At 50.8% G+C, this 70,876-nt stretch overlaps 3 protein-coding genes across 5 annotated transcripts; 2 read left to right on the top strand and 1 right to left on the bottom strand.

The window, feature by feature from the left end:
• Window positions 1–13,740: 13,740 nt before the first annotated feature.
• On the bottom strand, window positions 13,741–29,101 carry ADCK1 (aarF domain containing kinase 1). 3 transcript variants are annotated; one of them, XM_056553285.1, is made up of 11 exons: window positions 28,966–29,101; window positions 28,695–28,835; window positions 25,048–25,131; window positions 24,773–24,976; window positions 23,980–24,138; window positions 23,639–23,797; window positions 23,220–23,336; window positions 18,653–18,802; window positions 18,376–18,573; window positions 14,431–14,624; window positions 13,741–13,967 (listed from the first exon to the last, which is right to left on the bottom strand). In XM_056553285.1, exons 2-11 carry the CDS (start codon window positions 28,824–28,826, stop codon window positions 13,796–13,798), a joined length of 1,569 nt encoding a protein of 522 aa, XP_056409260.1. In that variant the 5' UTR covers window positions 28,827–28,835; window positions 28,966–29,101; the 3' UTR covers window positions 13,741–13,795. The 3 variants fall into 3 exon arrangements, with proteins under 3 accessions (XP_056409260.1, XP_056409262.1, XP_056409261.1); XM_056553287.1 differs by lacking the exon at window positions 23,220–23,336; XM_056553286.1 differs by lacking the exon at window positions 25,048–25,131.
• Window positions 29,102–29,263: 162 nt separating this feature from the next.
• SNW1 (SNW domain containing 1) lies at window positions 29,264–52,218 on the top strand. Its single transcript, XM_056553284.1, has 14 exons — window positions 29,264–29,401; window positions 40,452–40,605; window positions 40,687–40,848; window positions 49,436–49,531; window positions 49,640–49,746; window positions 49,824–49,928; window positions 50,165–50,234; window positions 50,509–50,574; window positions 50,663–50,779; window positions 50,854–50,995; window positions 51,076–51,172; window positions 51,252–51,369; window positions 51,492–51,652; window positions 51,735–52,218. The coding sequence occupies exons 1-14, from the start codon at window positions 29,388–29,390 to the stop codon at window positions 51,928–51,930; spliced, it is 1,605 nt and encodes a 534-aa protein (XP_056409259.1). The 5' UTR covers window positions 29,264–29,387; the 3' UTR covers window positions 51,931–52,218.
• Window positions 52,219–52,789: 571 nt separating this feature from the next.
• ALKBH1 (alkB homolog 1, histone H2A dioxygenase) lies at window positions 52,790–62,570 on the top strand. Its single transcript, XM_056553288.1, has 6 exons — window positions 52,790–52,971; window positions 56,045–56,153; window positions 56,246–56,402; window positions 56,482–56,572; window positions 58,697–58,890; window positions 61,763–62,570. Exons 1-6 carry the CDS (start codon window positions 52,849–52,851, stop codon window positions 62,187–62,189), a joined length of 1,101 nt encoding a protein of 366 aa, XP_056409263.1. The 5' UTR covers window positions 52,790–52,848; the 3' UTR covers window positions 62,190–62,570.
• Window positions 62,571–70,876: the final 8,306 nt, after the last annotated feature.

The raw sequence follows: 70,876 nt of genomic DNA, 5'->3' as shown, positions 1-70,876 counted from the left end.
TATTGTTAATTGTTGTGAGCCTGGAGGAATCATCTTGTTTCATATAAATATATATATATATATATATATATATATATATATATATATATATATATAGTGCATGTGGTGACTATGGTGTAATTTTTTGCTTTTTTTACTTAAAACCAGCGTGTCTTATTTTTACCTCACCCAGGGCAATAATCGGGCCTTAACCCTATATATTTTTGCACTGTGGAGTTTTGCTTTCCTACACTTATTCTGATTGAAAGCCAGGGTCACTAATTGACATTTTTGGCTTTCTTGTTTTGTTATCACCCATCCTTCAGCAAATTCTATGTAAGAGCTGAGGCGTGCCATGTCTTAATCATCCAAACCATCCAGATGCAGTTCTTGAGATCATAGAGATGGTCTCTCAGAAGAAGACCACTGAGAACCACTCATCCTTCGATGAAGACAATATGAGAACATTTTATTGGAGGAACTGCAGAAGCTGATCAAATCCATACAGTCAATAAACAAGGGCTCTAAGGCCTTCAATGTGGTCCAGTTGCTAAGCAATACGATAATGGCTAAATGGAACCATCAAGAAAAGGGTCCAGTCCTTTCTAAAATATTCAGAACCATGTTTCCTATTTCTGAGAACCAGGCCAAGGAATTGGGATCTCATTACTTCTGTGTCTGCCTTCATAGTTACATAGTTAGTACGGTCGAAAAAAGACATATGTCCATCAAGTTCAACCAGGGAATTAAGGGGTAGGGGTGCGGCGCGATATTGGGGAAGGGATGGGATTTTATATTTCTTCATAAGCATTAATGTTATTTTGTTCCATGAATGAATCTAATCCTGTTTTAAAGCTGTTAATTGTTCCTGCTGTGACCAGTTCCTGAGGTAGACCGTTCCATAAATTCACAGTCCTCACGGTAAAGAAGGCGTGTCGCCCCTTGAGACTAAACTTTTTCTTCTCCAGATGGAGGGAGTGCCCTCTCGTCCTTTGGGGGGGTTTAACCTGGAACAGTTTTTCTCCATATTTTTTGTATGGGCCATTTATATACTTATATACGTTTATCATATCCCCCCTTATACGTCTCTTCTCAAGACTAAACAATTGTAACTCCTTTAATCGCTCCTCATAGCTAAGATGTTCCAGGCCCCATATTAGTTTAGTCGCACCCTTTCCAACTCTGCAGTGTCCCTTTTATGGACAGGTGCCCAAAACTGAACAGCATATTCCAGGTGAGGCCGTACCAATGCTTTATAAAGATGGAGTATTATGTACCTGTCCCTTGAGTCCATGCCTCTTTTTATACATGACAATATCCTGCCGGCTTTGGAAGCAGCAGCCTGACATTGTGCTATTCTGTAGTCTGTGATCTACAAGTCCCCCAGATCCTTCTCTACCAGTGACTCTGCCAGTTTAATTCCCCCTAAGACATACGATGCTGCAGGTTATGCATAGGTAGCCCTATGTCTCAAAAGCTTGTAGGCAAGAGTTTTTTTCTAAAGGCATCTATAAGAGTATGACCTTTAGGTGTCATATCCTATAAAGTCACCTTCTTCCTGGCCTTGACATCATAAAATAGGATTGGTCAACTTAAGACCTCTTTAGCTTATGAGTCAAATGCCATATTTTTGCCTGAAAGTGCTATTGAGATAGCTGCCATGCTTTGAAGATCCATCCTTCAATAACAACATCAAGTCATTTCCCTTCCTGTTTTTATTCACGCCATTAGATTGTGTGAGATCTTGAAGATAGAAACAAAGGCCAAAACCCTCAAAACTCAACTGTAGGGAGATAGATTAAAGAGGCCTTCAATCCGTCTTTCAGGTCTAAAGATTATTAGACCCTCCTTCCCTTGTCAAGGCTCATTCAGCCTGAGCTGTGTCTGTCTCATGGGTGGAGAGATGCCTAATTCTGCTGGACCAGATTTGTGGAGCAATATCTTGCAGCTCCCACCTTTCATTCAAGGCCCTTCAATTATGTAACTTTTTAGTAGATCTCCATTTTTCTTCTGCTAGTAGGATGTAAAGAAAGCATTGATTTCTAGTGATTAACTGTTTTCCTGTAGTTCTAAAGTCTCCATCCCTTTATTTATGTTAATTTGCACGTGTGGGCTGGTGTACTAAGGCCCCTATTACACGGGGGGGATTATTGCCCCAACAGACCAATAATCGCCCTGTGTAATAGGCCAACAAACAAGCAAACACTTGGCTGATCCCAGGGTTATGTATTACAGCCTTAAGATTTTGTAGACTGCAAGACAGTTTGTTCAAATTCTTAAAATAGAATAAAAATTATTAAATGCATATCTATTCCTCCCTATTTATTCACCCCCAATATATGTTCACCCTCCCATATGCATGAACTCCCCATTCTTCCTAAATAAGATCTGGGACAACTTAATTTGTGACATAATTTGAATGTATTCCCCCTGTGTAAAATAAAGGGCACATGACCTATCACACGATGTCAGTATAAATTCACCTCTTCTGGGCCTCTGATTCTGCATTATCACTAAGTAAGAACATGAAGTCCAAGGAGAATCTCCTCTTAGTAGGACAATGACCTTAAACATGGCTAAAACAACACTTTATAAAAACCTGAAGATGTCTTGGAAGGACGTACTGACAGACTTCAAATCTGTGGCCAGACCATAAGACTGGACAATAATGTAACCATCCTCAATGACAGTCCAGCCTCCTATTGTTGCTGTGGGATTAGGACTGAGAAGAGATATGGAGTCATGTGTGACATCACACAGTAGAGATTGTTAGCACAGTGCCTTATATTGTGAAGTATACAGCAGAGCCTCCATTGTGTGGTCTCCTCCCAACACCTCGTGCACGTTCACCAGAGGATGCAGCCAATATAGATAAGCACAGTGGTTGACCCTTCTAATCCTTCCTCGCTTTTCCATGTAAGGATAATGTCTTCTCCCTATTGAATGGATCTCGTCTGCAAGGCTGAATATGATTTTTATACCCCAGAGTCTGCTGCTTGTTTCACTCCATTTATACAGTGCTCTCCCTGGTATCTGCAATCTACAGCAAAGGACATGCTATCCTGTTCTATAAAACAAAGCAGAAGAAAGTGCTCTGGAAGGCAGGGGATGCTAGGAGTTGTAGTTTGTGAACAGGCAAAGAAGGACATTTGCAGCATGAAACATCCTCCTTTCCTTTAATGTTTTTCACTAATTTATTGAAGCAAATGATGGAATAATATACAGAGTGCAGGGCTGACACGCTGCAAGAGGGAAATCTGTCCCTATATCATAGGCGGTCTCCACCTGCACATACTGACAAGTCTCAGTCCATAATCTAGACGCCAGAACGTCGGTCAAAAATGATCTAGATTGTTGGTTGGTCTCTTGGAAAGAACAACCAGAACAATACATAGTCGACAGTCGAATCAGGGAAAATCATCTGTTTAGGCTAATTATTATGTCTCTGGATAAAAATGGTGGAGCACAGCAGAGCATCATCTCTTATCACTACCCAATAAATGCATGTCTGGGGATCAGCTGAGCCTGCAAGGTTCCTGCACTATGGAGAGGCTCCCAGACACCCCTGGTATCAGAGGATCTTTTAAAAGAGTAGCTCCCACCATCTTTTTTTTTCAGTCCCTACCTATTGCTAATCTATCCCTAACCCCCTCCCTGCCTTTAAAAAAAAAAATTTCTACCTTACAAATGGCTCATCTTGTGCTCGTCTGTATACCTTTGCCAGAACCCGACTTCCCCAGTGACGACACTGACTCCTCCTGGGTGCCGACTTCTGCCCTCATGTCCCCTCCTTGATAAAATATGTTTTAAATATTTTAAATATGTATTTTATTTTATAGTATCCAAAAGTAACATAAGACCTCATATCAGACTTACCCCATAAAAGGCATGTACAGTACTAATGGAGGGAGCATCAGCGCGGCACTGATATAGGGTGCGCGCGCTGTCTCCACTCCACTGTACATGCCGAGGACGGGCTGCATGCGAATCCAGGCAGCCAATGCGCGCAGCCCCGGCTTTCACTGCGCTCGCTCCCGCCTGTCTGATTGACAGACAGGGAGCAAGCGCAAGCTGATTGAATTAGGACCGATTGCCCAGCCGGCATCGGTCCTAATTCAGTCGTGACGTCACAGCAGGCTGCAGCTGGCCGCTAGGAGGGAGAACCCTAGTGGCCGGTTTTCACATTTTAAATAAACTATTTTAATGGGAAAAAAAATAATTAATCTATATTAGAGATATGTTGTAGTACATAAGTACTACAACATATGAAAAAATAAAAAAAAGGTTGGTGACAGCGCCCATTTAACCCCTTAAGGACACATGACGTACTGGAACGTCATGTGTCCACTCCCGATCTATAACGCGGGGCCACGGCGTGGCCCCGCGTCATAGCGGGTCGGGCCCGGCCTCTAACAACGGCCGGGACCCGTGGCTAATAGCGCGCGGCATTGATCGCTGTGCCGCGTGCTATTAACCCTTTAGACGCGGCGTTCAAAGTTGAACGCCGCGTCTAAAGTGAAACCGAAAGCATGCCGGCTAGCTCAGTGGGCTGTTCGGGATAGCCGCGGTGAAATCGCGGCATCCCGAACAGCTGACAGGACAGCGGGAGGGCCCCTACCTGCCTCCTCGCTGTCCGATCGCCGAATGACTGCTCAGTGCCTGAGATCCAGGCATGAGCAGTCATGCGGCAGAATCATCGATCACTGGTTTCTTATGAGAAACCAGTGATCAATGTAAAAGATCAGTGTGTGCAGTGTTATAGGTCCCTATGGGACCTATAACACTGCAAAAAAAAAGTGCAAAAAAAAAGTGAATAAACATCATTTAACCCCTTCCCTATTAAAAGTTTGAATCACCCCCCTTTTCCCAGAAAAGAAAAAACTCAGTGTAAATAAAAATAAAAATAAACATAAATGGTATCGCCGCGTGCGGAAATGTCCGAATTATAAAAATATATCGTTAATTAAACCGCACGGTCAATGGCGTGCGCGCAAAAAAATTCCAAAGTCCAAAATAGTGCATTTTTGGTCACTTTTTATATCATGAAAAAATGAATAAAAAGTCCTATCAATGCAAAAATCAATAAGTCCTATCAATGCAAAAATGGTACCGTTAAAAACTTCAGATCACGGCGCAAAAAATGAGCCCTCATACCGCCCCATACACGGAAAAATAAAAAAGTTATAGGGGTCAGAAGATGACAATTTTAAACGTATTAATTTTCCTGCATGTAGTTATGATTTTTTCCAGAAGTCCGACAAAATCAAACCTATATAAGTAGGGTATCATTTTAATCGTATGGACCTACAGAATACATATCAGGTGTCATTTTTACCGAAAAATGTACTACGTAGAAACGGAAGCCCCCAAAAGTTACAAAACAGCGGTTTTTTTTAAATTTTGTCGCACAATGATTTTTTTTCCCGCTTCACCATAGATTTTTGGGCAAAATGACTGACGTCATTACAAAGTAGAATTGGTGGCGCAAAAAATAAGCCATCATATGGATTTTTAGGTGTAAATTTGAAAGAGTTATGATTTTTTAAAGGCAAGGAGCAAAAAACGAAAATGCAAAAACGGAAAAACCTCCGGTCCTTAAGGGGTTAAACATAACCTGTCCAACCTGCACTTCCATGGTGGTCATCTAAGAAGCCTTCAGACACACTGGTCTTCATTTACAATTTTTCTACCTTTTTTTTTCCATCAGAAAACTCTGGTGTTTTTAATTTATTTAACCTTTTTGTTAAAAGTTTAAAAAAAATCACAGTCTGAAATGGCACAAAAAACAGGGTGAAAAATGTAAAAAATCATTCAGATTGGAAAAAAATTTGAAAAACTACACCCACCAGTAGTACATCAGGCCCATTATGTATAAAGCCTGCTGGGCTGTATTTGTGTGAGGGGCGGAAGTAATTATCCCTCCCTGCACTTCCAGGTGGGGCTCATTGGGAACAGGTGGGGGGGGGGGGTGTATATAACTCCCCCCTCTCTGCTGGAATCTCTGCTTCCTGTGTCTGGTGTTTGAATCTCCCGCAAAAATCTTCAGAGCTGCTGCTCACGGTGCGGAGGCCTCGCTGATCATGAGTCTGGGTTGGGGGGGTGCGGCATCCCTGGCAGCTCCGCTGGCTGTCTTATCTGGGGATGTCTCACTCTGATTATAAGGTAATATTGGGCAGGTATGGTTCTGACTGGCTCTGCCCGCATCGGTAGTGGGGGCCAGGAGCGGCAGGCAGGTGAGTTAAATCGGTGCTGGGGGTGGCGCGGCCTCAGCATCTCGCGCAGCCCAGTAGCTGCCTCATGGCGGCATGTGGACCGCCCGCCACCCGCACAGCTACAATTGTCTATGCCCTTGGGACAGGTTGCGGCAGCTGCCCAGTTCTCTGTATGTCCGCTCGTCAGGTGGTCCTGTCAGCTTGTCTGCTATCGTTAATCTAAAGTATAGTGCAATGCTCTGTGGAGGGTTGTTTCAATATAACATTTGCTGTATACAGTGTGGTGCAATGCTCTGCAAAGAATCGTTTCAATATAACTTTTGCTGTGTGCTGCGGTGCTCTGCAGGGTATACGGTGCCCTTGCAGTATACGGTACAGTGTAATGCTCTGCAAAGGGTCTCGTTACAATATAACATGTACTGTATAACAGTATAGTGCAGTGCTCTGCAGATGGTCTCGTTACAATATAGTATACATGATATACAGTTATGGTGCAATGCTCTGCAGATGGTCTCGTTACAATATAGTATACATGATATACAGTTATGGTGCAATGCTCTGCAGATGGTCTCGTTACAATATAGCATACATGATATATAGTTATGGTGCAATGCTCTGCAGAGTGTCTTGTTACAATATAGTATACATATATACAGTCGGTCTTGTTACAATATAGTATACATAATATACATTTATGGTGCAATGCTCTGCAGATGGTCTCGTTACAATATAGTATACATGATATACAGCTATGGTGCAATGCTCTGCACATGGTCTCGTTACAATATAATATATACAGTATAGTGCAATACTCAGCAGATGGGATGGTTTTAATATAACATACTATACAGGGTATAGTGCAATGCTCTGCAGAGGGTCGTTACTGGTAGCATGTGCAGTGTGGTGCAGTGCTCTGCGAAGGGTCTCGTTGCTACACAGGGTGGCATGTACTGTGTTTAGTGTGGTGCAATACTCTGCAGAGGATCTCGTTGCAGGGTAGCATATGCTGTGTGGTGGTGCAATGCTCTGCAGAGTGTCTTCGTAAACAGTAGGGTGCAATGCTCTGAAGAGATGTAACATAGGCTACATCTAATTAAATCCTAGTATACTCAGTGTAATACTCGTTATTTGCACGATCATGGTGTCCATGCGGTTGATACGCTTGGTTTATAATGGGCGTACACGCATTACTGGTACAAGGTGCACACGAGTAGAGCATCTTCACGGTTTAATAAGAGTTTCTTATCGTCCGTACTCTCATGGTTAATTCATACGCTTATGGCCACACTGCTCGTACGCGCATAGTATGTATACAGTTTCATGTGCTAATATCATTATACGGTACATATACTCACTGATTATATATATTCACAGCATTTATACTGTGCAGACCCGTTTATGCTGTTCACCTCATGGTCATTCTCTCACTCGCTGGTGTTTTACACGGTCCACAAACTTGGCATTTATGCTGTTCATATATTCTGGGCATGTTCATGGTCTTGCGTTCTTTCTATACCATGTTACGTTCATGGCAGTCAAACACCTCGTACTTATCACTGGTTCATACACTCAAAGTGTCATTCAGTTCATATGTTAATGGTATTTCATACTGGTTATGGCAATTATACGGTTCTTACACTCATGGCTGTTATATTGGTCACACGCTCACGGTTCTTAAGTTGTTCACATGTTCACCGCATTTAAACACGCAGGTTTCATACTCTCATGGCAGTTATATTGGTCACACGGTCATGGTTGTGTTGTTCACATGTTCACCGCATTTAAACACGCAGGTTTCATACTCTCATGGCAGTTATATTGGTCACACGGTCATGGTTGTGTTGTTCACATGTTCACCGCATTCATACACGCAGGTTTCATACGCTCATGGCAGATATATTGGTCACACGGTCATGGTTGTGTTGTTCACATGTTCACCGCATTCATACACGCAGGTTTCATACAGTTCTCACACATAGTGTCATGCTGTTTCGTGCAGTTGTGGCCACACGCTCATAGCATGTTCACAGCATTATACTGCTCATAGTACTCATACCACATATTAATCCGTAGCACATATGCTCGATGGTATACTGCACATGTACTTGTAGCATTTATACTGCACATACACATGGCCTACATCAGGCACATACGCTCTTAACATTGATACCACAAGTATACTCATAGCAGTATACTGCTCATAGTATCATACCAATATACGCTCATAGCATTATACTGCTCATAGTATCATACCAATATACGCTCATAGCATTATACTGCTCATAGTATCATACCAATATACGCTCATAGCATTATACTGCTCATAGTATCATACCAATATACGCTCATAGCATTATACTGCTCATAGTATCATACCAATATACGCTCATAGCATTTATACCACATATACGCTCGTTGTATTCATACCACAGACATGTCCACGTCATGTATAGTGCACATATAATTGTAGCAACACACTACACGGAGTAATTATTATGCTGACACGTTGTAGTACTTATTCTGCGTACATGTAGCATTCATTCTGTTATGTTCTCTGCACTTACATCCATAGCGTTCACTGTACATGGGTAATGGTATTTATTCTGCATGTTCATCCGTAGCGTCTACACTACACACATGCTCTCGTAGCTTTTACTGTACGTATGTTCATAGCATTCGTTCTGTGTATTCGTGCATAGTCTTTACACAGAAAGTTCACTCAGGTTTGTCAGGATGTTGCCCTATTGCCTGACTCCTCTTCAGGTTAAGGGGTCAATGTCGGTTTCTACTGACTCATTCAGAGCAATCGCATTGTTGTTTCTTGTCATGACCTGACACGTTCTCAGGTCAGATACAACCTCCTCTGTTGTATTTCACGACTACGTTATCAGTTAGTTATAGAACACATATTCAACTATCCAGCACAGGTGCTCGTTCAAAGGGTGGTCATCATTTTAGTGGCACTAATCGGCTGTTCAATAATCGGTCACCTGACTCGTTCCTTCAGGATTAGGGGTTGAATCGCGGTTGTTACTGACTCACATTCAGAGCAACCAATTTCAGGAATACTCAATGTTACCCTGTTGCCTGACTCCTCTTCAGGTTAAGGGGTAATGTCGGTTGCTACTGACTTGTTTTCAAAGCAATTTTGTAGTTTGTGTATTTGCTATGACCTGACACGTTTTCAGGTCCGATACAACCTCGTCTGCTGTATTTCTCGATTACGTTATCATTTCGTTATAGTACACAGATTCAACTATCTGGCATAGTTGCACGTTACGCTCATAGTCTGGTAGTCTGGTTACGTTCATAGCTTTATTTTGTTGTACTGCACATGGGTAATAGCTTTTCTGCATTTCCATCCTTAGAGTCTACACTACACATATGCTCCCGTAGCTTTACTGTACTCATGCTCATAGCTTTCATACTGCATATTTGTGCATAGTGTTTATACGGAAAGCTTATACAGCTTTGTTAGGATGTTGCCCTATTTGCCTGACTCCTTCAGCTTAAGGGGTTAATGTTGGTTGCTACCGACGAAATTTCAGAGCAATTACATTGTGGTTCATTGTCACGACCTGAGACGTTCTCAGGACAGATACAGCCTCCTCCGTGGTATTTCATGACCCCGTTATCAGTTACTTATAGTAGACATATTCAGCTATCATGCATAGTTGCACATTGTCTTTTATCTTTTTAGATATTTGCTGTTTACACTTTATTTTCTAGGCATGTATGCTGTACTCATAATGATGTTAGAGCATAAATTCATAATGTTCCTTACATTTTCACAGTACTTACGCTCCCAGCTTGTGTATGATACATGCACCAGTACACAGCATTTGTTGCATACTACCATAGTTGTATGCGGGTAGGTTATTATGTGCATTCGTTCCTAGTGTTGAATAGCAGTTGCACCTCTGGCTGTACATATATTTACAATAGACGATTACAGTATACATATGGTGCTTACATTCATAGCAGATATATCGAGCACATATTCTTAAACCTCCCACGTTTGCAGGGGGGATGCACCGCATAGGTTATTGTTACAGACATGTCTCAGAGCAATAACATATTGAGTAGCGACTTGTAGTTGGGTATACGGTTAGCAGGTTATGCTGTACATACGGTTAACATGTTTCATGTAGTGCATACAGTGGATGTAGGTCATTTGGTTAGAGTATGGGACACAATTGATCATTTTTTGTTACTGACACGCCTTCAGAACAACACGCCAGCTTCATACAGGTTTCTTGTCAGGAATACCCATGATGTTACCCTGTTGCCTGACTCCTCTTCAGGTTAAAGGGGTAATGCTAGTTGCTACTGACTCGTTTTCAGAGCAATTTTGTTGTTTGTTATATTTGTTTATGAACTGACACATTTCAGGTCTGATACAACCTCGTCTGTTGTATTTCTCCATGACGTTATCATTTCGTTATAGTTCACAGATTCAACTATCCGGCATAGTTGCACGTTCTCTTTTAAGGAGGGCCGGCATTTAGTTGCAGATATATTGTGCATTTAATAAGTTACATGACTCATTTCTTTAGGATCGGGGATTGAATCGTGGTTACTGCTGTCTCATTTCAGAGCGATTGATTTTGACATGGTTGTGTTGGTAATCTGACACGTTTCAGATCGCATACAATCTCACTATGGCATTTCACACTTACGTATTTGGAAAAAAAAAAGTGGTTTACAAAGACCTGTTACGTTTACAGGCACAATGATTTCACAAAGACCTGTCATGTCTACAGGATTGAAGGTTCACCTAAACACTGGTCACGCCTACAGGTACGTTGCTCACACAGGGAGCTGTAATCTGCCACGGGTCCTCACTTCCAAGTCCAGTTGGATCAGTACATTGGCTAGGTAGGTATGTCTGTTGTTACAGTCTCAATCAGGTAAGGTGCCTTCATGAACCTTGTCAGGCGACATGACCCACACGGTCTATCAGGTAGATAGGTATTTCTTGTCATTTACCTGTCAGTTTAGTTTTTGCCTCTTAAATAGCAGGAGATTGGTGCTTGTCAGACCTGCCATGAAGTTAGCCTTTCCATGTCCATTTGAAGTAATGTCACAAGTAGGGATGGTAATAGGTATAGTTCAGTTAGTATATTTGGCAGGGAATGTTATTCTCAGGTTGATTCTTTACAGATGGACGTTACTACCACGGTTTCCAAGGTATGGTTACCACCTCTAGTAGTCACTAGTTGGTCGGGGCTACTCTTTCAGCACACTAGGTATAGTCACTTTGGGTATGTGAAGATTGATGCTGGGTGTAGGATGTGTTATTTCAGGAATTGTATTTATCCTAGCATGGTTGCTTTTTGCCCTCTATAGGCCCTCATTGCGCGGTTATGGCACAACTCAGACCGCTATGCTAGGGTAAGATCTTGTATAGGTATGTAGGCAATCTTTCCTGTCACTAGTACACGTATGGAGCCTGAGCACAAATCATGTATCTGGTAAATGTTGCCAGCTCATTGGCTGACCGAATGGGGCACCTTTCATCTACAGTGCTGTTGGCTGTCACTGCAGAAGGTGAGTCTTGCATATACAGCGAATACCAATACTGTCATGGACGCACTCAGACTATCTACAGACCATGATCCTGCTGGACCACTATCCAATCCAGCATGTTGTCTGATTTTCTATAATCTGACCAGACTAAGAGCTTTTCAAGTCAATTCTGTGAGACGTGGGTTGTACCCAAGGTGACGGTCACTGCAGGAGGCAGTAATACAGGACAGATCCTGACACCACAAGGACACCACGGCTGAGAAGAATTCTCTTCTGCCCCAGGTTGGGATGAATATGCTGAGTGCAGAGATTTTGCTTGTGTTCCTTTAGTAACAATAATGTTTGGCTTGTCGAGAGCCCTGGGAAATCCTCCATTGTGGTGGCTAACAGCACATTCAGCAGCTTCAGCCTCCTTCATGCCCCGGGCCCCTTGGCTGCAGATCTCAGGAGTTGTCAGGCTGCGGGGGAGACCTGCTCGGTGACCCTCAGATTTAGGTCAGGAGCACATGCTGAGAGCTCTGCTGCACAGAGATGAGAACCCCGCATTCAGGGCACCATCATGAGAACACTCACTGCACAGTTTACAGAGCCCACCTATATAACATTGTGTCATAGCTGACATTTGTACATAATGGGAAACAATGGTTGACAGTGTTATTGTGTCTGAGACAATTTCATGAAATACTTAATATCAGACACTCAGTCCTCACAAACTAGTCATGTATGAAGATCTAAGTCTCAGAACCACATAAAACAAGGATACAGTATCCTGCAATGGTTGTGGTGACAATACTCTGAGGAAGTATATAGAATACGCTTCTTGTCCTAAGAGCTAGCACTCAGTGACATCACAATGCTTCATAAGTTACAGATGGTTTTACCTTTGGTAGCTCAATGTCACTGAATAGATGGCTATGAGCACAACATGGCATGTCAGGGGTCACCACCAGCTCTGTGTACATGAATAAGAATTAGAGGTGAGAACACAAGAACTAGAAGGAGTTATAATAACACTAAGATCAGATGAAAGATGAGAAACCAAATATATGTGACCCAATAAAACAAAGGATGCGGCTCCCCACCATCTCCTGCTACTGTTCTACGCATCTGTCAGCTGACCAGGGGGTTTAGACCTCAAGCGCCATCGTGTAGTGGCAATAAGTAACTACTACTGATCAGAACACAATTTACTGTGACGTCACCCTCAGATAATGTGCAGCACAACACAGCTCTTCTCTAATACATTACATGCACTGACTGGCCCCTGTATAAAACCCCCCTCCTCTCTTACAATTATTGCTTCCTTGTATGGAGATTAAACCCGTGACCCCGGAGCACATGTAGTCTGCCCAATAATCTGAATCCTATAAATAGTCCCTGGCCCTATCTCATATATACATATGAAGGATAGCCTTATGCCTATCCCATGCATGCATAAGCTCCTTCACTGTATTTGCAGCTACCACTTCTCCAGGAAGGCTATTCCATGCATCCACTACTCTCTCAGTAAAGTAATACTTCCTGATATTACTGCAGAAACCTTTTGCCCCTCTAATATAATCCAGTCATCAGTTTTTGTGTGAATCCACATTAGATGGAAAATTCAGGGATTGAGGTGAGGCTTTCAGATCTTATCTAAGCATTGAGCCTGACAAAGTTCATGCCTTCGCTTCACCTTTGGCAGAAGGAGACCCTCAGCAGGACAATGCACCATACAAAAAGGTTGTATAGTCATGGATCAGCTACAGGAACAAGACATCGCTGAGTTGAGGTAGAACAGTCTTTCAGAGTATGTCGGGACCTCCATCTAATGTTTTGACTGGGAGACATGATCCTGTCTGCATGGGCCAATAGTCCTGCAGAAAAATGTCACCACCTGGTGGGATTTTTGACATGATGAATTGCTGCAATTCTGAAGATCAAACCGGGGACATTCAGTGTATAAGGGTCAGGACTGTTCCCATTATAAGGTGACAGGAAATTCCCAAATCTTTCTAAGGGTAAAGAGAAATCTTAGTGGTCCCTAGGAGGGGGTATTTACTGCAGGTTGTGGTCACTTAGCGCCAAAAGAAGAGTCAATATAGAGAGTGTGATATCCAGTCCAGTAGTCCAGTCAGCCAACGGCCCAACGAGGAGGACTGTGCCCAAAGGAAAAGCTCATAGAGCTGCAGCTGTCCCAGCCGCAGCGACTCTGAGATGGAGATGTGAGCGTAGGACCACAAGGAGGAGGCTGTCTTCCTGCGATGTCTGCAGAGAAGAAGTAAGAAATAACAATCATGTGTTAAAGGGAACCTGTTGCCAAACGTATAAAATCACATTTTATTTTTTTCTGCCAAGTGTCAAGGAGGCGAAGCCGAGATGCTCAGGTGCCACAGCCTGTCACACCTCTTGACTCACATCTCTCATCTCCTTGTTGACTGATGTACAGGACTCCGCTTACAATGAACAGCTAGTGAGACTAACCAAATGGTGGCCATGGAGGTAAGCTCCTCTAAAGAGCTGCCTATCATGTACCTGTAATAAGTGACAGATTACAGACTGCACAGAGGAGAAAGTGCAGGTTTTACCTTGGCTCCTAAAAAAAAAAAAAAAAACACACACACAGCACACACTCTGGTGCTACTCTATAGTGTATACTTGTCATAGGGTTCAGGTACAGTGAACTCAGCTGTGACCACAAGGCAATTCTCAACAGACGATGAGGTCTCACCTGGCAACTGCCCGGACACAGCAGCGAGACATGCTGAGGAATGAGCTAGCACTCGCACTGGTGTGAAGAGCGGTCCCTATCCCATGCAGGAGGTCGTTGGTTTTCAGCAGCAAAAGCATCTGACGCGGGACACTGGCGAGGAGCTGGCTGATCTGAGGAAGGTACGCAGCGGCATTACTGCGTATCTCCTGCGCCTAGAGAGAGATAAATGGATCAAAAGACAGGTCATAGTATGAAAGACAGGCAGAGGAGACAGGCCATAACGTGAGTAAAGAATGGGACTAAGAACTATATGAATGAACAGGTAAGGAGTATAACAAGACGGGACAGGTAAGGCATATAACATGACGGGACAGGTAAGGTATGTAACTGTGATGACCCATAGGGTTAATGATTTCTAGCCCTGTTGTTTGTTTTGGTTGCTGGGATGAGCCTCTGTGCTCCTGGGTGTGGTTAAGCTTGCAGAGCCAATTAGAGTCCTTCTGGTTGCAGCTCAGGCATATATAAGGAGGCCCTTTTCAGTCATTCTATGCTCGTGATAGTTCTTGGTAACTTATCTAGCTATCTCTGTGCTCATTCTGGTTTTGTGACTTTTGACTTCCCTTTGATACTCTGTTACTGTACTTCGTGCTCTCCAAGTTTAGACTCGGCCCTCTGACTATGTATTTTTGTGTGTGCGTGTTTTGGTTTGTTTTCTGTTAGTCGTGTACCTCCAGTTTATTTTTTAACTGTCCCTTATTTACGAAGGGACTGTCACCGTGGTTACGGACCTGTCGTCTAGGGCAGGTACGTAAGTACACAGGGGAGTGGGCGAGAATAGCGTACACTCCTTCCCTGCCCAGATGTGACAATAACATGACGGGACAGGTAAGGAATATAAGATTGGACAGGTAAATGGTACAATAATAAGGGACAGGTTAGGAGTATAATAAGACAGAACAGGTAAGAAGTATCAAGGTTGGACAGGTAAGGGGTGTAATAAGACTAGACAGATAATGAGTAAATTAAGACTTGACAGGTAAGGAGTATAACAAGACTGGACGGGTAAGGAGTATAATATGACAGGACGGATAAGACGTATATTAAGACTAGAGAGGTAAAGCCTATAATAAGACAAGACAGATAAGGCATATAAGACGGAACAGGTGAGGAGTATATGATTTGACTGGTAAGGTATGTAATAAGATAGGTAGTTAAGTAGTATATGATGGGAAAGGTAAGGTGTATAATAAGAAGAGGTAAGTAAGGTGTATATAGCAGGACAGGTGAGGCGTCTAATTAGTTGGAACTAGTAAGGAGTATATGACGAGTAATGACAAGTGGGTGACATAGATCGGTGCTGACACAGTAAATATTGTATCTGTAAATATTTTCCTCACAGCCCTGACTTCAGTCTCTAGGATTCCTGACCATGAAGGGTTACAACTCCGCGTATTCTGGTTAAACACGCGTGTCCCACACAGAACAAGCGCTAATTACAGACACAACTAATTACACGTTATCGGCAGCGGAGCGCTCTGAGCAGCTGCAGACAGCCATGTATGCGACAGCGAGATCACGGAAGATGACAACCTGTGTGCACGCCAGATACGCCTCCCCTGTGTGCACCAGCAGAGGGCTGTATACCTGAATCTGACCTACAGGAGGCACATCTCTCTCTATCACTGTATTTACAGGGGCTGTATACCTGAGTCTGACCAGCAGGGGGCACATATCTCTCTATCACTGTATTTACAGGGGCTGTATACCAAAGTCTGACCTACAGGGGGCACATATTTCTCTATTACTTTATTAACGAGCTGTATACCTGAGTCTGACTTACAGGGGGCACATATCTCTCTATCACTGTATTTTTCCGGGGCTATATACCTGAGTCTGACCAGCAGGGGGCCCATATCTCTCTATCACTGTATCTACTTGGGCTGTATACAGTGGGGCAAAAAAATATTTAGTCAGCCACCAATTGTGCAGGTTCTCCCCCTTAAAAAGATGAAAGTCCTGTAATTTCCATCATAGGTTATAACCTCAACTATGAGAGACATAATGAGAAAAAAAAAATTCATAAAATCACATTGTCTGATTTTTTAAGAATTTATTTGCAAATTAAGGTGGAAAATAAGTATTTGGTCAATAACAAAAGTTATTCTCAATACTTTGTTATATCCCCTTTGTGGGCAATGACAGAGGTCACATGATTTCTGTCTTCACAAGGTTCTCACTGTTGCTGGTATTTTGGCCCATTCCTCCATGCAGATCTCCTCTAGAGCAGTGATGTTTTGGGGCTGTCGCTGGGCAACACAAACTTTCAACTACCTCCAAAGGTTTTCTATGGCGTGGAGATCTGGAGACTGGCTAGGCCACTCCAGGACCTTAAAATGCTTCTTACGAAGCCACTCCTTCATTGCCCGGGCGGTGTGTTTGGGATCATTGTCATGCTGAAAGACCCAGCCAGGTTGCATCTTCAATGCTCTTGCTGATGGAAGGAGGTTTTCACTTTGCTGAAAAACAGCCCCAAAGCATGATGTTTCCACCCCCATGCTTCACAGTAGGTATGGTGTTCTTTGGATGCAACTCAGCATTCTTACTCCTCCAGACACGACGAGTAGAGTTTTTACCAAAAAGTTCTATTTGGGTTTCATCTGACATTCTCCCAATCCTCTTCTGGATCATCCAAATTCTCTCAATCAAACTTCAGACGTACTGGCTTAAGCAAGAGGACACGTCTGGCATGATGTGAGTTCCTGGTGGCGTAGTGTGTTACTGATAGTAGCCTTTGTTACTTTGGTCCCAGCTCTCTGCAGGTCATTCACTAGGACCCCGTGTTTGGTTCTAGGATTTTTTCTCACCGTTCTTGTGATCATTTTGACACCATGGGGTAAGATCTTGCATAGAGCCCCAGATGGAGGGAGATTATCAGTGGTCTTGTATGTCTTCCATTTTCTAATAATTGCTCCCACAGTTGATTTCTTCACACCAAGCTGCTTGCCTATTGCAGATTCAGTCTTCCCAGCCTGGTGCAGGTCTACAATTTTGTTTCTGGTGTCCTTCGACAGCTCTTTGGTCTTGGCCATAGTGGAGTTTGGAGTGTGACTGAGGTTGTGGACAGGTGTCTTTTATACTGATAACAAGTTCATACAGGAGCCATTAATACAGGTAACGAGTGGAGGACAGAGGAGACTCTTATAGAAGAAGTTACAGGTCTGTGAGAGGCAGAAATCTTACTTGTTTGTAGGTGACCAAATACTTATTTTACCGAGGAATTTACCAATTAATTCATTAGAAATCCTACAATGTGATTTCCTGTATTCTTTCCCCCATGCTGTCTCTTATAGTTGAAGTTATAACCTATGAAGAAAATTACAGGCCTCTCTCAACTTGGTGGCTGACTAAACACTTTTTTGCCCCACTGTAACTGAGTCTGATCTACAGAGGGTTCATATTGTTGTGTTACCATAGTAACATAGTTCATAAGGTTGAAAATAGACCAGAGTCCATCAAGTTCAACCTATAACCCCAATGAGTCCCTACTGAGTTGATCCAGAGGAGGCAAAAAACCCTTATACTAGAGGTAAAAAAAAAAAAAAAACAAAAAAAAAAAAACAAAAAAAAAAAAAAAAACTAATTCTAGAGGTAAAAAACCCTCATACTAGAGATCAAAATTCCTTCCCGACTCCAGGGGCTGTATACCAGAGTCTGTCCAACAGGGGGCACACATCTCTCCATCACTGTATTTATAGGTGCTGTATACCCAAGTCTGACCTACAGGGGGGCCATATCTCTCCATCATTGTATTTACAGGGGCTGTATACCTGAGTCTGACCAGCAGGGGGCCCATATCTCTCTATCACTGTATTTACAGGGGCTGTATACCTGAGTCTGACCAGCAGTGGTTACACATCCCACCATCACTGCCTGTTGTGCCCCAGAGTGTACCCCCCCCCTCACCTCCTTTGCACTGACAGGACCTCGAGTGATGCCGCGGTTTACGGAATTCCAGGAGCGTGCGGTCAGCATACAGGCAAACAGGGGGTATAGATCTCCTACCCCCAACCGCTGGCTGTATCTGCGCACCCCGTCCATGTCAGCAGCGATGAGCGCCTCCCACAGGTGACAGTAGTTCAGACGAAAGTTGTCAGTCAGTTCCTACATAGAAATGATGGTAGTCATGTATGAGGAGAACATGGAGGAGGACAAAGTATAGCATCCCCCTTCCCCACTGCACCTGGTACAGTCCATGATCCAGCAGAATGATTTCTGGGCCTCTGCTGCCTTCTATCTGTCGGACCAGAACATTTCCAGGATGGGGGTCACAATGTACAAATCCATGGACAAAAATCATTTCACTGTACAGCATCCCCAGAGCCCGGGAAACCTGAAAGTAAGAAAGAACAACCAGCCTGTAAATAATGTCTGATGGAATGTCACAGCCCCGCCCCCTGTATGACATCACTGATAGATCAGTAATATAATGACATGTGATAACAGCCCCCCCCCGTATGACATCACTGATATAATAGTAATATAATGACATGTGATAACAGCCCCGCCCCCTGTATGACATCACTGATATAATAGTAATATAATGACATGTGATCACAGCCCCGCCTCCTGTATGACATCACTGATATAATAGTAATATAATGACATGTGATAACAGCCCCGCCCCCTGTATGACATCACTGATATAATATAATAGTAATATAATGACATGTGATCACAGCCCCGCCCCCTGTATGACATCACTGATATAATATAATAATAATATAATGACATGTGATCACAGCCCCGCCCCCTGTATGACATCACTGATATAATATAATAGTAATATAATGACATGTGATCACAGCCCCGCCCCCTGTATGACATCACTGATATAATATAATAGTAATATAATGATGTGATCACAGCCCCCCGTATGACATCACTGATATAATATAATAGTAATATAATGACATGTGATCACAGCCCCGCCCCCTGTATGACATCACTGATATAATATAATAGTAATATAATGACATGTGATCACAGACCCGCCCCCTGTATGACATCACTGATATAATAAAATAGTAATATAATGACATGTGATCACAGCCCCGCCTCCTGTATGACATCACTGATATAATAAAATAGTAATATAATGACATGTGATCACAGACCCGCCCCCTGTATGACATCACTGATATAATAGTAATATAATGACATGTGATCACAGCCCCCCGTATGACATCACTGATATAATATAATAGTAATATAATGACATGTGATCACAGCCCCGCCCCCTGTATGACATCACTAATATAATAGTAATATAATGACATGTGATCACAGCCCCGCCCCCTGTATGACATCACTGATATAATAGTAATATAATGACATGTGATCACAGCCCCGCCCCCTGTATGACATCACTGATATAATATAATAGTAATATAATGACATGTGATATGTTAAGGTCTTTGGGTTTGGAAATTTTAGTTGTAACTGGATTGAACACTGGCTTATGGATCGTACCCAGAGAGTGGGGGTCAATGATTCGTACTCTGATTGGTCCCCGGTAATTAGTGGTGACCCCCAAGGTTCTGTACTGGGCCCACTGCTGTTTAATTTATGATATAGAGGATGGTAATAACAGCTCTGTTTCTATCTTTGCAGATGACACCAAGCTTTGTAGCACGGTACAGTCTATAGAGGATGTGCATAAGTTACAAGATGACTTGGATAGACTAAGTGTCTGGGCCTCCACTTGGCAAATGAGGTTCAATGTGGATAAATGTAAAGTTATGTATCTGGGTACTAATAACCTGCAGCGTCGTATGTCTTAAGGGGGCTGTGTATATAGAGGGGGGGGGGGGCTGTGTATATAGAGGGGGGGCTGTGTATACTAATAACCTGCAGCATCGTATGTCTTAGGGGGGATTAAACTGGCAGAGTCACTGGTAGAGAAGGATCTGGGGGACTTGTAGATCACAGACTACAGAATAGCACAATGTCAGGCTGCTGCTTCCAAAGCCGGCAGGATATTGTCATGTATAAAAAGAGGCCTGGACTCAAGGGACAGGGACATAATACTCCCCCTTTATAAAGCATTGGTACGGCCTCACCTGGAATATGCTGCTCAGTTTTGGTCGCCTGTCCATAAAAGGGACACTGCGGAGTTGGAAAGGGTGCAGAGACGCGCGACTAAACTAATATGGGGCCTGGAACATCTTAGCTATGAGGAGCGATTAAAGGAGTTACAATTGTTTAGTCTTGAGAAGAGACGTTTAAGGGGGGATATGATAAACGTATATAAGTATATAAATGGCCCATACAAAAAATATGGAGAAAAACTGTTCCAGGTTAAACCCCCCCAAAGGACGAGGGGGCACTCCCTCCGTCTGGAGAAGAAAAGGTTTAGTCTAAAGGGGCGACACGCCTTCTTTACCGTGAGGACTGTGAATTTATGGAACGGTCTACCTCAGGAACTGGTCACAGCAGGAAAAAATAACAGCTTTAAAACAGGATTAGATACATTCCTGGAACAAAATAACATTAATGCTTATGAAGAAATATAAAACTACATCCCTTCCCAATATCGCGCCGCACCCCTACCCCTTAATTCCCTGGTTGAACTTGAAGGACATATGTCTTTTTTCGACTGTACTAACTATGTAACTATGTGATCACAGCCCCCCGGTATGACATCACTGATATAATAGTAATATAATGACATGTGATCACAGCCCCGTCCCCGTATGACATCATTGATATAATAGTAATATAATGACATGTGATCACAGCCCCACCCTCTGTATGACATCACTGATATAATAATATTATAACATGTGATAACAGCCCCCCTGTATGACATCACTGATATAATAGTAATATAATGACATGTGATCACAGCCCCGCCCCCTGTATGACATCACTGATAGATCAGTAATATAATGACATGTGATAACATCCCCGCCGTATGACATCACTGATATAATATAATGACATGTGATAACAGCCCCCCCCCCCGTATGACATCACTGATATAATAGTAATATAATGACGTGATAACAGCCCCGCCCCCTGTATGGCATCACTGATATAATAGTAATATAATGACATGTGATAACAGCCCCCCCGTATGACATCACTGATATAATAGTAATATAATGACATGTGATAACAGCCCCCCCCGTATGACATCACTGATATAATATAATGACATGTGATAACAGCCCCCCCGTATGACATCACTGATATAATAGTAATATAATGACATGTGATAACAGCCCCCCCCCCCCCCCGTATGACATCACTGATTTAATAGTAATATAATGACATGTGATCACAGCCCCACCCTCTGTATGACATCACTAATATAGTAATATAATGACATGTGATAACAGCCCCGCCCCCTGTATGACATCACTGATATAATATAATTGTAATATAATGACATGTGATCACAGCCCCGCCCCCTGTATGACATCACTGATATAATATAATAGTAATATAATGACATGAGACCACAGCCCTGCCCCCTGTATGACATCACTGATATAATAGTATGACATGTGATCACAGCCCCCCGTATGACATCACTGATATAATAGTAATAAAATGACATGTGATCACAGCCCCACCCCTGTATGACATCACTGATATAATATGATGACATGTGATCACAGCTCCGCCCCCTGTATGACATCACTGATATATAATAGTAATATAATGACATGTGATCACAGCTCCGCCCCCTGTATGACATCACTGATATAATATAATTGTAATATAATGACATGTGATCACAGCCCTGCCCCCTGTATGACATCACTGATATAATATAATAGTAATATAATGACATGAGACCACAGCCCTGCCCCCTGTATGACATCACTGATATAATAGTATGACATGTGATCACAGCCCCCCGTATGACATCACTGATATAATAGTAATAAAATGACATGTGATCACAGCCCCACCCCTGTATGACATCACTGATATAATATGATGACATGTGATCACAGCTCCGCCCCCTGTATGACATCACTGATATAATATAATAGTAATATAATGACATGTGATCACAGCCCCGCCCCCTGTATGACATCACTGATATAATATAATAGTAATATAATGACATGTGATCACAGCCCCGCCCCCTGTATGACATCGCTGATATAATATAATAGTAATATAATGACATGTGATCACAGCCCCGCCCCCTGTATGACATCACTGATATAATATAATAGTAATATAATGACATGTGATCACAGCCCCGCCCCCTGTATGACATCGCTGATATAATATAATAGTAATATAATGACATGTGATCACAGCCCCGCCCCCTGTATGACATCGCTGATATAATATAATAGTAATATAATGACATGTGATCACAGCCCCGCCTCCTGTATGACATCACTGATATAATAGTAATATAATGACATGTGATTACAGCCCCGCCTCCTGCATGACATCATAATAGTAATAAAATGACATGTGATCACAGTTTTGCAGCAGCTGGAATCACTGGACTATATTGTACCCCACACTGTAGAGCTGAGGTTTTGGTGCAGTGGATGTGATTAGTTTGCTCCTGTGTATAGATGTGTGAACAATGTGGCAGACTCCCTCTGGGGTGGGGGGGGGGCGGGGTTGCACTCGTAGATCTGTTGTAACCTTACATTAGGGCCATCACATTGTAATTATAGCCTTGCAGACGCGGCAGGGGGGTCCTGGTGACACGGAGACTCCCCCTAGCTGTCACTGACTGCACACTCTCATTAACCCTTGATGGGGCGCACCTGATTCACATCTATGTTGTTTCTCTTCATGTAGTTGCGGTCATTGACCTGTCCACCCTCCACGTACTCCATCACCAGCACCCGTTCTGTGCTCACGTCCCAGTGGATTTTAGGAATCTGGAACACAGTAACAGACCCAAGTGATGTGCAAAGAAGCCGGGACAACAGATCCCACCATAGACGTCCCACCCACTCCAAACATCGGCACCCACAATGTCTACACCTACTGAGCAATGCAGGACAGGGCGTATACGCAAGGAATTAGTCACTGACTACCTCTTAACACCCCACAATATTGCCACCTGCTGGACATGGATTAAATTACAGCATCACAGCTGCACCTAGTCCTGAACATTTCTCAGTCTTCACATGAAAGCAGAACATTAGCACCGTGCTGAACAGGAATTGGCGCAACTTACCTTCAGGAAGGGGAACTTGCGGACCATATCTGCCATCTTCTCAGCATTGCGGCCCTCGTTCAAGAAGTCCAGCTCCCGGGGAAGGTTCTTCTTGGCCTCTTCCACCAGCCACATGAACTCAAACTGTGGGAAGACTTTCTTCACCACCTGGAGAAGAAGCTGGAGAGTGGTGACACAGAGATGAGAAGGGGACAGAGAAAGTGACCCCTGTGTGCACCAGTCAGCTGCTTCCTTAGGGGCCAATGCCACACACCTAAGCAGAGAACAGGATGAAGCAGAGGCGACCATGCAACACCATTGTGAACATGTCCCAGTGTACGGAGTAGTCAACCCTCACCTACCTCCATGATCATCATGTCCCGGGAGCTCTGATTTCTCACTTTGGGGTGCTGGACCTTCACAGCCACCATCCGACCATCTCGGAGAACCGCTCGATGGACTTGCGCCAATGAAGCTGCACCCAGGGGAGTCTCATCAAACTGCACAAACAGCTCCGAGGTCTGAGGAGAGAAGATACAGCGGCAGGTCAGAAACTACCCCCGGTACAGGAAACGGCCCCCAATACAGGAAACTGAGCCCTTTAGAGGAAACCGCCTCTCCTACTAGAAACTACCCCCGCTACAGGTAGTTGCTCCCGCTACAGAAAACTGACCCCGATGCAGGAAACTGCCCCCCCCCCCGTACAGGTAGCTACCCACAATACAGGTAACTGCCCCAAGTGTTCACAGCACCAGTAACTACCCCTACCACATCCCCTCTCTCATCACATTGTCAGTCACTATGGGCGTTTATCCGCAGTTTGTGCGGTTGTTGTGTCGCCGCGCTCATCACTCCCCTCCAGACAACAATAACTGAAGCAATAAATCTTCTGATATCGCTTTATTACAGGGGGGGTTATTAATTCCCTGTGACCCTGTCCTGATGCCCCTTTCAGATCTGTGGGAAGTTGATTAATTACAACTCATAATACGCGGACGCCCATACAAACTGATCAGCGGCCCTGCCCCCAGATTGGCTCAGATAGAGGAATAGAAGACACTTAACTCTTGGACAGCCGGGGCAGATCCTTATTAAAGGGGTGGAAGATGATGGTGGGCAGATGATTATAAACAGGGGCAGACAATGGGGCCTCACCTCCTTCCCTAGCTCCTCCTGGATGACGCTCAGCACCTCCGGCAGTGGTGTGGAGGGGGCGCGGCTGTGCAGGACGCTCAGGGTGCGGGTGAATTCGGGGGGCAGAAGGTACTCCAGAGCTCCCAGGTGTTGCCCTACCTTAATGTATGTGCCCCGATTGGCACAGCACAGGTCCAGCAGGCGGCGGGCGGAGCGGGCATGCACCTAGAAGGAGAACATGCAGTGAATGATGCCATAAGCTCGGGGGTCTCCACATACAGTGGGCAGGGCCATACCTGAGACTTTATGGCATCATATTCCGGAGTAGCCGGTGGCACATTGCGCAGCGTCACCAGGTAATCACAGGTCACGGCTGCTGTCTGCAACATAGTGTAAGAAGTCAAGAGGAGGAGTGTCCACATGAGAGTCCACACGAGGGAGAGTCCACATGAGAGACCACACGAGGGAGAGTCCACATGACAGACCACACGAGGGAGAGTCCACATGACAGACCACACGAGGGAGCGTCCACATGACAGACCACACGAGGGAGCGTCCACATGACAGTCCACACGAGGGAACGTCCACATGACAGACCACACGAGGGGGCGTCCACATGACAGACCACACGAGGGAGCGTCCACATGACAGACCACACGAGGGAGCGTCCACATGACAGACCACACGAGGGAGCGTCCACATGACAGACCACACGAGGGAGCGTCCACATGACAGCCTACACGAGGGAGCATCCATATGACAGTACACACGAGGAAGTGCATACATGACAGTACACACGAGGAAGTGCATACATGACAGTACACACGAGGGAGCGTCCACATGACAGACCACACGAGGGAGCGTCCACATGACAGACCACACGAGGGAGAGTCCACATGACAGACCACACGAGGGAGCGTCCACATGACAGCCTACACGAGGGAGCATCCATATGACAGCCCACACAAGGGAAGTGCATACATGACAGCCCACACACGAGGAGGTGTCCACATGACAGACCACACGAGGGAGCGTCCACATGACAGACCACACGAGGGAGCGTCCACATGACAGACCACACGAGGGAGCGTCCACATGACAGACCACACGAGGGAGCGTCCACCTGACAGACCACACGAGGGGGCGTCCACCTGACAGACCACACGAGGGGGCGTCCACCTGACAGACCACACGAGGGGGCGTCCACCTGACAGACCACACGAGGGGGCGTCCACCTGACAGACCACACGAGGGGGCGTCCACCTGACAGACCACACGAGGGGGCGTCCACCTGACAGACCACACGAGGGGGCGTCCACCTGACAGACCACACGAGGGGGCGTCCACCTGACAGACCACACGAGGGGGCGTCCACCTGACAGACCACACGAGGGGGCGTCCACCTGACAGACCACACGAGGGGGCGTCCACCTGACAGACCACACGAGGGGGCGTCCACATGACAGACCACACGAGGGGGCGTCCACATGACAGACCACACGAGGGGGCGTCCACATGACAGACCACACGAGGGGGAGTCCACATGACAGACCACACGAGGGGGCGTCCACATGACAGACCACACGAGGGGGCGTCCACATGACAGACCACACGAGGGGGCGTCCACATGACAGACCACACGAGGGGGCGTCCACATGACAGACCACACGAGGGGGCGTCCACATGACAGACCACACGAGGGGGCGTCCACATGACAGACCACACGAGGGGGCGTCCACATGACAGACCACACGAGGGGGCGTCCACATGACAGACCACACGAGGGGGCGTCCACATGACAGACCACACGAGGGGGCGTCCACATGACAGACCACACGAGGGGGCGTCCACATGACAGACCACACGAGGGGGCTTCAACATGACAGACCACACGAGGGAGCGTCCACATGACAGTCCACACGAGGGAGCGTCCACATGACAGACCACACGAGGGAGCGTCCACATGACAGTCCACACGAGGGAGCGTCCACATGACAGACCACACGAGGGGGCGTCCACATGACAGACCACACGAGGGGGCGTCCACATGACAGACCACACGAGGGGGCGTCCACATGACAGACCACACGAGGGGGCGTCCACATGACAGACCACACGAGGGGGCGTCCACATGACAGACCACACGAGGGGGCGTCCACATGACAGACCACACGAGGGGGCGTCCACATGACAGACCACACGAGGGGGCGTCCACATGACAGACCACACGAGGGGGCGTCCACATGACAGACCACACGAGGGGGCGTCCACATGACAGACCACACGAGGGGGCGTCCACATGACAGACCACACGAGGGGGCGTCCACATGACAGACCACACGAGGGGGCGTCCACATGACAGACCACACGAGGGGGCGTCCACATGACAGACCACACGAGGGGGCGTCCACATGACAGACCACACGAGGGGGCGTCCACATGACAGACCACACGAGGGGGCGTCCACATGACAGACCACACGAGGGGGCGTCCACATGACAGACCACACGAGGGGGCGTCCACATGACAGACCACACGAGGGGGCGTCCACATGACAGACCACACGAGGGGGCGTCCACATGACAGACCACACGAGGGGGCGTCCACATGACAGACCACACGAGGGGGCGTCCACATGACAGACCACACGAGGGGGCGTCCACATGACAGACCACACGAGGGGGCGTCCACATGACAGACCACACGAGGGGGCGTCCACATGACAGACCACACGAGGGAGCGTCCACATGACAGACCACACGAGGGAGCGTCCACATGACAGACCACACGAGGGGGCGTCCACATGACAGACCACACGAGGGGGCGTCCACATGACAGACCACACGAGGGAGCGTCCACATGACAGACCACACGAGGGAGCGTCCACCTGACAGACCACACGAGGGAGCGTCCACCTGACAGACCACACGAGGGAGCGTCCACCTGACAGACCACACGAGGGAGCGTCCACATGACAGACCACACGAGGGGGCGTCCACATGACAGACCACACGAGGGAGCGTCCACATGACAGACCACACGAGGGAGAGTCCACCTGACAGACCACACGAGGGGGCGTCCACCTGACAGACCACACGAGGGGGCGTCCACCTGACAGACCACACGAGGGGGCGTCCACATGACAGACCACACGAGGGGGCGTCCACATGACAGACCACACGAGGGGGCGTCCACATGACAGACCACACGAGGGGGCGTCCACATGACAGACCACACGAGGGGGCGTCCACATGACAGACCACACGAGGGGGCGTCCACATGACAGACCACACGAGGGAGCGTCCACATGACAGACCACACGAGGGAGCGTCCACATGACAGACCACACGAGGGAGCGTCCACATGACAGACCACACGAGGGGGCGTCCACATGACAGACCACACGAGGGGGCGTCCACATGACAGACCACACGAGGGGGCGTCCACATGACAGACCACACGAGGGGGCGTCCACATGACAGACCACACGAGGGGGCGTCCACATGACAGACCACACGAGGGGGCGTCCACATGACAGACCACACGAGGGGGCGTCCACATGACAGACCACACGAGGGAGCGTCCACATGACAGACCACACGAGGGGGCGTCCACATGACAGACCACACGAGGGGGCGTCCACATGACAGACCACACGAGGGGGCGTCCACATGACAGACCACACGAGGGAGCGTCCACATGACAGACCACACGAGGGGGCGTCCACATGACAGACCACACGAGGGGGCGTCCACATGACAGACCACACGAGGGAGCGTCCACATGACAGACCACACGAGGGAGCGTCCACATGACAGACCACACGAGGGAGCGTCCACATGACAGACCACACGAGGGAGCGTCCACATGACTCCACACGAGGGAGCGTCCACATCACAGTCCAAGAAGTTGATGTCTAATGAAATGATGGTGGGGTTCTTACCGTCACCACAGCTCGTCCAATCCGCACAACCCCAAAGTCACTGGGGTCCCAGGGGCTCACCCCATAGATGAGGCACCCAGAGGCTGTTAGACCAGCAGCTACCGGCACAAGCCTCAGAGCAGCGCTCCCCATCCCGACCACCTGCAGGGACAAGAAACCAGAGAGGCTTATGCTATTACAGCTCAGGGCTCGCACTATATATTGTACAGTAACCCTTTCGTCTCGAGGATACTGATACAGGTGCAGAAATCAAAGGACACGTGGTTCCCACCTTTGACAGTTCACGTGACCAGGAGACCCCGGACCTCCCTGTGACCTGGGGTGGGTAGGAGGGAGGCAGCAAAGTCCTTCAAATCGGCTCCGGTCTTGTGCGCTCCGCAGGAGAATTCCCCTACATTGTCCTTAGCACAGTCCACTTGGCGCTGTGCACGTCGGGAGATGTAGTCCACGTCACGCCCCTTGTGATAGAATTTAGACTTGCGGCATTCAGGAGGCGGAGCTGGGAGAAACCATCAGTCCAAACACGTAGGGGAGGAGCCGACAGTTACATAAGCCCGGCGGCCCTCTGGGTGACAGAAAGGTGGAGCGCGGGCGACACTTCTGGTTAATGCGGATTTTACGTCTTGGTCACGTGACAGTACGCACCTTCCGCTCTGACTGTACGATTTCCGGTTTAGAAAACAGGACACAGAGATGGCGCTTGCGAGGTGAGCGACGAGAGACGGACCCCTAAGGGCCAATACCGGGTCTATAGAGCGAAGCCAGAAGGGGTGTGAGCTGCCTAGGGCCCAATGGTGTGTGTGTGTTGGGGGTCCGGTAGAGGATAGATGTGGCCGGTGTGTGTGTGTGTGTGTGTTGGGGGTCCGGTAGAGGATAGATGTGGCCGGTGTGTGTGTGTGTGTGTGTTGGGGGTCCGGTAGAGGATAGATGTGGCCGGTGTGTGTGTGTTGGGGGTCCGGTAGAGGATAGATGTGGCCGGTGTGTGTGTGTGTGTTGGGGGTCCGGTAGAGGATAGATGTGGCCGGTGTGTGTGTGTGTTGGGGGTCCGGTAGAGGATAGATGTGGCCGGTGTGTGTGTGTGTTGGGGGTCCGGTAGAGGATAGATGTGGCCGGTGTGTGTGTGTGTTGGGGGTCCGGTAGAGGATAGATGTGGCCGGTGTGTGTGTGTGTTGGGGGTCCGGTAGAGGATAGATGTGGCCGGTGTGTGTGTGTGTTGGGGGTCCGGTAGAGGATAGATGTGGCCGGTGTGTGTGTGTTGGGGGTCCGGTAGAGGATAGATGTGACCGGTGTGTGTGTGTTTTGGGGGTCCGGTAGAGGATAGATGTGGCCGGTGTGTGTGTGTGTTGGGGGTCCGGTAGAGGATAGATGTGGCCGGTGTGTGTGTGTGTTGGGGGTCCGGTAGAGGATAGATGTGGCCGGTGTGTGTGTGTGTTGGGGGTCCGGTAGAGGATAGATGTGGCCGGTGTGTGTGTGTGTTGGGGGTCCGGTAGAGGATAGATGTGGCCGGTGTGTGTGTGTGTTGGGGGTCCGGTAGAGGATAGATGTGACCGGTGTGTGTGTGTTGGGGGTCCGGTAGAGGATAGATGTGGCCGGTGTGTGTGTGTGTTGGGGGTCCGGTAGAGGATAGATGTGGCCGGTGTGTGTGTGTGCTGGGGGTCCGGTAGAGGATAGATGTGGCCGGTGTGTGTGTGTGTTGGGGGTCCGGTAGAGGATAGATGTGGCCGGTGTGTGTGTGTTGGGGGTCCGGTAGAGGATAGATGTGGCCGGTGTGTGTGTGTGTTGGGGGTCCGGTAGAGGATAGATGTGGCCGGTGTGTGTGTGTGTGTTGGGGGTCCGGTAGAGGATAGATGTGGCCGGTGTGTGTGTGTGTTAAGGGTCCGGTAGAGGATAGATGTGGCCGGTGTGTGTGTGTGTGTGTGTGTGTTGGGGGTCCGGTAGAGGATAGATGTGGCCGGTGTGTGTGTGTGTGTGTGTGTGTTGGGGGTCCGGTAGAGGATAGATGTGGCCGGTGTGTGTGTGTGTGTTGGGGGTCCGGTAGAGGATAGATGTGGCCGGTGTGTGTGTGTGTGTGTTGGGGGTCCGGTAGAGGATAGATGTGGCCGGTGTGTGTGTGTGTGTGTTGGGGGTCCGGTAGAGGATAGATGTGGCCGGTGTGTGTGTGTGTGTGTTGGGGGTCCGGTAGAGGATAGATGTGGCCGGTGTGTGTGTGTTGGGGGTCCGGTAGAGGATAGATGTGGCCGGTGTGTGTGTGTTGGGGGGGTCCGGTAGAGGATAGATGTGGCCGGTGTGTGTGTGTGTGTGTGTGTGTTGGGGGTCCGGTAGAGGATAGATGTGGCCGGTGTGTGTGTGTGTGTGTTGGGGGTCCGGTAGAGGATAGATGTGGCCGGTGTGTGTGTGTGTGTTGGGGGTCCGGTAGAGGATAGATGTGGCCGGTGTGTGTGTGTGTTGGGGGTCCGGTAGAGGATAGATGTGGCCGGTGTGTGTGTGTGTTGGGGGTCCGGTAGAGGATAGATGTGGCCGGTGTGTGTGTGTGTGTGTGTTGGGGGTCCGGTAGAGGATAGATGTGGCCGGTGTGTGTGTGTTGGGGGTCCGGTAGAGGATAGATGTGGCCGGTGTGTGTGTGTGTTGGGGGTCCGGTAGAGGATAGATGTGGCCGGTGTGTGTGTGTGTTGGGGGTCCGGTAGAGGATAGATGTGGCCGGTGTGTGTGTGTTGGGGGTCCGGTAGAGGATAGATGTGGCCGGTGTGTGTGTGTTGGGGGTCCGGTAGAGGATAGATGTGGCCGGTGTGTGTGTGTTGGGGGTCCGGTAGAGGATAGATGTGGCCGGTGTGTGTGTGTGTTGGGGGTCCGGTAGAGGATAGATGTGGCCGGTGTGTGTGTGTTGGGGGGGTCCGGTAGAGGATAGATGTGGCCGGTGTGTGTGTGTGTGTGTGTGTGTGTTGGGGGTCCGGTAGAGGATAGATGTGGCCGGTGTGTGTGTGTGTGTGTGTTGGGGGTCCGGTAGAGGATAGATGTGGCCGGTGTGTGTGTGTGTGTTGGGGGTCCGGTAGAGGATAGATGTGGCCGGTGTGTGTGTGTGTGTTGGGGGTCCGGTAGAGGATAGATGTGGCCGGTGTGTGTGTGTGTGTTGGGGGTCCGGTAGAGGATAGATGTGGCCGGTGTGTGTGTGTGTTGGGGGTCCGGTAGAGGATAGATGTGGCCGGTGTGTGTGTGTTGGGGGTCCGGTAGAGGATAGATGTGGCCGGTGTGTGTGTGTGTTGGGGGTCCGGTAGAGGATAGATGTGGCCGGTGTGTGTGTGTGTTGGGGGTCCGGTAGAGGATAGATGTGGCCGGTGTGTGTGTGTGTTGGGGGTCCGGTAGAGGATAGATGTGGCCGGTGTGTGTGTGGGGGTCCGGTAGAGGATAGATGTGGCCGGTGTGTGTTGGGGGTCCGGTAGAGGATAGATGTGGCCGGTGTGTGTTGGGGGTCCGGTAGAGGATAGATGTGGCCGGTGTGTGTGTGTGTTGGGGGTCCGGTAGAGGATAGATGTGGCCGGTGTGTGTGTGTGTTGGGGGTCCGGTAGAGGATAGATGTGGCCGGTGTGTGTGTGTGTGTGTTGGGGGTCCGGTAGAGGATAGATGTGGCCGGTGTGTGTGTGTGTGTTGGGGGTCCGGTAGAGGATAGATGTGGCCGGTGTGTGTGTGTGTTGGGGGTCCGGTAGAGGATAGATGTGGCCGGTGTGTGTGTGTTGGGGGTCCGGTAGAGGATAGATGTGGCCGGTGTGTGTGTGTTGGGGGTCCGGTAGAGGATAGATGTGGCCGGTGTGTGTGTGTTGGGGGTCCGGTAGAGGATAGATGTGGCCGGTGTGTGTGTGTTGGGGGTCCGGTAGAGGATAGATGTGGCCGGTGTGTGTGTGTTGGGGGTCCGGTAGAGGATAGATGTGGCCGGTGTGTGTGTGTTGGGGGTCCGGTAGAGGATAGATGTGGGCTGTTGGGGGTCCGGTAGAGGATAGATGTGGCCGGTGTGTGTGTGTTGGGGGTCCGGTAGAGGATAGATGTGGCCGGTGTGTGTGTTGGGTGGCCGGTGTGTGTGTGTGTTGGGGGTCCGGTAGAGGATAGATGTGGCCGGTGTGTGTGTGTGTGTGTGTGTGTTGGGGGTCCGGTAGAGGATAGATGTGGCCGGTGTGTGTGTGTTGGGGGTCCGGTAGAGGATAGATGTGGCCGGTGTGTGTGTTGGGGGTCCGGTAGAGGATAGATGTGGCCGGTGTGTGTGTGTGTTGGGGGTCCGGTAGAGGATAGATGTGGCCGGTGTGTGTTGGGGGTCCGGTAGAGGATAGATGTGGCTGGTGTGTGTGTGTGTTGGGGGTCCGGTAGAGGATAGATGTGGCCGGTGTGTGTGTGTGTTGGGGGTCCGGTAGAGGATAGATGTGGCCGGTGTGTGTGTGTGTTGGGGGTCCGGTAGAGGATAGATGTGGCCGGTGTGTGTGTGTGTTGGGGGTCCGGTAGAGGATAGATGTGGCCGGTGTGTGTGTGTGTGTTGGGGGTCCGGTAGAGGATAGATTTGGCCGGTGTGTGTGTGTTGGGGGTCCGGTAGAGGATAGATGTGGCCGGTGTGTGTGTGTGTTGGGGGTCCGGTAGAGGATAGATGTGGCCGGTGTGTGTGTGTGTTGGGGGTCCGGTAGAGGATAGATGTGGCCGGTGTGTGTGTGTGTTGGGGGTCCGGTAGAGGATAGATGTGGCCGGTGTGTGTGTGTTGGGGGTCCGGTAGAGGATAGATGTGGCCGGTGTGTGTGTGTTGGGGGTCCGGTAGAGGATAGATGTGGCCGGTGTGTGTGTGTTGGGGGTCCGGTAGAGGATAGACGTGGCCGGTGTGTGTGTGTTGGGGGTCCGGTAGAGGATAGATGTGGCCGGTGTGTGTGTGTTGGGGGTCCGGTAGAGGATAGATGTGGCCGGTGTGTGTGTGTTGGGGGTCCGGTAGAGGATAGATGTGGCCGGTGTGTGTGTGTTGGGGGTCCGGTAGAGGATAGATGTGGCCGGTGTGTGTGTGTTGGGGGTCCGGTAGAGGATAGATGTGGCCGGTGTGTGTGTGTTGGGGGTCCGGTAGAGGATAGATGTGGCCGGTGTGTGTGTGTTGGGGGTCCGGTAGAGGATAGATGTGGCCGGTGTGTGTGTGTTGGGGGTCCGGTAGAGGATAGATGTGGCCGGTGTGTGTGTGTGTGTTGGGGGTCCGGTAGAGGATAGATGTGGCCGGTGTGTGTGTGTGTGTTGGGGGTCCGGTAGAGGATAGATGTGGCCGGTGTGTGTGTGTGTGTTGGGGGTCCGGTAGAGGATAGATGTGGCCGGTGTGTGTGTGTGTGTTGGGGGTCCGGTAGAGGATAGATGTGGCCGGTGTGTGTGTGTGTGTTGGGGGTCCGGTAGAGGATAGATGTGGCCGGTGTGTGTGTGTGTCGGGGGTCCGGTAGAGGATAGATGTGGCCGGTGTGTGTGTGTGTCGGGGGTCCGGTAGAGGATAGATGTGGCCGGTGTGTGTGTGTGTCGGGGGTCCGGTAGAGGATAGATGTGGCCGGTGTGTGTGTGTTGGGGGGCCGGTAGAGGATAGATGTGGCCGGTGTGTGTGTGTGTTGGGGGTCCGGTAGAGGATAGATGTGACCGGTGTGTGTGTGTTGGGGGTCCGGTAGAGGATAGATGTGGCCGGTGTGTGTGTGTGTTGGGGGTCCGGTAGAGGATAGATGTGGCCGGTGTGTGTGTGTGTTGGGGGTCCGGTAGAGGATAGATGTGGCCGGTGTGTGTGTGTGTTGGGGGTCCGGTAGAGGATAGATGTGGCCGGTGTGTGTGTGTGGGGGTCCGGTAGAGGATAGATGTGGCCGGTGTGTGTGTGTGTGTTGGGGGTCCGGTAGAGGATAGATGTGGCCGGTGTGTGTTGGGGGTCCGGTAGAGGATAGATGTGGCCGGTGTGTGTTGGGGGTCCGGTAGAGGATAGATGTGGCCGGTGTGTGTGTGTGTGTTGGGGGTCCGGTAGAGGATAGATGTGGCCGGTGTGTGTGTGTGTGTGTTGGGGGTCCGGTAGAGGATAGATGTGGCCGGTGTGTGTGTGTGTGTGTGTGTGTGTTGGGGGTCCGGTAGAGGATAGATGTGGCCGGTGTGTGTGTTGGGGGTCCGGTAGAGGATAGATGTGGCCGGTGTGTGTGTTGGGGGTCCGGTAGAGGATAGATGTGGCCGGTGTGTGTGTTGGGGGTCCGGTAGAGGATAGATGTGGCCGGTGTGTGTGTTGGGGGTCCGGTAGAGGATAGATGTGGCCGGTGTGTGTGTGTGTCGGGGGTCCGGTAGAGGATAGATGTGGCCGGTGTGTGTGTGTGTCGGGGGTCCGGTAGAGGATAGATGTGGCCGGTGTGTGTGTGTGTTGGGGGTCCGGTAGAGGATAGATGTGGCCGGTGTGTGTGTGTTGGGGGGCCGGTAGAGGATAGATGTGGCCGGTGTGTGTGTGTGTTGGGGGTCCGGTAGAGGATAGATGTGACCGGTGTGTGTGTGTTGGGGGTCCGGTAGAGGATAGATGTGGCCGGTGTGTGTGTGTGTTGGGGGTCCGGTAGAGGATAGATGTGGCCGGTGTGTGTGTGTGTTGGGGGTCCGGTAGAGGATAGATGTGGCCGGTGTGTGTGTTGGGGGTCCGGTAGAGGATAGATGTGGCCGGTGTGTGTGTGTGTGTTGGGGGTCCGGTAGAGGATAGATGTGGCCGGTGTGTGTTGGGGGTCCGGTAGAGGATAGATGTGGCCGGTGTGTGTTGGGGGTCCGGTAGAGGATAGATGTGGCCGGTGTGTGTGTGTGTGTTGGGGGTCCGGTAGAGGATAGATGTGGCCGGTGTGTGTGTGTGTGTGTTGGGGGTCCGGTAGAGGATAGATGTGGCCGGTGTGTGTGTGTGTGTGTGTGTGTGTTGGGGGTCCGGTAGAGGATAGATGTGGCCGGTGTGTGTGTTGGGGGTCCGGTAGAGGATAGATGTGGCCGGTGTGTGTGTTGGGGGTCCGGTAGAGGATAGATGTGGCCGGTGTGTGTGTTGGGGGTCCGGTAGAGGATAGATGTGGCCGGTGTGTGTGTTGGGGGTCCGGTAGAGGATAGATGTGGCCGGTGTGTGTGTTGGGGGTCCGGTAGAGGATAGATGTGGCCGGTGTGTGTGTGTGTGTGTGTGTTGGGGGTCCGGTAGAGGATAGATGTGGCCGGTGTGTGTGTTGGGGGTCCGGTAGAGGATAGATGTGGCCGGTGTGTGTGTTGGGGGTCCGGTAGAGGATAGATGTGGCCGGTGTGTGTGTTGGGGGTCCGGTAGAGGATAGATGTGGCCGGTGTGTGTGTTGGGGGTCCGGTAGAGGATAGATGTGGCCGGTGTGTGTGTTGGGGGTCCGGTAGAGGATAGATGTGGCCGGTGTGTGTGTGTGTGTGTGTGTTGGGGGTCCGGTAGAGGATAGATGTGGCCGGTGTGTGTGTGCGTTGGGGGTCCGGTAGAGGATAGATGTGGCCGGTGTGTGTGTGCGTTGGGGGTCCGGTAGAGGATAGATGTGGCCGGTGTGTGTGTGTTGGGGGTCCGGTAGAGGATAGATGTGGCCGGTGTGTGTGTGTTGGGGGTCCGGTAGAGGATAGATGTGGCCGGTGTGTGTGTGTTGGGGGTCCGGTAGAGGATAGATGTGGCCGGTGTGTGTGTGTTGGGGGTCCGGTAGAGGATAGATGTGGCCGGTGTGTGTGTTGGGGGTCCGGTAGAGGATAGATGTGGCCGGTGTGTGTGTGTTGGGGGTCCGGTAGAGGATAGATGTGGCTGTTGGGGGTCCGGTAGAGGATAGATGTGGCCGGTGTGTGTGTGTTGGGGGTCCGGTAGAGGATAGATGTGGCCGGTGTGTGTTGGGGGTCCGGTAGAGGATAGATGTGGCCGGTGTGTGTGTGTGTGTGTGTGTGTGTGTGTGTGTTGGGTGGCCGGTGTGTGTGTGTGTTGGGGGTCCGGTAGAGGATAGATGTGGCCGGTGTGTGTGTGTGTGTGTTGGGGGTCCGGTAGAGGATAGATGTGGCCGGTGTGTGTGTGTGTTGGGGGTCCGGTAGAGGATAGATGTGGCCGGTGTGTGTGTGTGTTGGGGGTCCGGTAGAGGATAGATGTGGCCGGTGTGTTGGGGGTCCGGTAGAGGATAGATGTGGCTGGTGTGTGTGTGTGTTGGGGGTCCGGTAGAGGATAGATGTGGCCGGTGTGTGTGTGTGTTGGGGGTCCGGTAGAGGATAGATGTGGCCGGTGTGTGTGTGTGTTGGGGGTCCGGTAGAGGATAGATGTGGCCGGTGTGTGTGTGTGTTGGGGGTCCGGTAGAGGATAGATGTGGCCGGTGTGTGTGTGTGTGTGTGTGTGTTGGGGGTCCGGTAGAGGATAGATTTGGCCGGTGTGTGTGTGTTGGGGGTCCGGTAGAGGATAGATGTGGCCGGTGTGTGTGTGTTAGGGGTCCGGTAGAGGATAGATGTGGCCGGTGTGTGTGTGTTGGGGGTCCGGTAGAGGATAGATGTGGCCGGTGTGTGTGTGTTGGGGGTCCGGTAGAGGATAGATGTGGCCGGTGTGTGTGTGTGTTGGGGGTCCGGTAGAGGATAGATGTGGCCGGTGTGTGTGTGTGTTGGGGGTCCGGTAGAGGATAGATGTGGCCGGTGTGTGTGTGTGTTGGGGGTCCGGTAGAGGATAGATGTGGCCGGTGTGTGTGTGTTGGGGGTCCGGTAGAGGATAGATGTGGCCGGTGTGTGTGTGTTGGGGGTCCGGTAGAGGATAGATGTGGCCGGTGTGTGTGTGTTGGGGGTCCGGTAGAGGATAGATGTGGCCGGTGTGTGTGTGTTGGGGGTCCGGTAGAGGATAGATGTGGCCGGTGTGTGTGTGTTGGGGGTCCGGTAGAGGATAGATGTGGCCGGTGTGTGTGTGTTGGGGGTCCGGTAGAGGATAGATGTGGCCGGTGTGTGTGTGTTGGGGGTCCGGTAGAGGATAGATGTGGCCGGTGTGTGTGTGTGTTGGGGGTCCGGTAGAGGATAGATGTGGCCGGTGTGTGTGTGTGTTGGGGGTCCGGTAGAGGATAGATGTGGCCGGTGTGTGTGTGTGTGTTGGGGGTCCGGTAGAGGATAGATGTGGCCGGTGTGTGTGTGTGTGTTGGGGGTCCGGTAGAGGATAGATGTGGCCGGTGTGTGTGTGTGTGTTGGGGGTCCGGTAGAGGATAGATGTGGCCGGTGTGTGTGTGTGTGTTGGGGGTCCGGTAGAGGATAGATGTGGCCGGTGTGTGTGTGTGTGTTGGGGGTCCGGTAGAGGATAGATGTGGCCGGTGTGTGTGTGTGTTGGGGGTCCGGTAGAGGATAGATGTGGCCGGTGTGTGTGTGTGTTGGGGGTCCGGTAGAGGATAGATGTGGCCGGTGTGTGTGTGTGTTGGGGGTCCGGTAGAGGATAGATGTGGCCGGTGTGTGTGTGTGTGTTGGGGGTCCGGTAGAGGATAGATGTGGCCGGTGTGTGTTGGGGGTCCGGTAGAGGATAGATGTGGCCGGTGTGTGTGTGTGTTGGGGGTCCGGTAGAGGATAGATGTGGCCGGTGTGTGTGTGTGTTGGGGGTCCGGTAGAGGATAGATGTGGCCGGTGTGTGTGTTGGGGGTCCGGTAGAGGATAGATGTGGCCGGTGTGTGTGTTGGGGGTCCGGTAGAGGATAGATGTGGCCGGTGTGTGTGTTGGGGGTCCGGTAGAGGATAGATGTGGCCGGTGTGTGTGTTGGGGGTCCGGTAGAGGATAGATGTGGCCGGTGTGTGTGTTGGGGGTCCGGTAGAGGATAGATGTGGCCGGTGTGTGTGTTGGGGGTCCGGTAGAGGATAGATGTGGCCGGTGTGTGTGTGTGTTGGGGGTCCGGTAGAGGATAGATGTGGCCGGTGTGTGTGTGTTGGGGGTCCGGTAGAGGATAGATGTGGCCGGTGTGTGTGTGTTGGGGGTCCGGTAGAGGATAGATGTGGCCGGTGTGTGTGTGTGTTGGGGGTCCGGTAGAGGATAGATGTGGCCGGTGTGTGTGTGTGTTGGGGGTCCGGTAGAGGATAGATGTGGCCGGTGTGTGTGTGTTGGGGGTCCGGTAGAGGATAGATGTGGCCGGTGTGTGTGTGTTGGGGGTCCGGTAGAGGATAGATGTGGCCGGTGTGTGTGTGTGTGTGTTGGGGGAGTTCGGTAGAGGATAGATGTGGCCGGTGTGTGTGTTGGGGGTCCGGTAGAGGATAGATGTGGCCTGTGTGTGTGTGTGTGTGGGGGTCCGGTAGAGGATAGATGTGGCCGGTGTGTGTGTGTGTGTTGGGGGTCCGGTAGAGGATAGATGTGGCCGGTGTGTGTGTTGGGGGTCCGGTAGAGGATAGATGTGGCCGGTGTGTGTGTGTTGGGGGAGTTCGGTAGAGGATAGATGTGGCCGGTGTGTGTGTGTGTTGGGGGAGTTCGGTAGAGGATAGATGTGGCCGGTGTGTGTGTTGGGGGTCCGGTAGAGGATAGATGTGGCCGGTGTGTGTGTGTTGGGGGTCCGGTAGAGGATAGATGTGGCGGTGTGTGTGTTGGGGGTCCGGTAGAGGATAGATGTGGCGGTGTGTGTGTTTGGGGTCCGGTAGAGGATAGATGTGGCCGGTGTGTGGGTGTGTGTTGGGGGTCCGGTAGAGGATAGATGTGGCGGTGTGTGTGTTGGGGGTCCGGTAGAGGATAGATGTGGCGGTGTGTGTGTTTGGGGTCCGGTAGAGGATAGATGTGGCGGTGTGTGTGTTGGGGGTCCGGTAGAGGATAGATGTGGCGGTGTGTGTGTTGGGGGTCCGGTAGAGGATAGATGTGGCCTGTGTGTGTGTGTTGGGGGTCCGGTAGAGGATAGATGTGGCCGGTGTGTGTGTGTGTGTTGGGGGTCCGGTAGAGGATAGATGTGGCCGGTGTGTGTGTGTTGGGGGTCCGGTAGAGGATAGATGTGGCCGGTGTGTGTGTGTTGGGGGTCCGGTAGAGGATAGATGTGGCCGGTGTGTGTGTTGGGGGTCCGGTAGAGATTAGATGTGGCCTGTGTGTGTGTGTGTTGGGGGTCCGGTAGAGGATAGATGTGGCCGGTGTGTGTGTGTGTGTGTTGGGGGTCCGGTAGAGGATAGATGTGGCGGTGTGTGTGTTGGGGGTCCGGTAGAGGATAGATGTGGCGGTGTGTGTGTTGGGGGTCCGGTAGAGGATAGATGTGGCCGGTGTGTGTGTTGGGGGTCTGGTAGAGGATAGATGTGGCCGGTGTGTGTGTTGGGGGTCCGGTAGAGGATAGATGTGGCCGGTGTGTGTGTGTTGGGGGTCCGGTAGAGGATAGATGTGGCCGGTGTGTGTGTGTGTTGGGGGTCCGGTAGAGGATAGATGTGGCCGGTGTGTGTGTGTGTGTGTTGGGGGTCCGGTAGAGGATAGATGTGGCCGGTGTGTGTGTTGGGGGTCCGGTAGAGGATAGATGTGGCCGGTGTGTGTGTGTGTGTGTTGGGGGTCCGGTAGAGGATAGATGTGGCCGGTGTGTGTGTGTTGGGGGTCCGGTAGAGGATAGATGTGGCCGGTGTGTGTGTGTGTGTGTTGGGGGTCCGGTAGAGGATAGATGTGGCCGGTGTGTGTTGGGGTCCGGGGACCCTTATGTGGTGTTTCGCTATATGACAGTCTTGTCCAGTGAAGTTGATATCATGCTTGTCCGGGACCCCTTACACCATTATTATTGGAGACATTAGGGGCCCCCTGTGCTGCTGATGTGTCAGTAATTCTTCGTCTTCCTCTTCCTTGCAGTTTTTTACCGGCCCCCACCCAGCTTTCCCAGGATCAGCTGGAGGCAGAGGAGAAGCTACATGCTCATAAATCTCGCCAGACTGCGCTGGTGGCATCACGGCGGGAGCCTCCTCCCTATGGGCACCGGAAGGGCTGGGTGCCCCGGACTCTGGAGGTGAGCGGGGGCAGGTGGGCTCCTTGTGGTGTCTGTTCAGTCGCTAGCCTCGGTTTTCTCACTGTCATGTGATCTGTGCAGGATTTCGGTGATGGCGGAGCCTTTCCAGAGATCCATGTGGCTCAGTACCCCCTGGAGATGGGGAGGAAGAAACGAATGTCCAACGCCCTGGCCGTACAGGTGGATGCCGAGGGCAAGATCAAGTATGATGCCATCGCTCGCCAGGGCCAGTCCAAGGATAAGGTGAGAAGCCCCACCCCCTGCGCCCAATCCACCTGCCATCTCATCAGGCGAATATCCAGCTACACAGGAGAGACAGAGGGGAGCGACACAATGTATGACCCCAGGAGCTCACAATCTAATCTCCTATCACATACAATGTATCACTCCCATCATCCCTGACCCCAGGAGCTCACAATCTAATCTCCTATCATACAATGTATCACTCCCATCATCCCTGACCCCAGGAGCTCACAATCTAATCTCCTATCACATACAATGTATCACTCCCATCATCCCTGACCCCAGGAGATCACAATCTAATCTCCTATCATACAATGTATCACTCCCATCATCCCTGACCCCAGGAGCTCACAATCTAATCTCCTATCACATACAATGTATCACTCCCATCATCCCTGACCCCAGGAGCTCACAATCTAATCTCCTATCACATACAATGTATCATCACTCCCATCATCCCTGACCCCAGGAGATCACAATCTAATCTCCTATCATACAATGTATCACTTCCATCATCCCTGACCCCAGGAGATCACAATCTAATCTCCTATCACATACAATGTATCATCACTCCCATCATCCCTGACCCCAGGAGATCACAATCTAATCTCCTATCATACAATGTATCACTTCCATCATCCCTGACCCCAGGAGATCACAATCTAATCTCCTATCGTACAATGTATCATCACTCCCATCATCCCTGACCCCAGGAGCTCACAATCTAATCTCCTATCACATACAATGTATCACTCCCATCATCCCTGACCCCAGGAGCTCACAATCTAATCTCCTATCATACAATGTATCACTCCCATCATCCCTGACCCCAGGAGCTCACAATCTAATCTCCTATCACATACAATGTATCACTCCCATCATCCCTGACCCCAGGAGCTCACAATCTAATCTCCTATCATACAATGTATCACTCCCATCATCCCTGACCCCAGGAGATCACAATCTAATCTCCTATCATACAATGTATCACTCCCATCATCCCTGACCCCAGGAGATCACAATCTAATCTCCTATCATACAATGTATCACTCCCATCATCCCTGACCCCAGGAGATCACAATCTAATCTCCTATCACATACAATGTATCACTCCCATCATCCATGACCCCAGGAGATCACAATCACAACATGATGATCCACTTGTCCTGGTAGATAAAATAAATTCAACCTAAATAGTATGAAATTAGGGTCTTTATTAGTTTCTGCACTTTAGTTTTTCCTCCTCGTCCTATAACAGACTCTTATTTTTCCATCTACAGACCCATATGAGGCTGGTTATTTGCAGGGCCAAGGATACTTTGTAAGTAGAGATGAGCGAACTTACAGTAAACTCGATTCGTCATGAACTTCTCGGCTCAGCAGTTGATGACTTATCCTGCATAAATTAGTTCAGCTTTCAGGTGCTCCGGTGGGCTGGAAAAGGTGGATACATTCCTGTAAGTTCGCTCATCTCTATTTGTAAGGACACCCTTCATTTTTCCATAACTTATGCTCTGAAACAAAAAAATATATATATTTGTGAGGTGAAATTGAAAAAAATGCTAATTTTGGTTTCTTTTTTTTTTTTTGCCATTCACCTTGCATATTATTTTGATACTTTAGGTCGCCTGATTACATGAATACCAAATTTGTTTAGTTTGTCATGTTTTAACCCCTTAAGGACAATGGACGTACTCCTACGCCCCCGTTTCCGAGTCCTTAAGGACCGAGGACGTAGGAGTACGTCCTGTCCATTCCCGGCCCCCCGCCGCTAGCCGGAGGGGAGCCGATGCCTGCTGAAATCGTTCAGCAGGCATCGCGGCATATCGCCCAGGGGGGTCATTATGCCCCCCCATGTCGGCGATGGCTGCAGATCGCTGGACAATTCAGTCCAGCGATCTGCGGCGATTCCGGGTCAATCGGGTCAAGCCAGAGCCTGCAGTGGTGAGGTGGCACCTCACGATCGCCCTGATTCGTCGGCCGGATTCCCGGCCGACCAATCAGGGCGCCTGCTGCGGGTGTCACTCCCGCACCCGCTCCGCCCCTCTTCTGGAGGACGTGAGCGGGTGCGGGACGTGCACCCCTGGTGCTGGGGACCCCGATCCCCGGCGTTTCTGTTGGGATCGGGGCCCCAGGAGCGGCGGCGGGACTGACCTGTGCGGCGATCAAGCAGCAGCAGGAGGTGAGTGACAGCCTCCTGCTGTTGCTTAGCAACAGCTCCCAGCATGCAAAAAGGGCATGCTGGGAGCTGTAGTTATGCAACAGGAGGAGGCAGACCACCACAACTCCCAGCATGCACTTATGGGCATGCTGGGACTTATGGTTTTGCAACAGCTGGAGGCACATTCTTTCTATGGAAAAGTGTACCTTCAGCTGTTGTGTAACTACAACTCCCAGCTTGCACAAACAGCTAAAGTGCATGCTGGGAGTTGTAGTGGTGCATCTGCTGGTTGCATAACTACAACTCCCAGCATGCCTGTTGGCTGTCGGTGACTGCTGAGAGTTGTAGTTTTGCAACAGCTGAAGGCACACTGAGTTAAGTAGCAAACCAGTGTGTCTCCAGCTGTTGCATAACTACAATCCCCAGCCAAAGTAGTATGCCTCCCGCTGTTACATAACTACAACACCCAGCATGTGCTTCCGCTGTCCGTACATGCTGGGGGTTGTAGCTTTTGCAACAGCTGAAGGCACACTGGTTGCAAAACACTGAGTTTGTTGCCAAACTCGGTGTTTCACAACCAGTGTGCCTCCAGCTGTTGCAAAACTACAACTCCCAGCATGCACTGATAGACCGTACATGCTGGGAGTTGTAGTTTTGCAACAGCTGGATGTTTCCCCCCCCCAATGTGAACGTACAGGGTACACTCACATGGGCGGAGGATTACAGTAAGTATCCGGCTGCAAGTTTGAGCTGCAGCAAATTTTCTGTCGCAGCTCAAACTGCCAGCGAGAAAGTATTGTGAACCCTCCGCCCGTGCGACTGTACCCTAAAAACACTACACTACACTACCACAAAATAAAATAAAAAGTAAAAAAACACTACATATACACAGCCCCCCTCCCCAATAAAAATGAAAAACGTCTGGTACGCCACTGTTTCCAAAACGGAGCCTCCAGCTGTTGCAAAACTACAACTCCCAGCATGCACTTATAGACCCTACATGCTGGGAGTTGTAGTTTTGCAACAGCTGGATGTCTCCCCCCCAAATGTGAACGTACAGGGTACACTCACATGGGCGGAGGATTACAGTAAGTATCCGGCTGCAAGTTTGAGCTGCGGCAAATTTTCTGCCGCTGCTCAAACTGCCAGCGAGAAACTACTGTGAACCCCCGCTTGTGCGACTGTACCATAAAAACACTACACTACACTAACACACAATAAAATAAAAAGTAAAAAACACTACATATACACATACCCCTCCCCTCCCCAATAAAAATGAAAAACGTCTGGTACGCCACTGTTTCCAAAATGGAGCCTCCAGCTGTTGCAAAACAACTACTCCCAGTATTACCAGACAGCCACTGACTGTCCAGGCATGCTGGGACTTTAACAGCTGGAGGCACCCTATTTGGGAATCACTAGCGTAGAATGTCCACCCCTATGCTAGTCCCTAATTCAGGCCTCAAATGCGCATGGCGCTCTCACTTTGGAGCCCTGTCGTATTTCAAGTTAACAGTTTAGGGTCACATATGGGGTATCGCCGTACTCGGGAGAAATTGCCTAACAAATTATGGGGGGTATTTTCTGCTATTACCCTTTTTAAAAATCAAAAATTTTTGGGAAACCAACATTTTAGGTAAAAAAATTTTTTTTTTTTTTTTTTTTTTTTTACATATGCAAAAGTTGTGAATCACCTGTAGGGTATTAAGGTTCACTTTACCCCTTTTTACGTTCCCCGAGGGGTCTGGTTTCCAAAATGGTTATGCCATGTGGTTTTTTTTTGCGGTTCTGGCACCATAGGGGCTTCCTAAATGCAGCATGCCCCCAGAGCAAAATTTGCTTTCAAAAAGCCAAATGTGACTCCTTCTCTTCTGAGACCTGTAGTGCGCCAGCAGAGCACTTTTCACCCCCATATGGGGTGTTTTCTGAATCGGTAGAAATTGGGCTTCAAATTTTGGGGGGTATTTTCTGCTATTATCCTTTTTAAAAATGTAACATTTTTGGGAAACCAAGCATTTTAGGGCCGATACAAATACTCTGTGGAGGTTAGGGCAGATAGCCGATAACTTATACTGGAATATCAGTATAAGTTATCGGCTATTTATCCCCCCCTCCCCCCCTGGGGTCCTCCTGAGTCCTGTCACCGCCCTGGCCAGAGACCGACGCTGCCCCATTGCCTCCCCCATTCCCGGTTTTATAATTACCGGTTTCCGAGGTCCGCGCTACTTCTGGCTCCGGCGGTGTCCTCCTGAGCTGTCGCTCTGCGCACTGACGGCGACGTCGCGTTGAGGACGTCACTCGTCATTGCGCAGCGCACAGCGTAACACAGGACGCCGCAGGAGCCAGACGTATTGCGGACCATGGGAACAGGTAATAATAAAACCGGGGATGGAGGATGCAATGGGGCAGCGGCGGCGGTCTCTGGGGGGGGGGGGGGGGGCGTTATCGGCAAGGTAATTGCCGATACCGATAACGTTCCAAATCGTGAATATCAGCTGATATCGGCCAAACCGATAATCGGTCGATTCCCTATTCAATACCTCTCTAGTGTCAGGAGGGAGATGAGGAAGAGAAACAGAGGAAAGAAAGTGGGAAAGGGTAGCTGAAAGGATGAGAGGGTTCAGTATACAGGCGGGTGTAGTAAGAGTGGAAGGCAGTATAAATCCGGTCAGGATGAGAGGAGCGTAAACAAGGGCGCAGCTGGAGGCTATGCACCCTATTAAAAGACTTTATCTTTTTTTATCATGGACACCATGGCTTGTTGGCAAACTTATATGTGGCTTTAGGCCATCACAAAGCTTTCTCAACCACTGTAGATTGAAGTGTGTCCAGCTGAACCCTGGTGTCCTGGAGAGCCTGAAGAAAGTAGGGGGAAGGGTCTTGTTGGTGAGCGAATGTCAACCTCTGAAGTTTAACACTTGTTGAGTCCCGGTCTGATAACGCTTAATCCCAGTCACTAAATAATATGACCTCGGATAAATGATTTATGTGCTAATCATACCCACTTGGGATCAGTCAGCTCTAGCATTCGCTCCAAAATAAGTAAGGACCTCCTCAAGTTATTTCACTCAGGGCATTGTCAGGAGCGACTCATTAAGCCGCCACGGGAAGGGAAAAGAGAGGGGACTCCTAAAATTAAGTCCTGATCGGACCATGCTGACGGCACATGACTGGCATAAAGCAACTGTGGTAGGGTACAAGTATTAGTCAGAATCCAGTCTATTCTGGAATAATGACGCTGGGCAGGAGAATAATACGAGTAGCCACGGGCACTCCCATTATGCTCACGCCACACATCCACCAAGGAACACTCAGTAAAGAGGGAAGATAAATTGTTGTTGCGTCCCTGACCTGCGAAACGGGGGCAGTATTAGAGCGATCCAGCTTACCATTAAAGTCTCCAGCCCAAATCAAAGCGTCATAGGTCAGGGAGGCAAGAGTACCACAGAGGCTCTGCAAAAAAGAGAAAAGGAGAATTGGTGGGTGCATAAGAGTTAACAAGGCATTGAGTTTTATCATACAAGGACCCCTGGAATATATCTGCCATCCGAATTAGCATGAACGTCCCGAACCTGAAAAGGAAAGTAGTTATGTCAAAGGGTCATAACGCCCCGACACTTAGAAACATAAGACATATAAAGGCGAGAGTATCAAACCGAGGCTTGGATTCATTAGTAAAATGAGTCTCCTGAAGACAGATAGCATCTAACTTTAAGCAGGCATAGTCCTGAAAAGCTTTCCCCTGTTTATGTGGGGAATTATATCCCCGCACATTATGGGATATCACCTTACTCATGATAACATACAGGCAAGCTGAAAGACCAGAGCAATAAGAACTGTGGGGTAGCAGGCAGTATTACTAAGGTATAAAGCCATGGGCGTAAGATACAATACATGTACCAACACAAAAAAACTGCCAAAAAAATACAAAAACACAACAAAACAATGAATCAGGAAAGACAGACCACATTATATCGTGGACCATCCTACTTCCACCAACCTAAAGTGCAGAGGGACGTGGTGGTCTGAGCCGGAATCACCCCAGCAAACCATAAAAAAGTCAGATGCAAGATAATCCAAGAAAAATAATAAAGTGAAGGGCGAAGGCAGAATGCCAAGATATAAGAAGAAAAAAAGAACAGAAAAGAAGCTATGAATGCAGAAAGAGGAAAAAGGGAAACCACAAGAAAAGATTAGAGAGAAGAAAAAAGGGGGAGATTGAGGGCGAAGAAAAATAGGGAGATAAAGAGAGAGCAAAGACGAAAAGGAGAAGGGAGAAAAACAAGTGATGGGAAAGAAAAAGGGAGAAAAAAAGAAAACGAGAGAAAAGGGTATCGGTAAGGACAAAGAGAGAAGAGAAGACCCAGAAAGGTAAATAACCAAACAGAAAGGCAGAAAAGGAAAACCAGTGGGAATAATATAAAAGAAGACAAGGTGATGTCCTGCACAGACTCTCCTCCCAGGAAGCCCTGGACCAAGCAAACAACCAGCAATGAGGAGGCCTGGGAGGTATGAAGAGGGGGTAGTTCACATGGCAGCTGGATAGTGTCCTATTCAAATCAAGCAGTAATGGAGGATGTCATCAGGGATGAAAAGAGAGGCCTCATGTAGTAGCAAGAGGTACCCTCACGGAGGGGCAGCATCCATCCTCTGAGGGTGATGATTGCATCCTTGACCACCAGAGTCCAGGTCCTGATCGGGTACCCTGCTCTCTGTGGGAATGGTGACGTGTCTACGAGGGCTATTCGCTCTTTAGTCAGAGCATCCCGAAAAGGGAAACCCCCCACCGGTATTTGACACCCTCCCATTGGGTGAAAGTCACCGCGTCAGGCAAAAGTGGTGGGTGCCAGATGAGGGTACAAATGTACAGGGGGGGGGGGGGCCATGCCTGGGAGCACAGGGGTATCCCTGGCGGATTGCAATAACACATCTCTCACCTCTGGATAGTGCAGTTTAAGGACAACATCCTTTGGCACCTTGGGGTTCTTGGGCCTGGCGAGGGCCCTATGGATTCTATCAAAATCTCCGGCTCCAGCTGAGGCGCCATTTCATAGAATAAAGCAGACCGTCTTAAGTCTACAATCTCTTCCGGAAGGCCTGAGTCTCAACTTCGCCCATCTGGACCGATTCTCGAGATCTTCCAGTTTCAGCTCCAGGGCTTGAAGCTGGGCTGCGTGGTCATCCAGATCATGGCGGTCAGCTTCCACAGCATCGGTTAATTCATCCAATTTAGCTTCCGACTCAGCTACATGCTGGCCCAAGTCCTGCAGCTGTGTAGAGATATCTGATACACCCCGCCGGGGTTAATTCCTCCTCTGCAGGAGCATCCTCCCCATCTGAGTGCTGAGCGGGAGGCGGCCATCTTTGTGCTAGGCCCCAATCTAAAGATGTCTGGAATTGACTGGGACAAGTGCCGGGTAAGCTTCTGGTTCTTCTTTTTATGGGTGCAGGACATGTTCCTCTCCACGCAGAATCTGCCAGATAGGAGCCGATTTCGGCGCTTAGAAGGGCATAAAGGTTTTGGTCAGCGCGGAGCTCAGATCAGGTGCTGCCTGTCCGTGAGCTGCACCTCCAGGAGATCACAATCTAATCTCCTATCATACAATGTATCACTCCCATCATCCCTGACCCCAGGAGATCACAATCTAACCTCCTATCACATACAATGTATCACTCCCATCATCCCTGACCCCAGGAGCTCACAATCTAATCTCCTATCATACAATGTATCACTCTCATCATCCCTGACCCCAGGAGATCACAATCTAATCTCCTATCACATACAATGTATCACTCCCATCATCCCTGACCCCAGGAGATCACAATCTAATCTCCTATCACATACAATGTATCACTCCCATCATCCCTGACCCCAGGAGCTCACAATCTAATCTCCTATCATACAATGTATCACTCTCATCATCCCTGACCCCAGGAGCTCACAATCTAATCTCCTATCATATACAATGTATCACTCCCATCATCCCTGACCCCAGGAGATCACAATCTAATCTCCTATCACATACAATGTATCACTCCCATCATCCCTGACCCCAGGAGCTCACAATCTAATCTCCTATCATACAATGTATCACTCCCATCATCCCTGACCCCAGGAGCTCACAATCTAATCTCCTATCATACAATGTATCACTCCCATCATCCCTGACCCCAGGAGCTCACAATCTAATCTCCTATCATACAATGTATCACTCCCATCATCCCTGACCCCAGGAGATCACAATCTAATCTCCTATCATACAATGTATCACTCCCATCATCCCTGACCCCAGGAGATCACAATCTAATCTCCTATCATACAATGTATCACTCCCATCATCCCTGACCTCAAGAACTCACAATCTAATCTCCTATCATACAATGTATCACTCCCATCATCCCATGTTTTCCTTTCTCGCTCCTCAGGTCATATTCAGTAAATACACGGATCTGGTTCCTAAGGAGGTGATGGATGAAGACGACCCGGATCTGCAGCGTCCGGATGAGGAGGCCGTACGAGAGGTATGGGGAGGATGGTTTACCCAGTGTTGTGATATCTCTGATGGACTCAGGGGGCGCCACTTATGCTGCTTATCCCCCGATGACCGGATTCTCCCTTTTATCTTCCAGCTGACAGAGAAGACCCGCCAGGCCTTGGATAAAGCTGTGTCACAGAAGATTGCGGCGGCCATGCCAGTGCGGGCAGCAGACAAGCTGGCTCCTGCCCAGTACATCCGGTGAGTGGCCCTGGTGGTACTGTGGGGGAGGGGATTAGTTGGGTCATCCCCATGGTGATCACATGTCTTTCTCTCAGGTACACACCTTCTCAGCAGGGGGTGGCGTTTAACTCTGGGGCCAAGCAGAGAGTCATCAGAATGGTGGAGATGCAGAAAGACCCCATGGAGCCGCCGCGCTTTAAGTGAGTACTGGAGGGTGACGGGGAGCAAGGAGGCGAGACGGAGGATGGGGGGGTGATGGGGAACGGGGGGGTGATGGGGAACGGGAGGGAGGAGGTGGGAGGGAGAATGATGAGGGGAGGGAGTATGATTGGGGGGGGGTAATGGGAGGGGCAAGGTGGAGGGCGGGGGGTAATGGGAGGGTGAATGGGAGGTAGGAGAAGGTGGGAGGGATTCTGATGCTTTTGTCTTATCTCAGGATCAACAAGAAGATCCCTCGAGGACCCCCGTCCCCTCCAGCACCTGTCATGCATTCTCCTAGCAGGAAGGTAAGGGCCCCCTAAAGCTTCTGTATCTTATAGGGAGACAAATGTCGCCCCCTGCTGATAGTGGTAGGGCCTGCGGATGGCTACTTATGTCTTGTGCTGCAGGTTTGGCACAGTGTATCAGCCGATCATAGCGGTGGGGAGGCCCCCACCAATAGATTGTCAGGTGACCCTTCACTTCCTCTTATATAAAGTAAAACCTAATTGACTCATTTAGCGTGGGGGTCCGCGTGCCCCCATCCCCCTGGGATATTGATGTGGTGTCTGTTCTTTGCAGATGACAGTGAAAGAGCAGCAGGAATGGAAGATCCCACCGTGTATATCCAACTGGAAGAACGCCAAGGTAAGTGGCGGAGGTCCCTCGCTTCGTCCTACTATATGTCCGTCCATCATGGTGCGGTGTCATGTGACCATTGCACTGCTCTCCACAGGGTTACACCATCCCCCTGGACAAGCGTCTGGCTGCTGACGGACGAGGGCTGCAGACCGTCCACATTAACGAGAACTTCGCCAAACTGGCCGAGGCGCTATACATTGCAGACAGGAAGGTGAGACCCCTGGCATGGCGCCAATCTCCGGCCCGTCCTCCCCGGCCACTGAGGAACCTGCTGTGTTTTTTTAGGCCAGAGAAGCCGTAGAGATGAGAGCGCAGGTGGAGAGGAAGATGGCGCAGAAGGAAAAGGAGAAGAAGGAAGAGAAACTGCGGGAGCTGGCGCAGATTGCACGAGAGCGCAGAGCTGGGATTAAGTCTCATGCGGAGAAGGGTGAGCAGGGAGGGGGGTGTAGGGGTCCGAGGGGCCGCACTAATTATCCACGTGTCTAACCCGATGTATCCTGGGTGCAGAGGACAACGAAGCCAGAGAGCGTGACGAGATCAGAGACACCAGACGGAAAGAGCGGCAGCACGAGCGTAACCTGTCCAGAGCGGCTCCAGATAAGAGGTGAGCTGCCTGTCACCTGACTCTGGGGGGCGCTGTCTGTGAGCTGCGATGTCACTTCTGACCCTTCACTGTCTGCCAGGTCCAAGCTACAGAGGAACGAGGACAGAGACATCAGCGAGCAGATCGCCCTAGGAATCCCGAGCCAGCGGCCGTCCGGAGAGATTCAGTACGATCAGCGGCTCTTCAATCAGAGCAGGGTACGAGCACTGGGGGGGCCACAACAAGACCTGAACTGTGAGGGGCCCCAGGTGGTGGAGCGTCCTCTCCACAGTGACAGGCTCCGGATTTTGCTTCTCCTGTGACTGTGATGTCTCTGCAGGGTCTGGACAGTGGTTTTGCGGGCGGAGAGGACGAGACGTATAACGTGTATTCTCAGCCATGGAGGAGCAGCAAGGAAATGGCGCAGACCATCTACCGGCCCAAGAACAACGATGCCGATACGTACGGCACCGACATCGACACCCTGATGAAGACCAACAGGTGAGGTGACCCGACCGCAGGGTGATAAGTGGCGCCTTATACTCATGCTGTTAACCCCTTGTTACCGAATCGCTCTCCCCAGGTTTGTCCCGGACAAAGACTTCTCGGGCTCGGACCGTAAGCAGCGCAGGGAGGGCCCGGTGCAGTTTGAGGAGGATCCCTTCGGTTTGGATAAATTCTTGGAAGAGGCTAAACAGCACGGCGGCTCTAAGCGCCCCTCTGACAGCGGCCGCACCAAAGAGCATGACCATGAGGGCAAGAAGCGCAGGAAGGAGTGAGGGGCCCTTATACAAGGACTGTGAACCCCCTGCAGACGGGGCCCTAACAGTAGCTGGGGGGGGGGGGGAATTGTACATAAATGACTCTCTGTATATATGAAGTGCAGGCATTGGCCCTAAAAGACCCCAGGACCCGTACTGACTCCATCACTTCCCTCGTATACAATGTGTCTCTGGTTTTTCATCCCCCTCCCCCGTAGGACGCTCGGATCACGGACGAGAAGATTTGGAGTTTTCTTCTATTTTCTGTTTTTATTTAAACTTTTAAAATAAAAATGGTAAATCTGGTGTTGGCTGTTCTGAGATGTGCACTACATGTCCCAGCATTCTGTGTGCTCTGTCTGGTATCTCCAAGAGGGGCCCCTCTGGGGTCTGGTGCCGGCAGGAGGGGGAGGGGGGGGGGTCGGTGTTCCCAATTTGTGTCGTATTAGATATTATAAAAACAGTTGTCAGCTGCCCCACCAACAAATCACAGGGCGGATTTAAAAAAAAATAAATAAAGCTGCACTACATGTCCCAGCATTCCCTGCGCTCGTCTGGTCTCTCTAGGAGCATGCTTTAATGTCTGGTATCCACGGGGGGCGCTCTAATGTATTGGGGCCTCCAATCTGAGTCCTGACTGAAATATTACAGAACAGTGAGTGTCCCCCAATAACCAATTACAGAGCTGATAAAAACAATTACTTCAATCTGCGCTGTGATTGGCTGCTCAGAACAGATGTCACGATTCATTTGTCCCGGATGGAATAATCCCAGCTGTCACGTGCTCGGCTGTAATGGAAAGAGGCCGCTCACGTGACCAGTGTAGTTCTGCTTCTCCCCTCCGGGGGCCGCCATCTTGTCTTCTTTGACCTCCGACCTTAGTGACGCTGTACGGAAGCGGGAACAAGATGGCCGCGCCCTTTAAGCGGCGTGAAGATGTCGGCGGCTGTGCTGGAGCAGGGGGAGGACGCGTTCCGCAAGATATTCCGCCTCTACCGGAGGAAGAACCCGCCCGCCGACCTGTCCGGGGTGCTGGAGTACCGGCCCGGGGAGTCCAGAGTCAGTAATCCGGGAGATATTCCCGACACCCTCCCCCCAGGTGCCCCCTTCCATCCCTCCACCAGATCCACACCCCTCCACTTCCAGGAGACCCCCCCCCCATACAGGTGACCCCTCCAGCCAGGAGACCCCCTCTCCCCTTACAGGTGACCCCTTCCATCCCTCCACAAGATCCACACCCCTCCACTTCCAGGAGAACCACCCCCCCCCCTCCAGCCAGGTGACCCCCCCCCTCCCCTCCAGCCAGGTGACCCCCCCCTCCCCTCCAGCCAGGTGACCCCCCCTCCCCTTCCAGCCAGGTGACCCCCCCCCCTCCCCTTCCAGCCAGGTGACCCCCCCCCCCTCCCCTTCCAGCCAGGTGACCCCCCCCCCCCCTCCCCTTCCAGCCAGGTGACCCCCCCTTCCAGCCAGGTGACCCCCCCCCCTCCCCTTCCAGCCAGGTGACCCCCCCCCCTCCCCTTCCAGCCAGGTGACCCCCCCCCCCTTCCAGCCAGGTGACCCCCCCCCCTCCCCTTCCAGCCAGGTGACCCCCCCCCCTCCCCTTCCAGCCAGGTGACCCCCCCCCCTACCCTTCCAGCCAGGTGACCACCCCCCCCCCCCCTCCCCTTCTAGCCAGGTGACCCCCCCCTCCCCTTCCAGCCAGGTGACCCCCCTCCCCTTCCAGCCAGGTGACCCCCCCCCTTCCAGCCAGGTGACCCCTCCCCTTCCAGCCAGGTGACCCCCCCCCCACCCCTTCCAGCCAGGTGACCCCCCCCCCCCTTCCAGCCAGGTGACCCCCTCCCCCCTTCCAGCCAGGTGACCCCCTCCCCCCTTCCAGCCAGGTGACCCCCTCCCCCCTTCCAGCCAGGTGACCCCCTCCCCCTCCAGCCAGGTGACTCCCCCTCCAGCCAGGTGACTCCCCCTCCAGCCAGGTGACTCCCCCCCTCCAGCCAGGTGACCCCTCCCCCTCCAGCCAGGTGACCCCTCCCCCTCCAGCCAGGTGACCCCTCCCCCTCCAGCCAGGTGACCCCTCCCCCTCCAGCCAGGTGACCCCCCCCTCCAGCCAGGTGACCCCTCCCTCTCCAGCCAGGTGACTCCCCCTCCAGCCAGGTGACCCCCCCCTCTAGCCAGGTGACCTCCCTCTCCAGCCAGGTGACTCCCCCTCCCTCTCCAGCCAGGTGACTCCCCCTCCCTCTCCAGCCAGGTGACTGTGCCTCTCTCTCTGCGGCTCGTGCCTGGGCCTCTCTCTCTGCGGCTCGTGCCTCACTCTCTCTCTACAGCTTGTATCTGTGCCTCTCTCTCTGCCGCTTGTATCTGTGCCTCTCTCTCTGCCGCTCGTGCCTGGGCCTCTCTCTCTGCCGCTTGTATCTGTGCCTCTCTCTCTGCCGCTCGTGCCTGGGCCTCTCTCTGCGGCTCGTGCCTGGGCCTCTCTCTCTGCGGCTTGTTCCTGGGCCTCTCTCTCTGCCGCTCGTGTCTGGGCCTCTCTCTCTGCCGCTCGTTCCTGGGCCTCTCTCTCTGCCGCTCGTGCCTGGGCCTCTCTCTCTGCCGCTCGTGCCTGGGCCTCTCTCTCTGCGGCTCGTTCCTGGGCCTCTCTCTCTGCGGCTCGTTCCTGGGCCTCTCTCTCTGCCGCTCGTTCCTGGGCCTCTCTCTCTGCCGCTCGTGCCTGGGCCTCTCTCTCTGCCGCTCGTACCTGGGCCTCTCTCTCTGCGGCTTGTTCCTGGGCCTCTCTCTCAGCAGTTTGGTACTGGAGAAGCAGTTGGAGTTTCATATTGGCATCCACATTCCCAAGGTGTTGTAAAGCAGTCCGCATATAAGAGTCCAAGGCCTCATGTGGAGTACTGTCCTGATGGGGAGTAATGTTGCTGCGCTCCCCAGGAGATATCAGTCCTTGGATGACAGTTCCAGCTGTAGGACTTTGCCTCATGTCACTCAGCTCTTCTGCACGGGCATCATACTCCACAAGATCAGCAATAAGTTGTTCCTTGTTCTTTCCTGCAGTAGGGATGTCCTTTTCTTGGCACATTAGCTCCAGTGCAGGCTTGGACTGCTTGCGATATGCCTCCATATTTCCGAGATGAGACAGAGGAGATAAAACAGGAGATGGAGAGGACACAACTGTCTTGCACTCTTTTTGTATGACTTATAAACCAGCACTGAGCTCTGTCTTTGGAATTTGCAATTTCTTTTTAGTGCTAAGATTTCCCTACAGGTAAAATCCAGCAAGCGCTAAAAATCTCTAAATATATCCCGACGCTGCCACCAGTTGTCACGATCACACCCTATCGGATCAGCCAAGACGCTAGAGAGAGTGTGATTGTGCAAGGGTTAAAGCCACTAGACCTCTGGGTATCCACTACAAGTCCCAGCAAGTCACCAAATTAACCCTTAGATAAACGTGTTTTACCAGAGCTGCCTTCAGAAAGGTGAGCTCATATATTTAGAGATCAAAGACCAGAGCTGATTAATTAAACATTTAATCTGATAAAAGGTATCACAGTGCTAAATATATAAAAATACAGGAACAAATGACATAAAGGTACACAAATATATAAAAGAGTTTAGCAAGACAAGTTCAGAAAACAAAAGATGAAGTTCTTACAGCATGATGATATCAGACCATGAGAGAGTTCCAGCTGTTCTTAGGATGGTCTTGTCAGCTTGTGCCCCAGCTTTTTAACAACCAACTTTTAGTCTAGCATTGTTTTAAATATCATATCTGCTTTCTTGGGAGGGAGACTCCATTCCCCTCTGGTCCCACCAGGGGGTCTTCTCTCTTCCTGGCCCCTTATCTGTTTGATTATATGATGGGACCAGAGTGCATGACTTCAAAAAAAGGAGATGTAAACAAACAGCCAGACCCCCCCAATAACATGCAATACACAAAAACACAGTCTGAATGACCCCTCACCCATGGCTTGCATAATACATCACACAGTTATAACTATAATACACATATAGGATTTTAATAATCAGGCCTTGGGCCTGACCCCTCCCCCTCCAGCCAGGTGACCCCCCCCCCCCCTCCAGCCATGTGACCCCCTCCTCTAGATGACCCCTCATCCTCAGTGACCTCATGTCTCCTCCCTCTCTGTAGCTGCGGGGGGCGGAGCTTTGTGTTGGCGCGGTGACTGATCAGGACGCGGCTCGGGTGGGTTTGCAGCCGCTGCACCAGTGGTCGGCCTATCATGTGGACGGATATCCAGGTAAGACAGCTGTTGTGTGGGCGGAGACATCAGGAGGGGGCGGAGCCTTTTTGTGGGGGTGTCCGGTGGGTGACGCTGTGGCCTCTCTCCAGGTTTCCTCTTCATCGTTAACCCCTTCCTGCCTGGTTGGCAGCATCGCTGGGTGCGCCAGTGTCTGAAGCGGTATCCACGGAAACCTAATGTGTGTAACCTGGACCTGCACATGAGCCTGGACGGCGACCTTTGGGGCCTCAGCCACGCCCAGCTCCGGTGAGACCGCCCCCATCCCCCGTACACTCCCCCCACTCTGCGGTTCTTGTTGTTGACTCCACCCACTGCTCTCTCACAGGAAGAAATCGTCCCAGGGGCGGAGCGAGAAGACGCTGCTGGAGAAGCTCCGCTGGGTGACACTCGGCCTCCATTACAACTGGGACACCAAGGTGACTGTGGGGGGCGCTACAATACTGGTGGGACCAGAGCCTGGATGTAGTGAGGGCTATTAACCCCTTAAAGGTGTACTCCGCCTCTAGACATCCCATCCCCTATGTCTGATGGCGGCAGCTGCAATCATTTCACCACAAAATCTACCACGAAACAAAAACTATTATTTGTGGGACAAAATTGAAAAAATAAAACCCCGCCATTTTTCCGCATACGGGGCGGTATGAGGGCTCGTTATTTGCGCCGTGGTCTGTAGTTTTTAGCGGTACCATTTTTGTTTTGATGGGACTTTTTGATCGCCTTTTTTAACATTTTTTAGGCGTACGCTATTTCGGACATTTTTATATATACGACATTGAACGCGCGGTTTAATTCATGTTATATTTTTATAGTTCGGACTAGGGATCGACCGATATCGTTTTTTTAGGGCCGATACCGATAATCGGTGCAGGTTAGGGCCGATAGCCGATAACTTATACCGATATTCCGGTATAAGTTATCGGCTATTTAACCCCCTGCGACACCGTGCAGATCATTGATTTAAAGTGGGCGCTTTAAATCAATGATCTGCAGTGGCTTTTGCGGGGCCATAGACCGCCGCCGCCACCACCCGCTTCTCTCCCCTACCTGTCAGGGTGGTCCGGGCCATCCATCCATCGTACCTTCCTGTAGTGTTCGGGGGCGTTCCGGGTGGAGGGTGGTCCGGTCCGGGCTGTCCTTCTTCTCCGGCGGTCATCTTCTCCACTCCGGGCAGGCTCCGGCCTAGTACGCTGCATAGATGCCGCTGTGCAGTGACGCCCGTACGCAGCGACGCACCTGACGTCACGGCGTAGCGGCGTCTATGCAGCGTACTAGGCCGGAGCCTGCCCGGAGTGGAGAAGATGACCGCCGGAGAAGAAGGACGGACCGGACCACCCTCCACCCGGAACGCCCCCGGACACTACATGAAGGAAGGATGGCCTGGACCACCCCCATTACAGGTAAGTTTAATTTTTTTATTGACTCGGAGGGTGGGGGAGGGGCCCGACCGGTATAGCGGTATGAGAAAAAATCCATACCGGTATACCGCCTAGCATCACGGTGGGGGGTGCGACGCGGTGCGGTGGGTCAGGGTTGTGGTGCGGCGGGTCGAGGGCGTGGCGGTGCGGGGGGCGGGGCATTATCAGCTTATCGGCAAGATAATTGCCGATACCGATAATGCCCAAAATCGTGATTATCGGCCGATCCCTAGTTCGGACATTTACGCACCAGCGCTACCACGTATGTTTGTTTATTTTTGTTTACGTAAAAAAAAAATTATAAATGGAAAAAGGGGGGTGATTAAAACTTTTAATGCGGAAGGGGTTAAATCACTTTTATTAACAATTTTACACAATTTTTTAGCCCCCATAGGAGAATATTACATGTGATCATTTGATTACATCAGTGTTTCCCAACCAGGATGTCTCCAGCTGTTGCAAAATTACAGCTCCCAGCATGCTGGGAGCTGTAGTTTTGCAACAGCTGGAGGCACCCTGGTTGGGAAACACTGGATTATATACACTGTTCTGGGCCATAGCATTGATCAGTGTAATCTGTGCTGCATTGATCAGTGTAATCTGTGCTGCATTGATCAGTGTAATCTGTGCTGCATTGATCAGTGTAATCTGTGCTGCATTGATCAGTGTAATCTGTGCTGCATTGATCAGTGTAATCTGTGCTGCATTGATCAGTGTAATCTGTGCTGCATTGATCAGTGTAATCTGTGCTCCATTGCTCCAGCCTGCTGAGGCCTCCTGGAGCATCAGATCACGGATCGGACGGCGCGGCAGGCAGGAATGGTCCCTCACACCATCCTCTCCGCCGATCAGGACATCACGGTTCGGGGTTAATGCTTGACATCACCGCAATTGGTGACACGGTGCCGCCGGGACCACCACGCTATAACGCAGGGCGTACAGGTTAATGGCTGCAGGTCCTAAAGGGGGAGTCCCCATTGGCTTTCGGGCATGCTGGAAGTTGTGGTTCCCTAGTTGGGAAGTACTGGGTAAGGTATATACTGCAGGGGGAATACAGATGGCGCCCCCTGTGCTTTATATGGGGGGGGGGGTCTGCACATCTCATTCTTCTCTTTCCTCCTACAGAAATATTACCGGGAGCACCAGAGCCCGTTCCCGGTGGATTTGGCAGAGCTGTCGCGTTGCGTGTCTCTCGCCTGCGGATTCCAAAACTTCAAGGCAGAGGCCGGAATCCTCAACTATTACCGCATGGACTCCTCTCTGGGCATCCACGTGGACGAGTCCGAACTGGACCACAGCAGCCCCCTCCTGTCCTTCTGGTGAGCGCCCACCCCGCGGCCCCCTCCTGTCCATCAGGTGATTGCCCACCCCCCGGCCCCCTCCTGTCCATCAGGTGAGAACTCACCCCCACCCTGCAGCACCCTCCTGTCCATCAGGTGAGCGCCCACCCCGCGGCCCCCTCCTGTCCATCAGGTGAGCGCCCACCCCGCGGCCCCCTCCTGTCCATCAGGTGAGAACCCACCCCCATCCTGCAGCCCCCTCCTGTCCATCAGGTGATTGCCCACCCTGCGGCCCCCTCCTGTCCATCAGGTGATTGCCCACCCTGCGGCCCCCTCCTGTCCATCAGGTGATTGCCCACCCTGCGGCCCCCTCCTGTCCATCAGGTGATTGCCCACCCCGCGGACCCTCCTGTCAGGTGAGCGCCCACCCCACAGCCCCCTCCTGTCCATCAGGTGAGAACTCACCCCCACCCTGCAGCCCCCTCCTGTCCATCAGGTGAGCGCCCACCCTGCGGCCCCCTCCTTTCAATCAGGTGAACGCCCACCCGTCGGCCCCCTCCTTTCAATCAGGTGAGCACCCACCCTGCGGCCCCCTCCTGTCCATTAGGTGAGCGCCCACCCCGTGGCCCCCTCCTGTCCACCCAGCGGCCCCCTCCTGTCCCATCAGGTGAGCGCCCACCCGCAGCCCCCTCCTGTCCATCAAGTGAGCGTCCACCCCGCAGCCCCCTCCTGTCCATCAGGTGAGCGTCCACCCCGCGGCCCCCTCCTGTCCATCAGGTGAGAACTCACCCCCACCCTGCAGCCCCCTCCTGTCCATCAGGTGAGCGCCCACCCCGCGGCCCCCTCCTTTCAATCAGGTGAACGCCCACCCGTCGGCCCCCTCCTTTCAATCAGGTGAGCGCCCACCCCGCGGCCCCCTCCTGTCCATTAGGTGAGCGCCCACCCCGTGGCCCCCTCCTGTCCACCCAGCGGCCCCCTCCTGTCCCATCAGGTGAGCGCCCACCCGCAGCCCCCTCCTGTCCATCAAGTGAGCGTCCACCCCGCAGCCCCCTCCTGTCCATCAGGTGAGCGTCCATCCCGCGGCCCCCTCCTGTCCATCAGGTGAGTGCCCACCCCGCAGCCCCCTCCTGTCCATCAGGTGAGCGCCCACCCCGCGGCCCCCTCCTGTCCATCAGGTGAGTGCCCACCCCGCGGCCCCCTCCTGTCCATCAGGTGAGTGCCCACCCCACAGCCCCCTCCTGTCCATCAGGTGAGCGCCCACCCCGCGGCCCCCTCCTGTCCATCAGGTGAGTGCCCACCCCGCAGCCCCCTCCTGTCCAACAGGTGAGCGCCCACCCCGCGGCCCCCTCTTGTCCTTCTGGTGAGCGCCCAACCGCCGATTCCTTTCTGTCCTTGAGGTTAGTGCCCACCCTCCGGCTCCCTCCTGTCCTTGAGATCCGTGCCCACCCTCCGGCTCCCTCCTGTCCTTGAGGTATGTGACCACCCTCCAGCTCCCTCCTGTCCTTGAGATCAGTGCCCACCCTCCGGCTCCCTCCTGTCCTTGAGGTCAGGGCCCACCCTCCGGCTCCCTCCTGTCTTTGAGGTCAGGGCCCACCCTCCGGCTCCCTCCTGTCCTTGAGATCAGGGCCCACCCTCCGGCTCCCTCCTGTCCTTGAGGTCAGTGCCCACCCTCCAGCTCCCTCCTGTCCTTGAGGTCAGTGCCCACCCTCTGGCTCCCTCCTGTCCTTGAGGTCAGGGCCCACCCTCCGGCTCCCTCCTGTCCTTGAGATCAGGGCCCACCCTCCAGCTCCCTCCTGTCCTTGAGGTCAGTGCCCACCCTCCGGCTCCCTCCTGTCCTTGAGGTCAGTGCCCACCCTCAAGCTCCCTCCTGTCCTTGAGGTCAGGGCCCACCCTCTGGCTTCCTCCTGTCCTTGAGGTCAGGGCCCACCCTCCGGCTCCCTCCTGTCCTTGAGATCAGGGCCCACCCTCCGGCTCCCTCCTGTCCTTGAGGTCAGTGCCCACCCTCCAGCTCCCTCCTGTCCTTGAGGTCAGTGCCCACCCTCCGGCCCCCTCTTGTCCTTTAGGTGAGTGCTCATCCCACAGCCCCCTATCAAGTGAGCACCCACCCCGCGGTCACCTCCTGTCCTTCAGGTAAATGCCCACACCGCGGCCCCCATTGCCCCCTTCACGGCAGTTGTAATGTAGAAATCTTTTGCTTTCAGGCAGAGATTCCTCACAGCTCAGTGTTTGACTATTATCCTGAAATAACACAAGCCCCCCACCCCTACTCATATGTGTAGGGGGTCAAAAAGTATAATAACAACTTACTAATATTATTTTACATACTACACAGATCTTCCACATTAGCTTTGCTCCCTTCAGCACGTCACACTCAGAGCTCCCGTCCCTGTCCCCCTCCTGTCTGCTCAGGATGAGACCATTGATGTGAAGCTCCTATTACTGTTCGTTACATTTGAACGCAGCAGGAAGGCTTTCTCAGATAAGACAGCAATGAGCCCGTTCTGAGGGAAACTACTATAGCTAAAAAAAAGGCTTCCTGCTGCTTTAAAATCGAATGAGCAGTAATATGAGCTCCTATCTTCACATCAATAGTCTCATCCTGAGCAGACAGGAGGGGAGCAGGAGCGTGACGTGCTGAAGAGAGCAAAGCTAATATGGAAGATCTGTGTAGTATGAATAATGTTATTGTCATATTAGTAAGTTGTTATTATACTATTTTACTCCACACTCAGGCTGTTTCATTCACTGGACAACCCCTTTAATATCCAGAGGGGTGAGTTCATGTGTGTGCACACAACCCTAGCTCCCGAGTGAGGAGTGATGCTCAGGTCACATGGTTCGGGATCAGACCCCGTACGTTCCCGTTGCTGATGGTTTCCTTTTTTCCTTATCTCTTTTGTTTCTCTTGCAGCTTTGGACAGTCCAGTATTTTCCTGCTGGGGGGTCTCAGCAGAGATGTGGCCCCCACCCCGATGATGATGCACAGCGGTGATATCATGGTGATGTCAGGTGCTAGCCGTCTCCTGTACCACGCGGTGCCACGGATCCTGCGCCATCCTGGAGGTGGTGTCCTGCCGCCCTGCTTGTCTGTGTCCCCCTCCAGTGATGAGCGCGATGCCCTCCTGGAGCCCTGCTCGCCCGCAGACTGGGAGGTGTGCGAGTCCTATCTGCTGTCCTCCCGCATCAACATGACGGTGCGGCGGGTCCTGGAGGAGGGCGGCAGCTTCCCTGCGGAGGGCGACACGCTGCATATAAAGGCGACGCAGGGAGACACTTACCATGTGGAGGACGATGAGAGCGAAGGGGTGAAACGTGTGAGAACCACAGTGAAGGACTGAGGGGGGTCAATAAATATTTATATTCTGTAATATCGCTGCCTCATTGGTCAGTTCTGTGGCTCCGCCTACCTGATGCCAAAACACTAAAAGGTGCTGAATGTGCAGGAACCAAAAATACTTTATTACCATTGACCCCAAGGGGCGGCCTGTAATGTGGTCCCTTCTTCATCTCTTTATCCCACTCACCGTAAGGGCCCCAGAATGAAACGTTCTCTTGCCTTGTATATAAGAACTCGGCTCTCTACAGATACATCATAATCTCTCTAGTGGTGAAAGACGAGCTATTAAAGGGGTACTTGGCTGGAAAACACTTTCTTTTTAATCAACTGGTGTTAGAAATTTAATCAGTTTTGTAAATTACATCTATTAAAAATCTTAATCCTTCCAGTACTTATAAGCGTCTGTATGCTCCAATGGAAGTTCTTTTCTTTTTGGATTTCCTTTCTGTGTGACCACTGTGCTCTCTGCTGACACCTCTGTCCATTTTAGGAACTGTCCAGAGTAGGAGCAAATCCCCATAGCAAACCTCTCCTGCCCTGGACAGTTCCTGACATGGACAGAGGTGTCAGAAAGGAAATCCAAAAAGAAAAGAACTTCCTGTGGAGCATACAGCAGCTGATAAGTACTGGAAGGATTAAGATATTTTTTTATAGAAGTCATTTACCATTTAACTTTCTGTCATCAGTTGATTAAAAAAAAAAATAAAATAGCTTTCCAGTGGAGTACCCCTTTAAAAACTTGCAAGACAACTCTGAAATAATTATTCGCCTGCCGACAAGGGGGCAGTGTTGCGATTTCAGATAAATCATTATGTTAATGAGGCTCTCAGAACTCTTTCAGATCATGACTATTATGAAATTCTTGCTGATGATCCATATTTACCTGAGTACAATGAATTGATTAACCCCTTAAGGACTCAGACAATTTTATTTTTAGGTTTTCGTTTTTTCCTCCTCGCCTTCAAAAAAATCGTAACTCTTTAATATCTTCATCCACAGACTAGTATGAGGGCTTGTTTTTTGCGCGACCAGTTGTCCGTTGTAATGCCATCACTCACTTTACCATAAAATGTATGGCGCAACCAGAAAAAAACTATTTGTGTGGGGAAATTAAAAAGAAAACCGCAATTTTGCATATTTTGGAAGGTTTTGTTTTCACGTCTTGCAATTTACGGTAAAAATGACGTGTTTATTCTTTGGGTCAATACGATTAAAATGATCCCCATGATAACGTACTTTTCTATTACTGTTGCGCTCAAATCCCCCTATTGAGGATGGAGATGGAAAGATGGAGATGGAGAGAGCCCTCCGAGGATGAGAATGGAGAGAGCCTTCTGAGGATGAGGATGGAGAGAGCCTTCCGAGGATGAGAATGGAGAGAGCCTTCTGAGGATGAGGATGGAGAGTGCCTTCTGAGGATGAGGATGGAGAGAGCCTTCCGAGGATGGGGATGGAGAGAGCCTTATGAGGATGAGGATGGAGAGAGCCTTCCGAGGATGAGAATGGAGAGAGCCTTCTGAGGATGAGGATGGAGAGTGCCTTCTGAGGATGAGGATGGAGAGAGCCTTCCGAGGATGGGGATGGAGAGAGCCTTCCGAGGATGAGGATGGAGAGAGCCTTCAGAGGATGAGGATGGAGAGAGCCTTCCAAGGATGGAGAGAGTCTTCCCAGGATGGAGATGGGGAGAGCCTTCCAAGGATGGTGATGGAGAGAGCCTTCCGAGGATGGGGAAGGAGAGAGCCTTCCAAGGATGGTGATGGAGAGAGCCTTCCGAGGATGAGGATGGAGAGAGCCTTCCGAGGATGGGGATGGAGAGAGCCTTCCGAGGATGGGGATGGAGAGAGCCTTCCGAGGATGGGGATGGAGAGAGCCTTCCGAGGATGGGGATGGAGAGAGCCTTCCGAGGATGGGGATGGAGAGAGCCTCCCGAGGATGGGGATGGAGAGAGCCTCCCGAGGATGGGGATGGAGAGAGCCTCCCGAGGATGGGGATGGAGAGAGCCTCCCGAGGATGAGGATGGAGAGAGCCTCCCGAGGATGAGGATGGAGAGAGCCTTCCCAGGATGGAGATGGAGAGAGCCTTCCGAGGATGGGGATGGAGAGAGCCTTCCGAGGATGGGGATGGAGAGAGCCTTCCGAGGATGGGGATGGAGAGAGCCTCCCGAGGATGAGGATGGAGAGAGCCTTCCCAGGATGGAGATGGAGAGAGCCTTCCGAGGATGGGGATGGAGAGAGCCTTCCGAGGATGAGGATGGAGAGAGCCTTCCGAGGATGGGGATGGAGAGAGCCTTCCGAGGATGGGGATGGAGAGAGCCTTCCAAGGATGGAGAGAGCCTTCCGAGGATGGGGATGGAGAGAGCCTTCCAAGGATGGAGAGAGCCTTCCGAGGATGGGGATGGAGAGAGCCTTCCGAGGATGAGGATGGAGAGAGCCTTCCGAGGATGGGGATGAAGAGAGCCTTCCGAGGATGGGGATGGAGAGAGCCTTCCAAGGATGGAGATGGAGAGAGCCTTCCGAGGATGGGGATGGAGAGAGCCTTCCAAGGATGGAGAGAGCCTTCCGAGGATGGGGATGGAGAGAGCCTTCCAAGGATGGAGAGAGCCTTCCGAGGATGGGGATGGAGAGAGCCTTCCGAGGATGGGGATGAAGAGAGCCTTCCGAGGATGGGGATGGAGAGAGTCTTCCAAGGATGGAGAGAGCCTACTGAAGATGGGAGATGATCCGCCCCAATGTGACCCTATGATCCCCAGGATACAACTAACCTGATGGTTTCCATGTAAAAACATTTCCAGACGCCTCATATGGTTTTGGAAGGATAAAGGATAAATGCCTGATCCAAGGTTTTTGCTAGAACCTCCTCCAGGACTCCTACCGGGATATACAGTCCAGTGAGTATAGTACAGTATAGTGAGTACAGCTCTGGGGTATAATACAGGATATAACTCAGGATCAGTACAGGATAAGTAATGTAATGTATGTACACAGTGACCTCACCAGCAGAATAGTGAGTACAGCTCTGGAGTATAATACAGGATATAAATCGAGATTTTCTTAGCTTGTGACGGAAAATATAAGTTATATGAAGACAGGAGGCGAGTATCTTATGCATTAATCTTTCTTTCTTTAATGCTCATAGCAGAAACATCATGCAATTTTTTCAAAACAAAAAACTACAATTCCCAGCAGTCCCCTGTATACTCCTCCCCTCCCAGCCTGACTGGCTGCTATAAAAGGGGGCTGCTTGTAGATCCTCTTCCTCTTTCTTTATGCGAATTTCTTGAACAGCAACCGAACCATCGAACACCGGAACCGTGCCACTTGGACCCTTCCGAACCGTCGGCCAACAGGACCGCAAAACTGTTAATGAACAATGTCGACAGAAAACATCAGTCTTCTACAATATTAGGACGTCTTCACCGTCTCCGTTCAATACCCTGGAAAGACAACAAACAGTATAATAGGGTTGGGTCGGGAGGGAAGATACTCGCCTCCTGTCTTCATATAACTTATATTTTCCGTCACAAGCTAGGAAAATCTTGATTTATATATCAGACAGGAGGCTCATATCTTATGCAAGTTTAAAGCTAACTTCAAATAAAAGAAGACAAAACATAACAGTTAAAGAACTGATATCGACACATGTTCCTCTGGCCTGAAATAGAAATGGCGAAAAGTCGTCTCCGACGACCAATCAGCCGCCAACAAGAGGTCTGACAAGGAACCTCCTGAAGTCACCACTTTCGTGGCCATTGCTCCTCTAGACGAGTGAGCACCGATAGGGAAATATCAATCCCTGCTAATTCCATGGCTGATCTCACCCACCTGGCCAAAGTGGCCGAGGAAACCGGTAGGTGCGGCTGCACGTAAGATATTAACAATTGGCTATGATTAAGCGACCGTACCGACGCTGTCCGAGTCTCGTACATCTGGAGACAACGCACCACACAAAGTTTGGGGTGCGACGGAAAAAAGGGATAGAATACTGATTGCAAACCCGTTTTGGTTCGTCGAACCACGGAAAAGCGTACTCCCTCAGGTGAGAATTGACGTCTAGAGATGTCAAGGGCTCTAACGTCCGATACTCTTTTAATGGAAACAAGACATAATAATGTAGTCAACTTAAAAGACAGGAGTTTCAATGACAATATCTCGTTGTCTTCCCAAGAGGAAAACGTATCCAACACCCGGGAGACATCCCAAGTAGAATGGTACCTAGGACGAGGAGGACGTTTAAATTTAACTCCCCTGAGGAGACGACACACTAACGGATGTTTACCAACCGGTAACGAGTCCACTGGGCAATGATATGCCGAGATGGCGGATCTGTACACATTTAGAGAACTATAAGATTTTCCCATCTCAAAAGAATCCGCCAGGTAGTTCACTATGACTGGAACAGGTGCTTGAGTGGGATCAACTTGTCGTTGATCACACCAACGAACCCACAAGGCCCATGCAGATCGATACGCCGATCTAGTCCCGGGGGCCCAGGCCAAGGCGAGGAGATCTCTAGCTGATTGTGAAAGTTCGCCACCTGGGTCTGGCACCCCGAAACCAACCACGCTAGGAGTGTGAGATTGCCCTCCAGAACCAGAGGGTGAAGACCCTTGGCTGGATTCGTTAGGAGACGAGGTGAGTGCGGAATTAATCTGGGATAGTCCATTGACATCCCCAACAGGAGAGGAAACCACGGTTGCGTCGGCCACCATGGAGTGAGCAGAACCACCGTCGCTTTCTGAGTCGCAACTTGAAGAAGGACTCTGATAATCAGAGGGAACGGAGGGAACGCATAATGTGTCCCTGTCGCCCACTTCTGGCGGAGTGCGTCTACTGCAGACGCTTCCGGGTCCGGCCTCCAACTGTAAAATCGGGGTAATTGACAGTTGAGGCGTGAAGCAAAGAGGTCCGTATGTAGTGGGCCCCATAATTCTTGGAGCGCCAGGAAAACCGACCGATCCAGGGTCCAATCGCTGGAGTCGGTCAAGTAGCGAGAATTCCAGTCCGCCACCTCGTTGGCGACCCCTGGAAGATATTCCGCTATAGGAAAGATATTCCGGGACAGACAGAAATGCCAAAAGTCGGACGCAATGTCCGTCAAAATTCTGGATCTCGTGCCTCCCAGGCGGTTGACATATTGTACTGCCGCCACGTTGTCCATGCGTAATAATACGCAACAATTGGACTTCTGTCTCAGGAAGCTCCTGATAGCGAAAAACGCTGCCAGGAGTTCCAGAGCGTTGATATGGAGAAGAGATTCCTCTTCTGACCATATCCCGCCGGTGGAGTCTCGCCCGCAACGAGCTCCCCAGCCTTGGCGACTCGCATCGGATTCTATGATCACATCCGGACAGGAGTTGAATATCGTCCTGCCGTTCCATTCTACGGCATGACGCAACCACCAATGCAACTCCGACACCGATTCGGGACATAGTGTTACCTCGTCGGCGTACCGTAAACCCTGCCGGAGATGCAGGGTTTTGAGGCGTTGGAGTGCTCGATAATGGAGTGGAGCTGGGAAGATCGCCTGAATGGAAGCCGACAGTAAACCGACTATCCGTGCGATCAGCCTCAAAGAAGTTTGACCCTTGCGTAAAACCGCTCTGATTTCCTTGCGAATCAGAGCCAGTTTTGATGTTGGTAGACGTAAAACGGCTAGTTGGGTGTCCACTAGAAAACCCAAAAATTCCATCTCTTGGGCCGGGTGTAGCACCGACTTCTTATGGTTGATGAGGAATCCTAATTCCTCTAACAGAGCCACTGTCCACTGCTTGTGTAGCAGAGCTTGAGACCTGGACCGTGCCATGATCAGTAGATCGTCCAGATATATTATGAGTCTCACCCCTCTGCTCCGAAGAACAGCTATCACGGGTTTCATCAACTTGGTGAAACACCACGGGGCCGATGACAAACCGAATGGAAGGCAAGTGAATTGCCACATTCTGTTTCTCCAAAGAAATCTTAGGAATTTCTGTGAAGAAGGGTGCATTGGGACGGTGAGATACGCGTCCTTTAAGTCGATTTTTACTAGCCAGTCCCCTGGCCACAGGAGGTCTCTTAATAGATGGATCCCTTCCATCTTGAAATGACGATATGTCACATGTTGGTTTAGATCTCTTAAGTTTATGACCGGGCGATAGCCGCCGTCCTTCTTCTTGACTAAGAAGAGGTTGCTGACAAACTCTGGCGACTGGGGGTCTACTTCCTGAACCGCCCCTTTTATCCGAAGTTCCTGTAGTTCCTCGTCTATGAGGGCTACATTTGGAGTAGAAAATCGTATTGGGTGTGGAATAACATTTAGAGTTGGCACAGACAGGAATTCTATGATGTATCCCTTCACAGTGTTGAGAACCCAGGCGTCTGCCGTAATCGTGGACCAGACGTGGGTAAAATACATTAGTCTGCCCCCCACTAAGGTATGTGGTAGAGAAAGTGGAAGGGTACTCACCAGTTGTCGGGCGTGACCTGGGATAACCACGTCCCCCGCGTCCTCTCCATGGTCGACCCCGGGGGGGGAAAAATGGTGCGGGTTGAGCCACTGGCAAAGCATACGGCTGGTGTACGGGCTGATATTGTTGGGCACCTGGTCTGTTGTAGGGCCTGAAAGAAGCGTTGCGGCCGGCAGATCGGCCTCTGCTTCTGCCGGCCTTGCCAAAAACCTTGACGGATTGGCCCGCCTTCTTCAGTGAAGATTGGGCCTTGTCAAGGCTCGTGAAGAGGGACACAAATTTGTTAATATTCTTGAGTAAGTCCTCTCCAAACAACATACCCTCGGTAGAGGGACCTGGTTCGCTCTCAGCTAAGTGTGATAGCTGAGGGTCCAGTTTCATGAGGATTGATCTCCTCCTTTCAATTGAACAGGTAGTGTTTGCACTACCGAGCATACACACGGCTCTTTGGGCCCAGCCTCTTAGCTGCTCTAAGTCGACCGGTTGGGCCGTGGAGGCCGCCTGTTCTGATAGATTAAGAATTTTGGTTAGTGGCCCTAACATATCCAAAATTCTATCTTGGATGAGCTTGAAAGAACGCTCTATCCCTTTTTTAGCGTATCTACCGGACCGCGTCAGGTATTTGAGCAAGACGGGGTCTATTTCCGGCGTCAGTGTCACTTTCTTTGCGATAAAGGGTCTAGGGCATTCTGCCCGTAATTTGTTGGGGTTGGACCGGTCGATAGCCCTTCTGGTCCAGAACTCTATATACTGAGCGACCTGAGGTAGCGGTGCCCAGTCTCCTGATCGTGGATGCGAAATAGCATCAGGGCTGAAAAATGGCTGCCCTAGTGTATCTAGAATCGCCTCGCTTGGCGTGTTTACTGTGGCATCATCAAAGTCTGCCATGAGCCCCGCATCTGAGTCCGCAGACTCTGAATCATCATCATCAGCTACCTCCGATTCGATAGATGAGTCATCATTAGAGGTGTCAAAAGAATTAGGTTTAGACCGTCTGGCGGTCTTATGCCTCTTTATTGTCTCCTTGAGGCCCAAGGGTCGTACTTGTTCAGATTGATGTGGGGCGTGACAGGCCGGGTTGGGTCCTGTCTGGGACATATTATTATCTTCCCCTGCCGGGGAGTCGAGTTGAGCTGATACATGTTTTCGTTTAGAAGGGGCTTTACCCCCTGTAGTCCGGATGCCAGATGTAGTGGCCTGTGGTACAGTAGGCCAAGCTGCAGATGTTAAAGCAGCCTGGACGGACTTATTGATAAGGTCCTGAATTTGTGCTGCTGACAAAAACTGGGAAGTTTCTAGATCTCCAGCTTTACCAGCAACTCCGGACAATGTGGGGACAGGAGTAATAAAATGGTTGTCCTCAGACATGATAAGACTAGAAGCTACAAGTAGCTAGGACTAAGGTAGAATAAAATATATATACCGCGGTATCTACAGCCAGGTAAGGGTTAACAGCCCTGGATACGTATAACAAGCTAAGCTCTGAAAGGTATGTTCATAGGACAAACGTTGCCACATATACAGACAGACCGTACGCGATGCTGGCGTTCCCTCACTCCTCTCGCACAACACTGGCGCCGGAGCGAGGAGGCGTAACTCAGTTACAGCGCTCGCGGGCGTAATCTCACGAGACTACGGTCGCGAGTTCTGTGATAGGACGCGCGGTCAATGATGTAAGCGTGCGCGTCAGGAGCGCGTCACTAGAACACGCCCCCGACCCTCTAAGCCCGCGAAAAGAGAGAGAGACGGCGGGAACGCCGACAAGAAGACGCTAAGGCCCTCCCCCAATATGGAGTCGGGTAAGACTACAAGCGGGAAAAGAAGGGGAAAGGAAGGAACAAAGGGGGGGGAGGAAAGGAAAGAATTGGGACAGAAAAGAAGGATCGCGAAGCGTGCGACTCAAATTACAGACTCACAATCTGTAAGTAGAAGAAGACAGATATAACATATAAGAATAATAATTATAATAATAATAAAACAATAAAATCACAAATATACAGGACAATCATATATGAATGAACCGTATATGATCCTATATGACAATATAATTAGAAAGGAAACAAAGAAAACCATATGAGACAGATCATATACTTAACTTGCTGCCAGAGCAGAAAGAAAGAGGAAGAGGATCTACAAGCAGCCCCCTTTTATAGCAGCCAGTCAGGCTGGGAGGGGAGGAGTATACAGGGGACTGCTGGGAATTGTAGTTTTTTGTTTTGAAAAAATTGCATGATGTTTCTGCT

Source organism: Hyla sarda, unplaced genomic scaffold (assembly GCF_029499605.1).
Source record: "Hyla sarda isolate aHylSar1 unplaced genomic scaffold, aHylSar1.hap1 scaffold_269, whole genome shotgun sequence".
In the NCBI taxonomy this organism is placed as follows: domain Eukaryota; kingdom Metazoa; phylum Chordata; class Amphibia; order Anura; family Hylidae; genus Hyla; species Hyla sarda.
Note: the sequence above shows the minus strand (reverse complement) of the source record. Positions and strands in the feature narration are given on the sequence as shown.

Bases quoted from the DNA above. Each gene is read 5' to 3' on its own strand.
- SNW1 (XM_056553284.1), top strand. The intron at 40,606-40,686 runs GTGAGCGGGGGC...TGATCTGTGCAG, and splicing joins GGGTGCCCCGGACTCTGGAG to GATTTCGGTGATGGCGGAGC. The intron at 51,173-51,251 runs GTGAGCTGCCTG...ACTGTCTGCCAG, and splicing joins AGAGCGGCTCCAGATAAGAG to GTCCAAGCTACAGAGGAACG.
- ADCK1 (XM_056553285.1), bottom strand. From the start codon at position 28,826: ATGGGGAGCGCTGCTCTGAGGCTTGTGCCGGTAGCTGCTGGTCTAACA. The intron at 24,977-25,047 runs GTATGGCCCTGC...TTCTCCTTCTAG, and splicing joins ATGATGCCATAAAGTCTCAG to GTGCATGCCCGCTCCGCCCG. The intron at 18,803-23,219 runs GTGCGCCCCATC...TCTTACTTTCAG, and splicing joins ACAACATAGATGTGAATCAG to GTTTCCCGGGCTCTGGGGAT.
- ALKBH1 (XM_056553288.1), top strand. From the start codon at position 52,849: ATGTCGGCGGCTGTGCTGGAGCAGGGGGAGGACGCGTTCCGCAAGATA. The intron at 56,573-58,696 runs GTGACTGTGGGG...TTCCTCCTACAG, and splicing joins ATTACAACTGGGACACCAAG to AAATATTACCGGGAGCACCA. The intron at 58,891-61,762 runs GTGAGCGCCCAC...TTTCTCTTGCAG, and splicing joins AGCCCCCTCCTGTCCTTCTG to CTTTGGACAGTCCAGTATTT.